Here is a 71,317-nt window from a genome sequence, read left to right as displayed (position 1 = left end):
AGCTTCACGGGTTTGTGGCTTGTGCTGTGACATGAACCCCCATGCTCAGTGGGAACTCTGACTTGATTTAATCTTCTACTGTTACTATTATGAAATTCTTCTTACCTTCTGAACAGGAGGCCCTGCACTTTCATTTTACAATGGGCCCCACGATTTGTGTAGCTGGTCTTGGTGATGTGACATTTCTTATCTCCTTGTTTTTCTTTATCTGCCCTCTCAGTCTTTGAATTTTCATAAGACGATGCCTCATCTGCAAAACCCACCAGCTTAACTGAAATGAGGAGGTTGAAACATTCTTCAGCTGATCCCTAAGGAGACTACCAGCACGGCTAAAAACTCAGCTTCCCTCATCCCAGTTTGGTACTCAGCATTTCAGTATCCCAAGTTGCCGTTCACAAGGCAAAACCTAAGCCCCCTTGCCTGGCATTCAGTATCTTTTTCAAAATTAAAAGATTTTGCCTTTTTCTCCTGTCACTCTTTCAACCTCAACTGCTATTACTCTCCAGTGGGAACCACCCACTTCAGCCAAATTTAAAATAATAATAATGATGAAAAAGATGGATTCACACATAGACAACGCAATAATGACCACAGTCTGCATTTACACATATTACGGACATTTGATTCTCACCATAAGTCTGTGAGATATAATTTGAAAATAGTTGCTCTGTACCTTTATCCTATTACAAATAGAATTTGCTAATCAGTATTGTATTTAGATGGAGAAGGAAATGGCAACCCAATCCAGTGTTCTTGCCTGGAGAATCCCAGGGACGGGGTGGGCGGAAGGGGGGGGGGACCTGTGGGCTGCCATCTGGGGTCACACAGAGTCAGACACGAATGAAGCGACTTAGCAGCAGCAGCAGCATTGTATTTAGAAGTCACAAACTTAATATGCACAGTTACTAGTCACTTTTTGGGGGGCATGTCATGGCTTGTGGAATCTTAGTTCCCCTATCAGGAATCAAACCCAGGCCCCAGCAGTGAAAACACTGAGAGTCCTAATCGTTGGACCACCAGGAAATTTTCAACTAGTCACTTCTAAAATCTTTATTTTGAAAGAACTTCAGAAATATAGAATGGCTATGTGAAAAATAAAAAGATCTCCCATGTACCTTTTATTCAGATTCTCAAAATGTTAACATTTTATCGCATTTGTTTTATTGTTCTTACACTGTCTCCCACCTCCCTCTCTCTCTATATATATGTATGTATGTATATAATATATAATTACTTCCTGAGCCCTGTGATTCTTTGATAGTAAATTGCGATATGATGCCCCTTTACCCCTAAATATCTTTTAGATAACAATAGCACAATTATAAAATCAAAAAAATGGTATTGTTACAATAATACCATCTGGAGCCTCCCTGGTGGTGCAGTGGTTAAGAATCTACCTTGCAATGCAAAGGATATGGGTTTGATCCCTGGTCGGGAAAGATCCCACATGCCGCAGAGCAACTAAGTCTATGCCTACAACTACTGAGCCTGTGCTCTAGAGCCCAGAAGCCTCAACAACAGAGTCCACAGACTGCAGCTACTAACACCATCACATTCTAGGGCCCATGCTCTGCAACAGGATAAGCCACCTCAATGAGAAACGAGCACCACAGTGAAGAGTAGCCCTCGCTTGTCGCAATGAGAGGAAGCCTATGTATAGCAACAAAGACCACCACAGCCAAAACCTAAAACTAAATATATAAATAAAGCTTTTTTAAAAAAATACCACCTAACCTACAGATTTTATTCAGGTATCATGCTGCTGCTGCTAAGTCACTTCAGTTGTGTCCGACTCTGTGCAGCCCCATAGACGGCAGCCCACCAGGCTCCCCCGTCCCTGGGATTCTCCAGGCAAGAACACTGGAGTGGGTTGCCATTTCCTTCTCCAATGCATGGAAGTGAAAAGGGAAAGTGGCATAAATTGTTTTAATAATGTCCTTTATTTTTTTCTTATATTTATTTTCATTTATGTGGCTGTACCAGGCCTTTGTTGCAGCACTGGGTTTCTGGTTCCCTGACCAGGGATCAAACCCAAGCCCCCTGCACTGGGAGCGTGGCCAGGGAAGCCCCAATAAAAACCTTTACAGCCAAGAGAAAAATAGTATTTTTCTGGTTCAGGATCCAATCCAGGATTTCAAATTGCATTTAGTTGACTTGTCTCTTTAGTTCCTTCAACCTAGATTAATTCTTCAGTCTTTCTTTGCCTTTCATTATTTTGTCACTTGAAGAATACAGACAAGATAGTTTGTATAAAGTCCTTCAAGATTTATCTGTTTTTTCCCCGTGATTAAGTTCAGGCTATGAAATTTTGGCAGAAATATCACAAAAATGATGCTGTGTTCTTCTCAGCTCACTAAATCAGGAGGCACACGATGTCTGTTTGTCCCATTACTGGTGATGTTAATTAACTTGACCCCTAAATTAAGGCGGTATCTGTCATGTTTCCCATTGTAAAATTAAACTTTGTCCATTTGTAATTAATAAGTATCATGTGGGGAGATATTTTTACACTATATCTATTCCTCTTAAAACTAGTTTTAGTATCCATTGATATTAAATGTAATTGTTCCTTCCGTTGAAAAGGCAAACATGACCCAATGGTTTAAAAAATCTAAACAACAAAGTGAATGTAGTGAATAATACTGTGAAAAGTAAGTCTTTTGATTTCAGATCCTCAGATTCCCTCCTCTTGTTACCTTTTTGAAAAAAAATTTATTTAGTTGCAGCATGTGGGATCTAGTTCCCTGACCAGGGATGGAACCCAGGCCCTCTGCATTAAGAGCAAAGAGTCTTAGCCACTGAACCACCAGGGAAATTCCCTTATCTTACCTTTTTGTGCATGTGTTCTTGTGGCAGAGACAATGTCAAAAGACACTGAAACCCATTTTATTTTCTTCTTCCTCAACTTGAACAATGACAATATTGCCTATCCTGCCTTGTTAGCGAGGCAGGGCCCATGAGACTAGTTTTGCTTCAAGGATTATGAGCAGAAGTGATATGTGTCCTCCTTAGCCAAAGTGTGTAGTGCCAGCTCTCTCCTATGCTGCAGCAACTGTGGGGCCATGCCTTTAGGTGGAGGAGCCACAAGACGTAAACACCCTAGATCCCTGAGTCACTGTATGGAGAACAGAAGAGCTACCCCAAAAGAGTTGCTTATCTCTCAATGGACATGTGTATACACCAGAAATATAAGCCTTTTCTGTGGTAAGTAATTGAGATTTCAAGTTTAATATGCTGTTACAACATAATTTAGTCTATCCCAATAAAATTATTCTGGAAAAAATAATTATTTTTATTGTTAAAAACATGTAATTACATATAATTTTATTGTATATAAATAGGTGCATTATGAAACATTCTGGATCTTCCTTTTCTTAAAAACATCTTTGAGATTTTTTCTACATCAGAATTTTTAGCTCATTTTTCTTAAGAGTTGGAAAGTGCTCTATTGCAGGAACGTATTTTACTATATATTTAGAAGGTAAATTTCTTAAATAGGTACTGCATATATATAGTTTAAAATTAAAACAGTTCAAAAGAGTATGTGTGAAAATTTCTCCCTCCCACAACTTCCCTGTGCCAACAAATTTCCCTCAAAGATAACCAATATTTTCTGTTCCATGTATATACTTCCAGAGATATATATATAGATGAAACATTTAAACGAACTCCACTTAGTCTTAGATTTGGCTGAGATCCCAAAACAGTAAGGTCATATTCAAAGTTAGATGCAAATTCACCAACACAGGATTTCCAGAAGGAGAATGTAGAAAAACCAGTTTTTTACTCTTAGTTCACCACCCACCTCCAGCTTACCAAAGCTATTGGAGAGGTAGGAAAAAAGAGAAGCAATTCAAGGGTTTTAGAGAGTTATTCTACTTTGTACTGGGTTATTGCCACCATCCCCAACCTCATCCAGAGGTGTGTGTGCCCCTTAATATAAGGAATTTGGCTGCACGATATAAGGCATATGGCTGGATTAGGGTTAGGGTTATGGTTAGGGTTAAGATCTCAGTTACATCTGGGATATGTAAAAAATAAAGATCTGGTTTAGCCGTCCTGTGGGGAAAAGACGAGGCTACAGTTTGGGATATAACAGATTTCCCAACAGTGGGTCAAATAAGCATGTTTTCCCTAGTCCAAGTGTGGTATACACAGGCAAGAACTCTGGAGAAGTACTGTCTTGGATCCTGTTCAAGAAAGCTGCCTAAAGAAGTGAGTGGACTTCAGCAGAAGGAAGGTGGAGGCGTATCACCAGATGCCAAGTCTCAAGAAAGAATTATAAACAAACAACCACAAAGGAAACATACTCATCTATGTGAAAGCAAGTGCAGAGAGGGGACCTGCATGCGGGCTCAGTGGCTAAGACTCGGCACTTCCAATGCAAGGGGCCCACGTATGATCCCTGGTCAGGGAACTAGATCCCACATACCACAACTAACATGCAGGTAAATACATACTTAAAAAAAAAAAAAAAAACAGGTGCAGAGATGAATCCTCAAAGATGGAATGATGGAGCTTTAAAGAACTCAGAAATATATATGTATACCTATGGCTGATTCAGGTTGAGTTTTGACAGAAAACAACAAAATTCTGTAAAGCAATTACATTCAATTAAAAAATAAAAAATTTTAAAAAAGAACTCATAAATACAGCCTGCAAAAAATAAATAAAGAGTAAACCTAAAACATCTGTGAGCCCTGGAGAAGGCAGATGTCACCCATGACAGCACAAGCCAAGGGCAAACATTACTGTCTCCCCAGTGACTTCCTCCATAAGTTCCAACCTTAACCAGCTTTGTGGGTGTATAAAGTCATTCACTGCAAAGGGCGCTTGGCTGTAGCTGCCAAAGGGGGCTGAAATCCAGCATGCTTTCAGTCTCCAAACCATATGCCCTGGCATGGGGCTGTGCCTACTTGGAGGAAGAGCTGCCTTTTCCTACTTCAAACAGAGGCACAGTGGTCTCACATGGGGTTGCATTCACTCAGAAGGGGGACCTTTTTCTAATCTCTACAAACACACCAGATGAATAAACAGCCACTCAGCTTGGAAGGATGAGACAGCAACAAGATGAGGAAAGTGGAAGCACTGAATGAAGAAGGAATGGAATGGATCACACAAAATTTTTTCATAGGAGGTGACCCACATCCTAGAGGCCCATGCTGGGAGAGAGGAAGGAGCCTCAATTTTAAATCACTTTTAGAGTGATTGATGACTGTTAGAGGGAGCTGGGCATTTCTGTTAATTAATTGATGTTGTTTGGGAGACTAGCATTTCAGGACTTTTAACACCTAAGAGTGATTCGAAAAGTTGATGGACTTGACCCAGGTAAAAGGGGCAAGGGAAAACCAGCCATACAGAATAAACTAAAGGGCCAGTGGAAGACGAAAATTAAGATGCTTTCTACAAAGACCTACTGTATAGCACAGGGAACTCTGCTCAATGTGGCATCCAGGATGGGAGGGCAGTTTGGGGGAGAATGGATATATGTATGGCTGAGTCCCTTCGCTGAACACCTGAAACTATCATAACATTGTTAATCAGCTATACTCCAATACAAAATAAAAAGTTTTTTAAAAAAAGATGTTTTCTGATTTATACTCTGTAGTAGAGACTTCTGACTCCCTGCTAACATATATTCTGTCCTTTGCAGTTTGAAACAACATCTAGAATACATTTTGTCCAATGAAATGTTAAGATGGGTTGGTGTATTCAAATAGGTGGGCCTTAGGAAGCATTGTTGGGAAGATCCCCTGGAGAAGGAAATGGCAACCCACTCCAGTACTCTTGCCTGGAAAATTCCATGGACTGAGGAGCCTGGTAGGCTACAGTCCATGGGGGCACAGTCAGACACAACTGAGCGACTTCACTACTACTAAGAAGCATTACTATGAACAAAGCTAGTGGAGGTGATGGAATTCCAGGTGAGCTATTTCAAATCCTAAAAGATGATGCTGTGAAAGTGCTGCCTTCAATATGCCAGCAAATTTGGAAAACTCAGCAGTGGCCACAGGACTCGAAAAGGTCAGTTTTCATTCCAATCCCAAAGAAGGGCAATGCCAAAGGATGTTCACACTACTGTACAATTACACTCATTTCACATGCTAACAAGGTTATGCTTAAAACCCTACAAGCTAGGCCTCAGCAGTATGCAAAATGAGAAATTCCATATATACAAGCTGGATTTAGAAAAGGTAGAGGAATCAGAGATCAAATTGCCAACATTTGTTGCATCCTAGAGAAAGCAAGGAAATGGCAAAAAAAAAAAAAAAAAAACAAACATCTATTTCTGCTTCATTGACTATGCAAAAGCCCTTGTGCGAATCATAGCAAACAGTGGAAAGTGCTTAAAGAGATGGGAATACCATATTACCTTACCTGTCTCCTGAGAAACCTGTATGCAGGTCAAGAGGCAACAGTTAAAACTGGACATGGAACAATTGGGAAAGTTGTATGACAAAGCTGTATATTGTCACCCTACTTATTTAACTTCCATGCAGAGTACATCATGCAAAATGCTGGGCTGGATGAATCACAGCCTGGCATCAAGACTGCCAGGAGAAATACCAACAACCTCAGATATGCAGATGAAACTACTATAATGGCAGAAAGTGAAGAGGAACTTAAAGAGCCTCTTGATGAGGGTGAAAGAGGAGACTGAAAAAGCTGACTTAAAACTCAAACTTCAAAAAACTAAGATCAAGGCATCTGGTCCCATCACTTCATGGCAACTAGAAGGGGAAAAAGTGGAAGCAGTGACAGATTTTATTTTCCTGGGCTCCAAAATCACCACAGACGGTGACTGCAGCCAAGAAATTAGATATTTCTTCCTTGGAACGAAAGCTATGCAAACCTAGCTGTGCTGTGCTCTGCTGTGCTTAGTTGCTCAGCCATGTCCAGCTCTTTGTGACCTCATGGAAATCTAGACAGCGTATTAAAAAGCAGAGACATCACTTTGCCAACAAAGGTCCATATAGTCAAAGCTATGGTTTTTCCAGTAGTCATGTACGGATGTGAGAGCATAAAGAAGGACCATAAAGAAGGCTGAGCACCAAAGAATTAATGCTTTAAAATTGTGGTGCTGGGGAAGACTCTTGAGAGTCCTTTGGACTTGCAAGGAGATCCAGCCAGTCTATCCTAAAGGAAATCAGTCCTGAATATTCATTGAAGAACTGATGCTGAAGTTCCAATACTTTGGCTATCTGATGCAAGGAGCTGACTCATTGGAAAAGACCCTGATGCTGGGAAAGATTAAAGGCAAAAGGAGGAGCAGGCGGCAGAGGGTGAGATGGTTAGACAGCATCACAGAGTCAAAGGACGTGAATCTGAGTCAGAGGAGCCTGGTGTGCTGCAGTCCCTAGAGTCACAAAGAGTCAGACACTTAGCGACTGAATAACAACAAGTGAGGTGCCACTTCCAGGACTGGTCTAGTAAATACCTCCCAGAATACCACACACAGGGGAGCTCTCTTTCCTCTTCTGACAGCTGGATGCAGCTGGATCCATGAATGACAAGGAAGATAAAAGCTGTGCCACAAAGCTGAACACCTGTTCAAAACTACTAGGTGAGCAGGAAATAAACTTCTATTTTGTTAAGTCACTATAGTTTAGATTTGCGGTATTAAAGGAATCACAATTCTTTAAAACTAGAAAGGAAAAAAAAAAAAAACCTAAGTGGAAATTATTTATTGCCAGGCAAGGGAGACTTGCAAGGAGACAGATAATGTCTGTGAACAAAGTAAAAGATGGGGTTTATATAGATTTGGGGGGGAAATGAGGGGTTTAGATTAAATATAAATGATTGGCAATGACTGGCTCAAACTGAAGTGGGGTCAGTCACTGATGAGGTGGATTTCAAGAGCAGACCTATTGTAACAAGTTTGGTGTCCATGGGTGAGTCAGCCCAAGATTGATAATGAAAAGTCTTACCTTTTCCTGTTTCAATTCCTGAGGGCATGAGTAAGTTTCTTCAGGCAAGAGTGGAATTTTTTTTTCTTTTTTAAAAACATTTTATTGGCATATGGTTGATTTATAATGTTGTGTTGGTTTCAGGTGTACAAAAGCGAATCAGTTATACATACACATATAGTCACTCTTTTTAAGAGTCTTTTCCCAAATAAGCCATTGCAGAGTACTGAGTACTGTTCCTTGTGCTCCTTAATAGCTATCTAGTTTATACATAAGAGTGTGTATATGTCAGTCCCAATCTCCCAGTTTATCCCTCCTCCCACCCTTTCCCCCTGGTAACCATAAGTTTGTTTTCTATGTCTATAACTCTATTTCTGTTTTGTAGATAAGCTCATTTGTACCCATTTTTTAGATTCCACATGTAAGTGATATCAACATATTCATCTTTCTCTGTCTGACTTACTTTACTCAGTATGATGATCTTGAGGTCCATCCATGGTGCTGCAAATTGCATTATTTCATTTTTTTATGGCTGAGTTACATTCCATTGTATATTTGTACCACACTTCTTTATCCATTCCTCTGTTGGTGGACATTTAGGTTGCTTCCATGTCCTGGCTGTTGACAATCGTGCCGCAATGAATACTGGGGTGCATGTATCTTTTTAAATTATGATTTTCTTCAGATATAGGAGTGGGATTTACTGGATCATATGGCAGCTCTGTTTTTAGTTTTTAAATAAACCCTCATACTGTTCTCCATAGTGGATGTACCAATTTACATTCCCACCAAGTGTAGGAGGATTCCCTATTCTTCACACTCTCTCCAGCATTTATTGTTTGTAGATTGATGATGGCCATTCTGATCTGTGTGAAGTGATACCTTACTGTAGTTTTGATTTGCATTTCTCTAATAATTAGTGATGTTGAGTATCTTTTCATGTGTTTTTTAGCCATGTATGTCTTCTTTGGAGAAATATCTGTTTAGATCTTGCACTCATTTTTTGATTGGGTTGTTTGGGGGTTTTGATATTGAGCTGCATGAACTGTTTGTATATTTTGAAGATTAATCCCTTGTTGGTTGCTTCATTTGCAAATATTTTTTCCAATTGTGAAGGTTGTCTTTTGTTTTATGGTTTCCTTTTCTGTGCAAAAGCTTTTAAGTTTAGTTAGTTTCCATTTATTTATTTTTCACCTGTGACCCCATTTATTTATTTTTGTTTTTATTTTCATCACGCTAGGAGGTGGGTTGAAAAAGTTCTTGGTGTGATTTATGTCATAGAGTGTTCTGCTTATGTTTCCCTCTAAGAGTTTTATAGTATCCAGCCTTATATTTAGGTCTTTAATCCATTTTGAGTTTATTTCTGTGTATGGTGTTAGAGAGTATTCTAATTTCATTCGTTTACATGTAGCTGTCCAGTTTTCCCAGTACTGCTTATTGAAGAGACTCTTTTCTCCACCGAACATTCTTACCTCCTTTGTCATAGGTTAGGTGGCCACAGGTGTGTGGGTTTATGTCTGGACTTCCTATCCTGTTTCGTTGATCTATATTTCTGTTTCTGTGCTGGTACCATACTGGTTTTGTTGTATAAAGAGTGGAATTTTCCATTCTCATCTCCCTTTTGGTAGGGAGATTTGTAGTATAAAGAGTGGAATTTTTCTGTAGCTTTGTAGTATAAAGAGTGGAATTTTCCATTCTCCTCTCCCTTTTAGTCCTCACTGACAGATCATGGAAGAGGCTACTATTGTCTAGAACAAGAATGGGCAATTTAAAATTTTAAAAAAAGATACAAACGAACTTATTTAAAAGAGACTCACATACATAGGAAAAACAAGTATAGTTACCAAAAGGGAAAGGGTGAGGGGAGGGATAAGTTGGGAGGTTGGGATTAACATATACACACCACTATGTATAAAATAGATAACTGGGACCTGCCTGATGGTCCAGTGGTTAAGAATCCATTCGCCAATGTACGGGACACGGGTTTGATCCCTGGTCTGGAAAGATCCCATGTGCCTCGGGGCAACTAAGCCTGTGTGCCGCAACTACTGAGTCTACACTGCAACTGCTGAAGCCTGTGCACCCCAGAGCCCATGCTCTACAGTGAGAGGCCACTGCAGTGAGCAGCCCACACTGCAGGTAGAGAGTAGGCCCTGATCACCACAACTAGAGAGAGCCTGTTCACAGCAACAAAGCCCCAACACAGCCAAAAATAAATAAATAAAATTTAAAATAAAATAAATAATATAAATAATATATGATAACATATAATATAAATATAAAATAAATAAAATAAAACCAACAAGGACCTACTGTATAGCACAGGGAACTTAATATTTTGAAATAATCTATAAGAGAAAAGAATCTGAAAAAGAAAAAATATATATATATATAACTGAATTGCTCTGCTGTACACCTGAAACTAACCCAACATTGTATATCAATTAGACTTCAATTTTTAAGAAAGCTATGAAAAAGAATGCTAAAAATATATACACAGATATATCAGGATGTATCTTATCAAAAATTAGAAAAAAAAAGAAAGGGTAATTTTTTATTTTCTCTCGAAGGGCCAGAAGGTAAATATTGTAGGCTTTGTGACCCATACTATCTCTGTTGCAGATACTCAGCTTTGCTGTTGTAGTACAGAAGCATCATGAATATATAAACAAGTAAGTGTTCAATAAAACTTTATTTTAAGAAATAGATGGTTGGCCATGTTTGCTCCACAGGCTACGGTTTGCTGAGCCCTGGTCTAGAATTCTAGGTCTAGTTCATCTAAATTGGATGGATTCTTAGGTTCATTCTTAGACATGGTTATGGTTTTCCCTGCCAGGTGAAATGGCGGTTGTGCTGGTCATCATGTGTTTTTGATTCAGGCTCATCTCTTGCACCAACTCATGAGGCAGCCACTACACAGTAGAGTTTAATTCCAACACCAACTAGAGAGTATACGACTGCAACATCAATAAACATACAACTAGCAGAATAAAGAGGGACTGGAAAGTTCACCAAAGTCATGATCCAGAGAAAAACCTGTCTGAGAGATCTTTGGGAATACAAGCTGCTTAGAAGCAAATAGAGCTGAAATTTCTGGGGGAACTATTTTGCCCCAAACCCCCACAAGCCTGGCCTGCATAAATGAGTAAAACCATAAAACAGCGCTTGGATCTCCAACCATCCGGAAGCAGGTTGTCAAGGCCGTACAGTCCTCAAGGAAGGCATGCTCCCAATTCACAGAGCTAGGGAGAAAAGTGGCTGAGCAAGGACTTGCCAGAGGGCAGAAGCAGGGCATACGGAGAACAACAACAAGAGCAAAACCGGCTCTAATCTGAGAACTTCCTTCGCTGCCAGGATAGAGTATCTTTTTATAACGCCCTTTAACATTGTTTTAATTGATGTATAACTGACCAACATTCTGTTATTAACAGTTTCAGGTGCACAGGATGGTGATTTGATATTTCTGTTACGAAACGATCACCACAGGGCTAGTCACCATCTGTCACCATACAAAGATACTACATAATTATTGACTATAATCCCTATATGGTTCATTTTATCCCTGTGGCTCATTTATTTTGTAACTGAAAGACTGCACCTCTTAAAAAAAACCACCTTACCTCTTAATCTTCCCATCCATTTCACTTACCCACACTCCTTCACCACCTCCCCCCACCCCCACAACCACCTGTTTGCTCTCTCTGAGCCTGTTTCTGTTTTGTTGTTTGTTCATTTGTTGTGTTTTTTAGATTCCACCTGTGACATAATAACCGTATTTATTTTTCTCTGACTTATTTCATTTAGCACTATATCCTCTAAGCCCATTTATGCTATTACAAATGGAAAGCTTTCATTGTTTTTAGGCTGATATTACATTGCATATGTCAGGATATACGTATGTGTTATATGTATGTTATATATATGTTTTATATAGAACTTCTTCATCCACTCATCTATTAATGGACACTTAGGTTGCTTTTGTAAATTGGCTATTGTAAATAAGGTTGCAAAAACATAGGAATGCATTTTTTTAAGGTTCTTAAAATAACATTTTTTAAAGTTAACATGAGCATAATAGGAAACCAAAAAACACAAGAAGCAGAAAACAAAGTCACTCATAACCACAGTTTACCATTTGATGTGTCCTTCTGGTCCACTAAAGAGTGGACCTTTTCCAACAAAACGTTTCACTTATTTATTACTGAGCCAGATGGACCACTCGGAGAAGGCGATGGCACCCCACTCCAGTACTCTTGCCTGAAAAATCCCATGGACGGAGGAGCCTGGTAAGCTGCAGACCATGGGGTCGCTAAGAGTCGGACACGACTGAGCGACTTCACTTTCACTTTTCACTTTCATGCATTGGAGAAGGAAATGGCAACCCACTCCAGTGTTCTTGCCTGGAGAATCCCAGGGACGGTGGAGCCTGGTGGGCTGCCGTCTATGGGGTCACACAGAGTTGGACACGACTGAAGCGACTTAGCAGCAGCAGATGGACCACTAGTGAGGAAACACCAAGAGTCAAATATTCCATTTCTCCCTTAAAATACTCATGAGGTGTTCAGACAGTAGGTCATTAGGAGGTGTAGAAACGACCCAGAAGGAGATAAAGATCACCTGTAATAGGACCACACAGAGATAACTATTGTTAAGACGTTGGTATATAGTCTTCCAGGTTTTTTTTAACTTTACTTATTCATTCATTTATTTATTTCTGGCTGTGCTGGGTCTTCACTGCTGTGCCCAGGCTTTCTCTTCTTTCAGTGAGAGGGGGCTGCTCTCTGGTTGTGGTGCATGGGCTTCTCATGGTGGCAGCTTCTCGTTGCAGAGCACAGGCTTTAGGGCACACTTCAGCAGTTGCAGCACCTGGGCTCAGGAGTTGCGGCTCCCAGGTTCTAGAGCACAGGCGGGCTCAGGAGTTGTGGCACAGGGACTTTGTTGCTCCACCACGTGTGATCTTCCCGGACCAGCGATCGAACCCATGTTCCCCGGGCTGGGAGGCAGATTCCTAACCACTGGACCACCAGTGATGTCCCAGTCTTCCAGTTTCGTTAATGTACATACACACATATAGGGGTGTGTGTGTGTGTATGCATATCTGTGTATACACACATATTTTTAAAGTCTTATAAAATGGATTCATAATATATATATTGTTTTATAAAAATTTTAACTTAAAATGTATCCTACATAGACTTTCAGCAGGTTAAGTAGCACTTCATATGCAAGGCTTCTTACAGACTCAGTCTGATTCTTCTCCAATGTCTTCTCTTGGAGTTGTACCAATTTTATTGCCAGTTTTCATTTGAATCCATTGGGAAATGGGACAATGCTGCTTTTGTTCCTTGGCCAGGAATCACTTGATCCTGAAAGTCTTGTGAGAAGACATTGCAAGCAGCAAATTCCTGTAATTTCTGCTCTTAAATGATGTAGGAAGTATTATTGTTGATTCCACTGCCTCAGGCTTTCAAACAGAAGAGTAAATTACAAACAGATAAAACTCAACCAAATGATGTGAAAAATAGACCCTGTACTACCTGTGAAAAGGTGCAGCAGGTACCACTCTGGAGCCATTTCTCTGGCCAGGAGACAGTCAGGATCCCTCAAGGAGTGAGCTGGGAGTTTCTTATAGTGTAGCCCAGTCTCTGGGAATGGAAGGTCACTGGGGATATCCTTTGCAGAGAGAAGAGAGTCCCTGGCAGTGCAACCCCAGACCTTATCTTTTTGAATTTTTTCTTCAGAAAAATATTCAGAAGTAGAACTGCTAGATCGTATGGTAGGTTTCTTTTTAGTTTTTTGAGGATCCTCCATACTGTTTTCCATAGTGGTTGCACCAATTTACATTCTCACCGACAGCGCAGAAGGGTTCTCTTTTCTCCACATCCTTGTTAACATTTGTTATTTGTTGTCTTTTTGATAACACCTATTCTGACAGGTATGAGGTGATACCTCATTGTGGGTTTCTTTTTTTTAACTTTTAAACTCATTGTGGTTTTGATTTGCATTTCCCTAATGATTAGCAATGTTGAGCATCTTTTCATGTGCCCTTGGCCATCTGTATGTCTCTTTCAGAAAAATGTCTATTCAGATCCTCTGCCCAAGAATATCTTCATAATGTATATGTCAGAATTCTGTGATAGCTTTGGACATGACTGCTTTGTTTCCCATTCTCCCTTTTCCAAATAGGGACTTTTTTTTTTTTTTTTTCAAAATAGGGACTTTTATTGCTGTTTTTCTGTCTTATCATTGGGTACTAGGTGGAGTAGTAATGAAGTATTGATAGCAACAACTTGACTTCTAGCTCATAGATTGCTAGACCATGAGGAAATTCATCCAAGCTAATTAGAAAAGACTGAAATCATGATTTTGATATGAAATTCAATAATTGAATGAGACTTCACCCTTGGGGAGGAGGTGACCAGAGAGGTTGACTGTGACAGAGGCCTTGTCTGTCTAGCAAAATCTATTAATCTCTGGAACTATTAGACTAGTCTCCCATATTCCCATTCAATTTGAGTATAGCCACATGACAACATTTTCTCCAGTGTGGGTGGAAGCAGTGTGTACCACTTTCTGACCCAGGTGGTGGCAAACCAGATGAACAGAGCCAAGGCCTGTGAATGACAGTAATGTAGGAGCGCTTCCTCCCTGACCTAAATATCTGTCCAGAACTATTAGGTAAGCAAGAAAAAAATTACTTTGCTGAGTTGTGTTTTGGGTCTATTTGCTGCAGTTGTTCAGCCTGCATTAACTGATATACACCCCATGAGTCATGCTTGTTCAACATAATGATTATATATGCACATCCTGTTTGAACGTGATTATTAATGGTAACATACAAACATCCTGTAAAGAGCCTTGCTTTTTTCATTTAATGTCTTGGAAAGCGATCCACATTAGTACATTACAAACTTCATTTTTATCTTCTTTCCACTTTGCTTTTTGATAGCTTAAGTACCATGTTAGTTAGCCAGTTCCCTACACATGAACCATTTAGGCTGTTTCTAACCTTTAGCTAGTATCCTATGTTGCAGTTCTTTCAGCTTGTACTCTGCAAATGTAAGGCACAGGTCAGCTTCAGGTCCACCAGTATCTGGCTTTACTCTCTGAATTAGGACTTTACTTAGCTTCTTTTAGCCAAATTACAAAGCTAATATTTGACCATATTGATTCTCTGCGGCCTACTATTGTAAAACTCAAATGGTTACAAATTCAAACATTTACATTGATGAGAGGAATATAGCACGGAGGTCAGCAGCATGAATTATAGTCAGAGACTCTGCGCTCAAAGCCCAGTTCTGCTACATGTAACGTGTATTTGACCTCCGGCAAGTTGTTTAACTCCTATATGCATTAGTTTTCTCAAACAGTAAAATGCAGGTTGGGGCCTCCCTGGTGGCTTAGAGGTAAAGAATCTGCCTGCCAATGCAGGAGACACAGGAGCCATAGGTTGGATCTCTGGGTGTGGAAGAACCCTGGAGAAGAAATTGGCAATCCACTCCAGTATTCTTGCCTGGAAAATCCCATGGACAGAGAGCCTGGGCAGTCTACAGCCTATGAAGTCGCAAAAAGTCAGACACAACTGAGTGGGCACAAAATGAAGGTTACTGTGAGGATTAAATGATAATGTAAGTAAAGTGCTTAGCACATAGTAACCATCAGTTAATAAGCAGTGTAAAGTTTTCCATAATATATAATTTTGTCTAATTACCAAAGAAAACAAAAATTAAACTTGAGTCTAAGGTTAGCACATGTATCATAACTATCTTTATTATTAAGATGGGAAATTATTTTTCAAAAGATTAAATCACTTTTTCTTTTCCAAGATGATTTTATTTTACCCACTTTCCTGTGACTTCCTACTTTCTAAATTCTACCACTGATGACTTCCTATGTCAGCAGAAATGTACTGACTTCATTCTTTTTAAAGACTACAATTTTGTGGGGTAGTGATTCAGTTTTATTGGAGAGAGCCCTCAAATCTTGTGACTATTCATTTGAATTTTGTATCAACTATTAGCGTTAGATTGTATTGGGTTCAGGCTGATCCTATGTATTTTTTGTTTGTTTGTTTGTTTTTTCAGACTGATCCTATATTATAGGTTCCGGAAATTTAGTCATTGTAGATGCCAAAATTAATGTTAAAGCAAACAACACAAAGGGTTCATCGAGTTGGGGAGTGAGAGGGAGGGAGTTGCAGAAAATGTACACAAATGTAAATGCCATTCTCCAAGTACTTGAATTCCAGAAGTGAAACTGGAGGGTTCAACTGTCCATATTAGGAAATGACTCGTTGCTTGATGACCAGTGTTAAGCCAAGTATTTTGCCCTATTTTTTTGTGAGGGTGGCGGGGAGCATGAAAGGGGATTGGTCAGGAGAACACTACTGATAAATCAGTTAGCTTTACAACCACTCTTTTCTCTTCTAACATAATCTTAGTACAGTTATAAGCATTATAAAATCAAACTTTCACTTTAATTGGAGAGACTGAAAACCAAGCTCAGTTTTTCAAGATGAAGTTTCTGAAACAGATTCCCAAATGGGGTTATCATTCCCTGAAATTGCATCCGAGCTAAGAACCTGTGTTAAGATTGGCTTGAATCCATCAAAACATTCAACACATGCTCTTGTCATAAAGTAGCAAATGAAGGCTTGGAGAACAGACAATCTTTTCAACTTCTCTAGCTCTGAATATATTCCACATTAATAAAACATCAGGAACTCCTAATGCCTATTAAACTATACTTGGTTTCCTTTAGCTCAGATTCTGGATTAACTAGCCTTAAGCTCACAACAGGAAGGAACATAGCTGTGCTGTGTGGGAACAATAAAGACATGATGAGCCCAATGCCTAAGCATTACAAAATCAAGCGCTCCCCACCCTATATTTGGGAAACTTAACTTCTTCCCCACTGTTTCTCCAAACATGAGCTCATGTTTCTAAAATCCTTGCCTGGTCTCTTCCATAACATCTCTATAGTTGTCTGGATTTTTTTTTTTTTTAAACACAGAAAGGGCAAGAGTCCTGGCCATCTTGATAATGAAAAGTGAAAGTGAAAGTTGCTCAATCATGTCCAACTCTTTGCAACCCCATGTTCTTCTATACAGTCTGTGGAATTCTCCAGGCCAGAATACTGGAGTGGGTAGCCTTTCCCTTCTCCAGGGGATCTTCCCAACCCAGGGATCAAAGCCAGGTCTCCAACATTGCAGGCAGATTCTTTACCAGTTGAGCCACAAGGGACTCTTCCTGACCCAGGAATCAAATTGGGGTCTCCTGCATCGCAGGAGATTCTTTACCAACTGAGCTATCAGGGAAGCCCAATCTTGACAACAGAAAATGTATATTACTATTTTTAAGAACTCAACATTCAATGCTGGTGCTTGGGAATAAAGATATTTGATGGGTTAAAGCCCCTGACCATATGTAGGTGTCTGTGGACACATTTATAGGAACTGGTTGGCGCCACTATTCTCCCAGTCAACCAAGCTCACTGCCAGGCTGACTTCAACTTGGGCACCCTATCCTATCAGTCTTGTCAGCACTTGATAGTATCTGGTTTATAACAGCTCTGTTGGATGGGAGGCCAGGTAGCTCCCAAAGAGCCCCGACCAAAGACACAGACCTGAGACCAGAGGTTTTGTTCTAGGACAGATAGCTTGAACTGCCTCCTATTCCCATTTGCTCTGGAAGCCTATGGGACTACTGAGTGCTGGAAATCTGGGTGGAGCTTTGCAAAAATAGCTTTCAATTCTGTGTCAAAAAGAGTGAAATGAACCAATGTTTGCAAAGATGAATCACTTGCCTTAGGGGTCTGACCTCTTCCAGGTCAGGGAAAGAACAATATAATCTAGTTCATCAAAATGCTGGAAAATCCCAGTTGAAGGATTGGAAAGGACCTCTGTGGTGACAGCAGGTTAAAAGGGAATGGGCTTCCTGCAGGAGAAGGCTGGCTGCTCACCACCGGCCGGCCTTATTATTTCGGGCCTCAATAACTAGGTGCTGGCAGTTTCCCAGGGTTGACTGGCTTGTGAAGGCTGAAAAACATAACTCAGACATCAGGCACCAAATACTATCTGATTTGAAAGATGAACAACAGGGACTTCCCTGGCAATCCAATAGTTAAAGACTCCATGCTTCCACTTGCAGGGGGCACGGCTTCAATCCCTGGTCAGGGAACTGAGACTGCACATGCTGTAAGGTCAAAAAATAAATTAAAAAAATTTTTTAAGAAAATAAACAAAAAATGAACAATAACAAAAATACAAACAGTTTTGTGAAAGAAAGGACCCAGGAGTCAGCCTGGTGGGCATATGTTTCCCTGTAGGAAAACACATTGAAGTCAAATCAGGATACAGATAACTTTACTGGTACATACACCACCACAAAAGCAAGGTCTCCTCAGGATGTGTGAACAGGATACACCTCCTTTCAGGCTTGTCACATTCTTTCTTTACACACAGTTATACACATGTGCTAATAGAGGCTCCTGAGGCTATACCTTGATCTCAGAGCAAGAAGAGCCTTAATCATCTGTCACATTTAAATTTTATATTATAGTAAAAGGACAGTCCCCTTCTGCCTTACCTGAAAAGCCTCTTGTGGGGCCAATGCAGGTGGAAAATGTAATCACGGTTAATTTCAATGAGAAAACATTTTTTATGTTCCCAAGTCCCCAGATTGACACTTATTCATGTGAAAATACCAAATCTCTTTAAGATGGACACAAATTACATCAGTAATTCACATTGGTTATTATAAACTCATAAAAGCATTTTCCCTTTTAATTGTAACTAATTACATTATTTTTCTATAATGTGGCCATTTAACATATTTCTCAGCTTGTTTCTTAGCTTTTATGCCCTGTACTATTTAAGAATAAATTAATAACAAAACATACATATGAATAGTACCTAATATTTATACAAGTCAACCTTTATTTTTTTTAAATAATAAAATCAGTGAAAACCATGCAAATAATATCACCTATATTGAACAGCTGAAATAACAGACATGATGTAAGATACATTCCTGCTGTATTTAAGCAAAATGTGATGGGAGAACTTTAATTAACATAGGCCAGCTATGTGAAGATGATATACGGAGACTTTCTTCTTCAGCTCTAAGAATTCCACCAACCAAATCTAGCCGGACAGATGCAAAGAAATGCCCTGAGTTTCAATTACTTTTACTGCAAAACAAACTGCCCCAAAACTTACTGGTTTAACTTTAAAACAATAAACCTAATTTTTCACTGGTTTATGGGTTTGTCGATGGACTTCTGGTCTTGGCTAGCATAGCTTTGCCTAGATGGTCTGCAACGGCCTGGCTCACACATCTGATGGCTGGCAGGCTAGTTTGTCTAAGGGGCCACACTCACATGTCTGGCAGTTGCTTAGACGGCAGTTGCTTAGACGTCAGTTGGGGTGACAACTACATGTCTTTCATCATTTATCAGGTTAGCTAGAGTTTTCCACAAGGTGGTGAAAGAGTTCTCAGCAGCAAGAGAGAGCAAGCCATAATTGTAAGCACCTTTTAAGATTTTTATGGACTTCCCTGGTGGTCCAGTGATTAAGAATCTACCTGCCGATGCAGGAGACATAGGTGGGTGGGTGGGGTTCGATCCCTGGCCTGGAAGGATCTCATATGCCAAGGAGTAACTAAGCCTGCGTGCCACAACTACCGAGCCCACGTTCTAGAGCCTGTGCTCCCAAACAAGGGAAGCCACCGCAATGAGAAGCCCATGTACCACGATGAAGAGTAGCCCCCACTTGCTGTGACTGGAGAAAGTCCGCACATAGCAACAAAGACCCAGTGCACCAAAAGTAAATAAAGTTTAAAAAAAAATTTTAATACTTCTAGAATCAGATTTGCTAATATCCCATGGAAACAAAGCAAATCAAATGACCAAGCTGAGATTCAGAAAATGGAGAAACAGACTCCACCTCTCAATAGGAGAAGCTGAAAAATCCTATGGTTATTCTGTTCAATCTACCACATCTTGGATGCCAAAGTAGAGAGATTAAATGATATTTCTGGTAACCAGAATGGGTGATTATCTCCAGAGTTTAAACACATGATTATGGGGGGTGAGGGGTGGGGTGTGGGGCAGAGAGTGTGTGTGTTATTTCAACTACTACTGAGTTTATCTAGGAAGGCTGCCCCCTCTTGGGTCCTCTACTCTACCTGAGGCAGAGTTAAAACCAAAGAGGTAGGCAGAGGCTAGGGTTCTGCCGGCTACATGAAGGAATTTAGGTCTCAATCCCAAGAGTAATGGGAAGCCGTAGAGCATTTTAAAGAGAGAGAGAGATAAGATCGCTTGGGCTGCAATGAGGACAGTAATTCTAGAAGCTTTGCCAGGAAGGGGAATCTTGAGATAAGGCCTTAGTCACAGAAAATAGGGTCAAGGGAAAGGGTGTTTTGTTTTTGTTTTTTTCAAAGCAAAAGATGGTTGAAACTAGAGCTTGTTTGAATGCAGATGGAAGGATCCAACATTGCAAAAGGTTAAAGGGAGAACCCTGAGAATTAGGAAGGGAAACTTGAGCTCGCAAGGTAAGTCTGGTTTAAAAACTTATCATACAATATGGGGCTTCCCAGGTGGCGCAGTGGTAAAGAATCCGCCTGCCCATGCAGGAGACACAGGAGATGCAGGTTCAATCCCTGGGTCAGGATGATCCCCTGGCATAGGAAATGGCCACCCACTCCAGTATTCTTGCCTGGAAAATTCCATGGACAGAGGAGCCTGGTGGGCCACAGGGCTGCAAAGAGTTGGACACGACTGAGCATGCACAGCACGCATATTCTGAGCACAGTAAAAAAATAAAACATGATCATACAATAAAACTGACTGTATTTTTGTTATACAGTTCTATGGATTTTAACACATGTATAGACTCGCGTAATTACCACCACAATCAGAATACAGAAGAGTTCCATCACACCCAAATCCTTCTTTTTGCCATCCCTTTATAGTCGCTCTTCCATTCCTAAATCCGGGAGCCACTGACTTATTCTCTGTCACTATATTTTTTAATATTTTCAAGATGTTCATTCTGAGACTAGCTTCTTTCACTCAGCATAATGCCTTTATTGTTATGTTGTTGTAACACCAAGATGTTGGGTATATCAATACCTAATTCCTTTTTTTAAAAAAAATTCTTCATTTCTTTTTATTGTTGAGTAGCATTCCATCGGGGTCAGCTTCGGACAAAATTTCTTGGTTAGTAATGATATCACTATTCTACCAGTTACTTGGGACAAAAACCTTGACATTATCCTTTACTCTCTTCCCTAACCTATACATAATCCATTAGTAAGTCCTGTGGCTTTATTTTCAAAATGCACCTGAAATTTGCCCCGTTCTTACCACCTCCACTGCTGCCATCATCTTCTGCCAGAACTAGCACTTCCACTCTTACTTCTCTACCCTCATTGTCTGTTCTCCACATAATAGCTAGAATGAAACTTTAAGACACTTAAATGTGATCAAACAACTCTTCAGTGGTTTTAGTGGTAACAATCCAAAGTTGTCACCATGGCCTACAAAGTCCCACATGATTGGACCCCAGGCTACCTCTCTGATCTCATCTCCTACCACTCTCCCCACACTGACTCTGTATCAGCTAGAGCAATCTCCTTGCTATTTCTATAGCATGTCAAGCACTCTCCTGCCTCAGAGCATTTAAATTTGCTTCTCCTGTCTAGAACTTGCTTTCCCTAGATATCCACATGGCACAGCCCCATCAGATCAATTCCATTTTCTGCTTAAGTGTCCCTTATCAATGAATCTTTCTCTAACATCTAAAATAGTAGCCACCTGAGACCACTGTTTAACCCTTACCTTGCTTTGTTCTTCTTAGAATATATACATACACACATATATATTTGTTTTTCTGTCTCCTCACACTAGAAACATCCTTGAAAATTTTTGTTCATTGCTCAACAAGCACTTAGATGATGTCTCATCTGGCATATAGTTGTTCAGTGAATATTTTTGATTGAGTAACTTACAGGAGGCAAGGACAGGATGGAAACACATGTAGATTTCTAGATTTGAGGGCATTCTACATTTTCTATTACTTAGTAGGATAATCAGGGAAGCAGTACAGGAAGCATAGGATTAGAGATTTGGAGACAGTGGAGAGCAAGTTAACTAGAAAAATATGATGAAATTTCCAGACACTGTTCAGAGCTCATTTAAGGTTGAAATTATTGTATTTACGGATGCCAATCTGCTCAGCAGGACAATTTACTGTGACAAGATACAGGCATACAGAAGCATGTTAACCCATCAACGGTGGAGGACTTATTTGGGGAAAAGAGGAGTGTTGGGGCAGGTTTAAGAGTAAGAAGGGGACTGTAATGGTATAACATTGAATTTAAGATGGATAAGGAGGGAACTGAAAAGTGGGAATTAAGTCGAAGCTTTCATCAGATTAGAGGTTCTGATAAAGCGAAAAAGACAGTTATGGTGACATTCTTGAGCAGTCAAGCTCAAGTTTATCAGGCTGTGGTTGGATAGAGGGATGTTCGAATTACTGATTCCTAACAGGACGGAGTTTCTCGTGACAAGATCCAGGTTTGGGGCTGGGATTGGGAGGCTGAGATAAGGGATGAAGCCTGCAAGTTAAATGAATTGTCAGTGATTCTGAATTTATCAAGATGGTAGATGGTTACAAGGTGCTGGATGCAGATATTAACAGATCGTGTTCACAGAGGTGGTTAAATGGGTGCCAAAGTCTTACGAGTAAGCGTCACAGAAGCAAGGGTTTTTACAGGAGGTGACAGTATTTGGCACATTGGCCCCACTTCTGGAACCTGGGAAGTGAGAATACTAACCCATGTTAGAGAGTTCCAGGGGATGCTGAATCCTCAGAGGACACAGAAAAGCTAATCTGGAAGCGGGAATCTCAGAGGAAAACCGGTTTGTAGGCAGGAGGCTGGGGAGAGGACCGCAGCAGCAGAAAACCCTGACACTTCTTGTCCTTTATTTACCTTCCTCTCTACCTACCGCTGGCCCGCGTTACACCAGCCCTCACAGAGAATACTCGCAGAAAAGGGAGCAAGCGGACCAGCTTTTTTCAACTCCCCGCGGAAGTACTCTTACCGGAACTCCTCCGTTTTTGCGCTTTCCCATTGGCGGAAGCTTCCGCCAGCTCCCAGTAGCTTCCGCCCACGACTAGGTTGGGCGGAGCTTTCCCTGGAAGTCACTTCCGCTAAACCCCGCCCCTCGTTCCCCTTTTGGCCACTTCCGGCATCAGGCCACGCCCACTCGTTGTGGCCCCGCCCCCTTCCCGCCCCGGGCCGGCAACTCGGCCCCGCGGCGCCGCTTCCGGTGCGGGCCCCGCCCCGGCTGTGGCCCCCGGCTGCGGAGAACTCTGAAACGCAGCTGCCGCGCCGGGGCCTGAGTGACCGCCTCCTGCGCCGCTGGCGGACCCGGAGCGCCCCGCACAGGTAAGCCGCGCGGGGTCCGTCTCTCTCAGCCTGGGCAGGAGCGGGTGCTGTGGCAGGTGGAGGGAACGGAGGAGTAGAAGGGAAGGCAGGTGTGTAGCGGCAGACGTGAAGGCGCGGGCCGGCGGAGCACTGGGGGCCGCGGAGGAAAAGTGAGAGCGCTGGGAGGAGCCCAGAAGCGCCCTCGCCCATTAGGGTGATTTGAGATAAAGGGATGGGAAGAGTGAGGGGCCCCTGGAAACGGAGAGAGCAAAGATAAGGTGGCGTTGGGACGATCTAAGAAGAGCCAGCGGATTGGCTTGGGGGTGGAGGGGGGCTTGGTAGAGGTAAAAGGGATAGAGTTGGGTTGGGGGGATGTAAAGAATGGCGGGGTGATGGATGTATGGAGTAAAAGGGGGCTGGCAGAGGGATCTGAACGAAGGTAGAAGGAATGGTGGGCGAGGCGGGCTTCAAAGCTGCAAGGAGTCCGTTGCGCCCGTCTTGCAGGTCCGGGAACTTTAGGGGAAATGGGGGAGGGGGCCGTGTGAAGGGATGGAGTGGTTTAGATTTTTGAGACCTAAGTTTTCTAAAAGTAGGCAGGTGGTATTGTCTGGATCTACTAGCTGCTTAGGGTCGGGGGGAAGATGGGCTCTTTGGGGGAGGGTGTACGCATCGAGTTGTAGAACTGAGTCATCTCAGTCTTCCTAAAGAGGCTGTGAGATACCCCCCCACCCCTCCCCGCTGGGGACAGCATACAGAGAAGATGGTGCCACAAGAGGAGAAACAGTTGTTCGATGACTGGCAGAACTTGTTTGAAAAATTATCCCGCTTGTGATCGATTGATGTTATAATGTTATAAGGAGAATGAAAATGACCACCGAATTCTTTACTTTTCCTTATTCTTTTGTTTACTTTTCTTTGATGCAGATTGTTTTTATCTTAAATGAACACTTTTGGCAACTGGATTTAACGTGGGTGTAAATCTTTTCATGCTTTGTTACGCTATAAAAAGGGCTATAGCAGAATGAAAGTATTGCTGCAGGCATAACTCACACTTTCTAAAGTGCGAAGAGAGGAAGTAGAGGCAGTAAGAGGCAAATTGGAATTTGAATTTTTCACAGAATGCAAAAGACGAACGACGTGCTTCTAAGATTAAACAGAAAATGAAAATTTAAAAAAAATTTTTTTTTTTTGCCTAGCTTTAAAAGTTGTACCTTTTCGATCTGTTAAAAAAAAATACATAAATCCAAGCAGTTGATTTTGCTAGGGGTGTGATTACTTCCCCGTGAGTTTTTGAAGATGCTAAGACATTTAGGTTTCTTTCTTTCGTTAAGTCTTTCTGCCCAATCCTTCAACGGTGGAACAGGACATTTATCAAAGGTATCAAGTCCCAACCTGTGCACCGCTGCTGCTGCTCTTATGTGCTGATAGTACTGCACGCCATGTTGCAAGTGCCGCTCACCTAAAATTTGCCCATGCATAGTAATCCATTCAGTTGCGGAGACTTGCTGAGGAAACATAACTCAAATGAGGTTTGCTGGGGGTGGTGGCCTGAAAAGGAGGAAGGGAAGAGGGGGGCTGGTTAGAGGAGGAGAGGGTGTGAAAGGGGTGTGTGTTTGGAGACTGATTGGTAAGAATGCTGATAAACCTGCCCCCAGAATACTTTTGGCCTGAAAGCCTTTCCTTTTTGTATTTGTCGTAGAATGTCATAGAAGTGAATCAGAAAGAAAGGGGATGTGAAGAGATTTACTAGACTGTTTTTAAAAAAGAAGCTTTAAAAAAAAAATTAAAAAATTTTAAAAGGAGCTTTGACTTGTTTAGATGATATTGATACCTGTTTCCAATTAATTAAAGCTTAAAAATCTCCAGAGGAATCCCCCCTCCCCCGTTTGTTTTTGAGTTGATGATTGCAATTTGAGAACTCTTGCCTCCTTTCGTGTTTCATTCTCTCATGTGGTTGAAATTGGATTCTTTTTGAGGCTATAATGTCCAGTTAGCATTGGCTCGGCCCACTCAAAAAGCAGGCTGGCCATTTATTCTGGGAAATTTTAAAAGTTTAAACCCAAGGGGAGTTTGCTAGGTTCTGCTCTTCTGTGAGAAAAATCTTTGTGTCTGCCTGGTAACTCTGTCTTGCTTTGATGGTAATATCTTTCTCTGATGGCCCTGGGAACATAAGCAATAGTCTCTTTCTTGTAGGCAGGCCTTTCTTTCCCTTTTTTATTGTGGTTTTCCTACTCACAACCTCTGTACAGTGCAAACCCAGTTGCTTTTTCAGTAATAAACAGATTAGTGTTTGATAATGTTGAGGAAGAGAGATCAGAACACAGATGTTTGCAGACTTCATGTCATCTAGGTTTACTTTGTTTTAAACCCACCAGTTGTCCAGCACTACTGAGATTCATCCCATATTTCTCCTCTTAAATCCTGTTCCTCTTCCTTACACTTTTTCTTACCCACCTACCACCCCGCCCCAAACTCCCACCACTCAGGTTTACTGGCACATGTTTAATGTTCAGAATTCATGCCCTTTACTGGAGCAAACAAGATGTCTTTTTTTCCCTAAATTATTTGTGTATGTATTTTTGGCTGTGCTGGGTCATCGCTGCTACACTTTCTCTAGTTGCGGTGTGCGGGCCTCTCTTTATGGTGGCTTCTCTTGTTGCAGAGCACTGGCTTCAGGGCACACGAGCTTCGGTAGTTGCGGCACGTGGGCTCAGTAGCTGTGGCTCCTGGGTTCTAGAGCCACAGGCTCAGTCGTTGTGGTGCACAGGCTTAGTTTCTCTGGGGCATGTGGGATCTTCCCAGACCAGGGATTGAACCCAGGTCCCCTGCCTTGGCCGGCAGATTCTTTACCACTGAGCCACCAGGGAAGCCCAGAAAACCTTTTTATACCTGTTTTACATCTTTTTTTTCCCCTTTCTTTCTCCTGTGTGGTTTCTATTAATCACATAAAGGTTTAGACCCCGTGTGCCTGTCGGGCTGTGCCCAGGTTCGGAGCCATGCCAGTTTGTGGGTGAAACTCAAGGCAGTGATGGAGCCACTGCACCCTCAGCAGAAGCAGCCGCCGCCGCCACAGCCACCCCACCTGGCTCCTCTGCAGATGGATGCCAGAGAGAAGCAGGGGCAGCAGATGAGAGAAACCCCGTTCTTGTACACCCAGAAGCTGGTCACACAGCAGACTCACCTTTCTGCCACACCTGGGAGGCCTTCTGGCAGCCCTGCCCTGGGTCCCTCAGCCAGAGTTCCACCGGCCACTGCAGGGGCCCGAGTTTTTGAACGGAGCAAGGTGAACTCAGAGCCTGAGGAAGAGGAAGGAGGTTTGGAAGGTGAGGATGGGGATGATGAAGTTGCAGAGGTGCCTGAGAAACAGACCCAGGCTGCTTCAAAATATTTTCATGTGCAGAAGGTGGCTCGCCAAGACCCCAGAGCAGCTCCCTTACCTGGTCTGCTCCCAGCACCAGGGCTCGCACCCCATGGACAGCAAGCTAAAGAAGACCATACCAAAGATGCTTCGAAAACCTCCGCTTCAGTCTCTGCGGCAGGGCAGCCGGGCTGGAACCTGGATGAGCAGCTCAAGCAGGTCAGTCTTTCCTCTTGGGGGTTTTATTTGTTCCTCTGAAAGGCTAGCCAGGGAGGGGTACTGGACTGCCAGGGTGTGTGCCAGTCTGTGTCTTCTCAGCCTCCTTCAGTGACCAGCAGCCTAGACAGGGGCAGACCTTGAGTTTTTCCCTCATAGTTGTTTTCTTGATTAGAGCAGTGAAATGTATAAGTTACTCCTAAAATAGATAGTTCCAAGTTTATTGGGAAAGATTGTCAATACAGTCTTTTGGGGGAAGGAGGGTTGAGGAAGAATGAAGTTGCAACAGTGTTATGAGGGATATCTAAAAATGAGATGTATGACTCCAATTTCAGATTTTCTAGTAGTAGTATGATAAGAGAACTGTCTTGCCTAAGATAGTGTCTTAGCCCCAGGCTAACCCAGGATCAAGCTTTTTAAGGGCAATTTTGTTGTTCTGCTGCTAAATGTGGCTGATGGGAAGCTGTTGTATATTTCCAGCAGAGAGCCTTATAGACATGATTTCATCTCACCCTTCTTAAACCTTCTCTGAAACATGGAAGGGTAGACCTCACAATTTTCTTTTTATTTTGCTGTGCTGCTCGGCTTGCAGGATCTTAGTTCCCCAACCAGGGATTGAACTCAGACCAGGCACTGAAAGCACTGAGTCCTAAGCACTGGACCACCAGGGAGGCTCTCACAATTCTCTTTTAGCCAAGGCAAGCTTCAGTGATTCCTACACAAGGCAGAGCTTGAGAGTCATCTAGGGAGAGCTCCAGAATAGTTTTAAAAAATACAGACTCCAGGGTCCTAATGAATTAATTCAGGAGGTGGAGCCTAAGGACTCTGTGCTTTCTTCACCTTCTGCTGCTGCTTGTCTTTCTGACTTGCCATGCTCCTTTTCTTCACCCAAAGAATGGGAGTGATGATCAGGTCTTCCAGGCCAAGTGACTTGGTGTGAAGGCAGGGAGTTCATAATAAAGCTGATAATATTTGGGTACTCCCTGTAAGCACATATACTTCTTTTTTTTCCCTGAAAAATACTTACTTACTTATTAATTTGGCTTTGCGGCTCTTAGTTGAGGCATGTGGGGTCTTTAGTTGTAGCATGTGAACTCTTAGTTGCCGTATGCAGGATCTAATTCCCTGACGAGGGATGGAACCTGGGCCCTCTGCGTTGGGAGCTCAGAGTCTTGGCCCCTGAACCGCCAGGGAAATGCGCAGCATATATACTTCTTGTGGTCCAATGATGCTGTTTAGAAATCAGTTGTGAAGAGCTATGGATTTACATAGAGCACCAAGAAGCCATATGAGAACGGTCCTTTGTAGGCTGAAAAATCAGCGTCTTTGTATCCAGGAGTCCTACCTATGCAGTTGATCTGAGCTTTACAGTAGCAGTGTTTGCAGTAGATTCCAGAGCCAGCAAAGTGGGTTCAAATACCCTCTCTTCCATCTGTTACCCTTGTGATCTTTCAGTAGGGCTCTTAATTCCTTTGAGCCCTCTGTGAAATAGAAATACCGAAGCGTACCTCCAAGGATGTTGTGAAGATTAACAGAACTAGCTCACGGTGGTAGCAGTGCCCCAGGTGCTTTTTCATTCACACAGTGCCATCCTCCGCTGCAGCTCCACAGACATGCTCGGAAGCAGGGGAGACACCGAGAGGCGCAGAGGTTTCCCCTCTGATCACCAGGAAGGTGGTGGCAGAGCTCGGACTAGGACCAGAGAGTCCTAGCTTCCCCGACAGCAGCAGCCTGGCTGCCAGCCCAGACCCGCCTCCCGGCTGATTGCTTTGGTTTAGCAAAACATCTGTGACTTGCCGGCAGCCCCCGAACTGCTGTGTGGTTGGCAGAGTTCCACGCCGGCCGCTGAGTCAGCTCCTAGCAGGAGCCCGCCCTGACAGCACTGGGAAAGTTCAGGCCCGAGGCGGCTGGGCTGCCCCTGCCTTGGCAGCTGGCCAGCCTCTGCGTGTGTGCGGTCGTTCCTAGAAAGTGCAGCCTCGTGCGAGGAACAAGTGGAGCTCCAGTGCCTGTCTGTCTTCAGGAAGTGCAGCAGGTGTTGAGGTCAAGCCATGAGAGCGTTGAAGAAAGAAACTCTGCAGAAGTGGCCTGTGGGTGCACACGTGTGTGCCGTGGCCGGCACCCAGCGCCGGCTCTCAACAGCATCAGCCCCGGGCCTGTGCGGCTCAGGGCTCAGGAGGCTGGCTCTTGGCTTCTGAAGCCTGAGTTCATTTTAAATTTCCGAGGCATGCTCACTAATTATAGACTGCCTGACAGAGCACTTGGCAGAATGTGTTTAAATGCCAGTGTGTGTGTGCTTAGTTGCTCAGTTGTGTCTGACTCTTTGTGACCCCATGGACTGTAGCCCACCAGGCTCCTCTGTCCATGGGATACTCCAGGCAAGAATGCTGGAGTGGGTTGCCATGCCCTCCTGTAGGGGATCTTCCCAACCCAGGGGTCGAACCCAGGTCTCCCGCATTGCGGGCAGATTCTTTACCATCAGAGCCATGTAGCTGAGGCCTAATCTTTCACCCTAAATTTACCCTTCCCCTGAATTTGGAGATCAAGAGCTGGGTTAGGGGGTCACAGGGTAAGAATGACTTTACACTTCAGACGTGCACGTTCCTTTCTCCTTTTGAATTTAAGTTTTCAACACCGATTTGGTCTATGCCCTCCCTTTGTCTAATCCTGCTTCTGAAAGTGGTAGTTAATGTGCTTGGGGATTTTAAAAGCTTTTTAGTTGTGCTTTGGAAAGGGGACTAAAAAGATGATATTCCTAGGGAGAACCTGTAAAAACTATTACAAACTAAGACTAGCTTTTTAAAAACGTATTATTATTCCAAGTCTTGTTTCTTACACATTTAACTTCTAGAGAGCAGAAAAAGATCTTATTAATGTGTGATGGTGTCCATTCTGTTCTCTCACACAACAGACTTTTACAGAAGCTTCTTGGGTCAGGCCTGTACTCCGGGGGCTAAGGCCTCTGCTTCTCCCTTGAAGAGCCCTCCAGCTAGGTTTAGCAGAGGCAGTGTGGAAACCTCAAGGGGAATTGAGTCTTGGGTTGTAACAATTTTACTCTGTCCTGAGTCAGTTAAAGCCCAACTGCCCAATCTGAGCTCTGCTGCAGATATTTTAAAACAGTTTTGTTTCAGCTATTCATACACCAAGATAAAGTTGATTTTGTCTGCAGCATAGCTAACATAGCTTGGTAAATCAACAGAACACTCAGAAGTATTTTAGAAGATTTAAGGGTGCTGTGGGGGACTACAGCAGGCATCTGCCAACTATAAAGCAAAATTTGAAAAGTTTAAGGGCTCCACAGCTCATCTTTTGTTTCTGAAATCATTTTATAGCCTGTAAAGCCAAAATTATTTGATGTTTTCTCCTTGAAGAAACTCTTAGAAAATAATTCATTCTGTATTCATGGTGGAATCCATTTAGATCAGTGTTACTCAAATGGAGACTATCTCCTCATCCCTTCCTGCTCCCAGGGGATGCTCCCAGGCAATGCTGGGAGATCTGTTTAGTTGTCATGACCGGGGCAGGTGGAGTTGTACTGCTGGGACAGAGTGTGTAGCGGCCAGGGATACTGCCACACATCCTGCAATGCCTAGGATAATTCCCCACAGCAAAGAATTACCTGGCCCCAAATGTCAGTAGTGCCAAGGTTGAGAAACCCTGCTCTAGATTGTGTAATTAGAAAGCGAACAGAGACGCTCTGCTTTCATCAGACACTGCCCTAGATGCTTCCTTTGTGTCTTGATCTTGGTAACTGAAGTGTTTGGCAACCTGGAGTTTTCTTCACTTCTGATTTCAATATCCGTGTTGAGTTTGTGTCTTCTCCCATCAGCATGTGGGTGAACACTGTCCATTACTTGGAAAAGGATTGGGGCCTACAGATTGATGCTCTGTCAGTGCGTTCTTCCAGCCCAATGTTTCCTGGCATCTAAGATGTCAGTGTCGACTTGTGAGAGAACTTGGTTGCCCTGCTAGATGTGAACCCCAAAAGGTCAAGGCATAAATACTCAGCAACCTTGTTATGTATTAAGAGATGTGATTATTAAATCGGCATTAGTTTTGGAACCTAAAGATGTGGGTGTAGATCCTGTCTCCACTGTTTGCTATAGCGCTTGAGATGGATGTCCTCTCCTCCCATTCTGAACCCATGCTTCCATCTTTCCCAGAGGATGATAATCCTCTCTTGCTATCCTCGGGGAACAATTTTAAAGATATTACAAAGGTGGAAGAAGAGAATATGAGTGTGAAAAATCTTCCTAAAATGTATGCCATGATGCAAAGTTTAGGTTGAATTGTCACTAGCGCCTAAATGCTTTTTGAAGCTGTAACTTTTCAGTTTTTACTACCTTTAGGAGTACGATGTTGCATAAACCTTAGTGCTCTAAAACTGTGACCAAACTCTAGTATTCTGGGGTTCTCTGAAGCATTGCAGGATTATGTGAGCTAAAGCCATTGCATTTTTGAAGCTGCTTCTTTCCATGTTAGAATAGGGATATTTCTCCTTTAGGTAGAAGTAAGCTTTATGTTGAATTCTTATAAATACTTGGTTAGGGACTTAATGACTCATCCCTTCATGTCTCTCAACTCCCATCCCTTCCTAATTTTCAGGACTTGTTCCATCAGTGAGCCCATTTCCCTGACTCTTTAAGTCTCCTTTAATCAGTAAATCTGCCCAATTCAGTTGCTACCAGGGAACGAGAAGTCACTGTTTATTTTTTTAATTTTTGTTTACTTATCTTCTGGCTGCACGGGGTGGCTTGTAGAATCTTAGTTCCCCAACCGGGGATCACACACAGGCCTCAGGAGCAAAAGCACAGAATCCTGACCACCGGCCTGCCAGGGAATTCCAGAGAAGTCACTTTTTAAAAGCTTTCTCTTGATTGCACATCTCCTTCCAGCGCGTTGTGTAGTCCAGACTGTCCTCCCACTTGCCATAACGAAGCTTCCAGAGGAATGGCTTGCACACTTCACCTTGTTTGTCACCTTCTGCTCACTCCTCAACACACTTCGGTCTGGACTGTGTCTCTTGTGTATATATCCCTGAAGCTCCTCTGGGTAAGGCCTCCCAGGGATTACCATGTTACTAAGCCCTGCCTGCCGTCACCTCCTGTGATTTCTCTGCAGTATTCAGGAGAATTCAGTGGGCTCCTCTCCTTGAAACATTTTCTTTTTTGCTTTCTGTAGCCCCATCCGTTGGTTTATTTCCTGTGATCTCTTTCTCTTCTGTCTAAACCTCTAGAACTCCAAGTTCCTCAGGGCTTAGTTTTAAACCCTCCTCTCTTTATGCTTCCCCTGGGCAATTTCTTTCACTTTCATGACTTTAAATACTACCTGCAAGCCATTGATTCCAATGTATATTGTTTGAGCCCATGTTTCCATTCTGAGTTCAGTGGGTGTTTTATTAGATGTTTTCCTGGCACCTCAAGTTTAATGTATATAACTCTTACTTTCTAACCTACTCCCCCACGATTATTTCCTCCTTTATTTTGCTTCACGGTAAAGGGCATTTCTACCCACTTGGTCATTCAGAAACTTAGCGCTGACTGTCTTTATATACCTCCTACTCTGTCACTCCATCTGGTGATGTCCATCACCAGGTTTTGTGAATTCTCTCATCTAAATATCTAGAATCCTGCCACTTCTTTCCTCCACCATCACCTGCTTAATCCCAGCGATTTACTGCTGTAGCTATCAACAAGTTTCTGTGTCTTCCTCCCCCAGTCTAATTCTCCACACAGCAGCTAGAGTGATCTTCTAAAAACCAAATCAGATTATGTCACTCCTTTAATGCCCTTCAAGTTTTTTGGCAGTTGCTGTAATTGTAAAAGCTAGAACCTGCATAATCTGACCCTACCTGCCTCTCCAGCCTTATTTTCGCCGATATCCTGACCTATCACTGTACTCCAGCCACCCTGGCCTTTGCATATGCTGGTTTTTCTGCCTAAAATACTCCTCCCCAGCCTTCTGTTTTCACCTTAAACATCACTTTCTCGGAGGCACTATTAGTGTGGGTCATGTTCTGCCTTGGAGATATGGCAGATTTGGTTGTGAATATCACTATGCAATAAAGTCACATGAATGTTTTGGTTTCCCGGTGCTTGTAAAAGTTGTGTTTACATTTTACTGTAGTCTGCTAAGTGTGCGGTAGCATTATGTCTAGAAGAAACAGTGTACATACCTTGATTTTAAAATGCTTTATTAAAAAAATGCCATAATCTGAGCCTTCAGCAAACTGTAACCTTTTTGCAATAGTAATATCAAAGATCACTGATCATAGATCACCATAACAAATATAACAGTGATGAAAAAATTTTTAATATTTTGAGAACTACCAAAATGTGACCCAGAAGACATGAAGTGAGCAAAGGCTGTTGGGAAATGGCACCGATAGATGTGTTCAATGCGGGGTTGTCACAGACCTTCAATTTGTTAAAAAAAAAAAAAATGCAGTATCAGCAAAGCACAGTAAAGCAGAGCACAATAAAATGAGGTTTGCCTGTATTGGCGGTAATTGAACATTGTGCTTTTATATTTGTGTGGTTTATTTGTTTGATAGCTGATTCCTGTACTCAGTGGTGAGCGCCAAGAGGATGGGGATGTGTTCTGCTTATGTCTTGTGTCCCAGCACCAGCAGAATAATAGGAGATATTATTATGCCCTGCATAAATATTTGTTTCTTCTACTTTCTTTTAATTTGCTCTGTTTTATTTTTTTATGTGAATAGTACCATTTCATTTCTTTAAAAAAAAATACTGTTTTTTAGAGCAGTTTTAGGCTCACAGCAAAATCGAGCAGAAAGTACAGTGATTTTTTTCATACGCTCCCTGCCCCACACATGCCTGCATGCACCAGAGTGCTGCATTTGTTACAGTTGATGAACCAACAGTGACACATCATTATCACCCAGAGTCCATCGTTTTACACTAGGGTTCACTCTTGTTACACGTTCTGTGGGTTTTGACAAACACGTGACATGAACCCACCATTATAGCAACATAGACTAGTTTTGCTGCCCCCCAAATCCTCTGCTCCACCCATTCATACCAGCCTTTTCAGATTGACTTCTTTCACTTAGTATTAATAGTATGCATTTAAGTTTCCTCCATGCCTTTTCATGGCTTGATAGCTCCTTTCTTTTTAGCACAAATAATATTCCATTTTCTGAATGGCTGCAGTTGATGCATTCATCTACTGAAGGACATCTTGGTTGCTTCTAAGTTTTGTCATGTATGAATAAATCTACCATAAACATCTGTGTATAGGTTTTTGTTGATAGAAGTTTTGAACAACAAGGAGCACGGTTGTTGGATTGTGTTAAAAGAACGTGTTTAATTTTGTAAGAAACTGCCAAACTGTCTTCCAAGAGTGGCTGTACCCTTTTGCATTCCTACCAGTAGTGAATGAATTCCTGTTGCTTCACATCCTCATCAGCATGTGTTAGTATCAGTGTTGGGGGTTTTTTTTAATTGACGTTTTCATTGAGATGATTGTATATTCACATGCAGTTCTAAGAAATAATTTAGAGAGATCCTATACACTTTGTCCAGTTTCCCCAATGGTAACATTTCATAAAACTGTAATATATGATGACAACCTGAATCTTGACATTGATGGGATCCACTGATCTTATTTGGATTTCCTAAATTTTACTTGTATCCTGTGTGCCTGTCCTGCTTTTCAACCCTATTTCATTATGTGTTTAACAAATCTTCTGAAATTCTTGTTACTTAAAAAAAATGCCTTTGAAGCTGCTGCTTTCTCTCAAGGTTGCGCTTTTGCTGTATCCCGCCAGTTTGGATGTGCTTCCATTGGTTAGTACAAAATCTTGGTTGTGATTGCTTCTTTAACCTGTGGGTTTTTCAAAAGTATTTTTTAGTTTATGAATATGTGAGTTTTATCTTTTCAAAAATATAATTTTATAGCTTATAATTAAGCTCTATCCATTGGTGTTAGAGAACTGGTGTAGTGTCAATTTTCTGGAATTCATTATGATGTCCTTTGTGTTGACCTTATATATGATCAGTTTTTATAAATTATTCATGTGTGCTTGGAAAGAATGTATACTGTCTATTTGATAGACATGGGGTTGTATATCTGTCTGTTGGGTCAAGCTTTTTAATTGTTATTCATGTCTTTCTTATCTTTACTAAGTTGTGTTTGTGTGATCACTTTCAGAAAGAGGTGAATTAAAATAATCCAGTATGAGACTGGCTTTCTTTTGGTTAGTATCTTGAGACCATATGTAAAAAATTTAAAAATCTCTGTCTTTTTTATTAGGTTAATTTAATCCATGTAGTTAGTGAAAGTGAAAGTTGCTTATGTCCCACGTTTTGCGACCCAGGCCAGAATCCTGGTGTGGGTAGCCTTTCCCTTCTCTAGGGGATCTTCCCAAGCCAGGGATCAAACCCAGTCATCCTGCATTGCGGGCGGATTCTTTACCACCTGAGCTCTCAGGGAAGCCATGTAGTTAGGTATTAGGACTGGTGATGCCTATTCACCGATTTCTGCCTTCTAACTTTGAATTTCCAGTTTAACTACGCTTTTACTTTGCTTCTGATTTTTTCCTCTTCTGTCTTTTGTTCATTTGATTGATTGAATTTTCTTTAATCAACTCTCTTACTGGCTTAGAAATGACGCATTTTTTCTCTTAACCTCACCATTACTTCTTGCATGGCATTCTTCCCCTTTGGCTGTCTTCTTCCCTTATGGCTTAGCTGGTAAGGAATCCGCCTGCAATGCAGGAGACATGGGTTCGATCGCCTGGATTGAGAAGATCCCCTGGAGAGGGGAAAGGCTGCCCACTCCAGTGTTCCGTCCTGGAGAATTCCATGGGCTGTATAGTCCATGGGGTGGCAAAGAGTCGGAAACCACTGAGCGGCTTTCACGTTCGTCCTTTCCTTGTTTAGTAACTATATACAGTAAACTCAGTCTTGGTACTGAAAAAATTTCTTTTAGATATATATCTTCCTTTATCTTGCCTCTATTCTTGTACCATTGTTCATAGCTTTAGATTCTAGAGTGACCGTTATTTGCCTTAACACTTTGAGGATATGGTCCCATTTATCTCCTAATAACTATTTTTGCTATTGAGAAGTCTATTGTCAGTTTGTCACCTTTGTGAATCTTTTTTCCCTCTTTTTTAGCTTTAACTTTTTTTCTGACTCTGCTGTTGCCCTTGTATTATACTGGTGTTCTGGGTTTGAACATATTTTTATTTACCCCACCTGGGCCTTAATCTGCTCCTTCAACTTGATGTTTCCTTCCCACCTTGGCTCCTATTTTTCCTTGACCACTATTCTATGAGAAGTATTTGAACCTTCTCTTTAGCCTTCCTAGTAGCTTTTCTTGTATAACCTAATCTCTTTATGTCTTCAGCCTGCATTCTGGAATATTTTCACATTCTGTTTTCCAGTGTCTGATTCTCTCTTCAGCTCTGTCTATACTGCTTAACCAAAAAAGCAGTTATCTTAATATTGCGTTTTAATTTCTATTCTCTTTTTTGGTTTAAAAAACCTGCCTCTTATTACCATATGGTTTCAATTTCTTCCTTTAGCTCTTTGAACTTCTTTAACTTTTAAAAAACTTTTTATTATGGGCTTGTTAAAAACTTTTTATTATGAGAATTTCGTATATACAAAAGAAGGAAATGGTAATGAACCGCCTGTGTCCTTTGCCCAGCTTTCAGCAGTTAGCAGCATTCTGTCACTCTTTCAGCATGCTTGTTTTAAAGAGGCTTTTAGATTATTATTATCTCTAATTTTCGGAGTGCAAGTTCTCCTTATGTCATGTCACTCTCCCCTCTGATGGTTTATTTCCTCTTGCAGCGGTTTGTTTTTGTTTTTCAACGTAAGCCTGTTTTGAGTTGGGATTCGTTTCCGTGGGATTCCCATATGTTTTGGATTATGGAAGCATTCTGAAGGGGAGTTTTGTTTTCTCCTCTGCTGGGGCCCTACAAATTTAGCTGGTTGCCATTGGTTTGAGGTGTGCGTATTTGGAATCTACATCTGTACCTCCACATCTGTATAGTCTGTGGGGTCACAAAGAGTCAGACACGACTGAGCGACTTACACTCCCTCTGTACCTGGCGACAGCCCGAATTCCATTTTCTTATGAACCCTCTTTTTCCATGAGGCCCCTCGCAGATGGCAAGGTTCCTTGCTGCTTCTCCAGGTTGGTGAGCAGTTTTTTAGGCTCCAGTTCATGACGTGGGTGGGGCAGTGGTGTGGAAATATAGTCCTTCCTGGCCTCTAGCTTTAGGAATTTATCTCAGCTCTGGTTTTTGGCATGCAGGGGGCCTGTAGCCTGGACTCTTCTTCCTTAGGGGTGATTAAATCCCCAGTCCTCAGCGCTCTGCTTTTAAGAACTGTATCTGGGTGCTTTCTCCCTTGAGTCCTTCAGCTTTGGCGCCTGCTCACTAGTTTCTCTGATTCCTCCCTTTTTGTTTATGACACAGTAGACTCCGCTTTCCTTCTTGGTTTCAAGCTTAGCTGTATGTGTAAGGGGTGTGGAGTGTTGAATTTTATCAAACATTTCTAGTGGGGTTTTCTTTGGAGACAAGAAGGAGGTAGAGTTGCTCTACATCAGATTATCCTCGCTCAAGATCTTGCTTGCTACTTTGGTTTTTCATTGGTTTTTAATCGCTTCAGCATTTTAACCTCTCCTGTGCTGGGTGTTTGCCTTATTGCAGTGAGTTGTGTGAAGTAGGCCCTGATAGTCGCCCCCCCTTTACATGTTTGTTTTATTTTACAGGTGAGGAAAGAAGGGTGAAATGGGCTACTTGTGGTCTCAGAGTTGGGAGGCTGGGCTGTGAGCACAGGTGGTCCAACTTCTGCCTCCATACCTCTTCTCTTAATATTCCAGAGAGAGCAGGGCAAACATAATCTTTTCTCAGTTGTTTCATTAGCTAAAAGTAACATTTTTTCTGATTTTCCAAGTAATTCAGACACATTTTAGAAAATATGGAAATTTGTGAGGAAGGGACTTCCCCTGGTAGTCCAGTGGCTAAGACTCCACACTCCCAATGCAGGGAGTTCTGGTTCAATCCCAGATTGGGAAACTAGATCCCACATGCCGCAGCTAAGACCCAGCACAGCCGAATAAATAAATATTTTTTAAAAAATTTGTATGGCAGAGGCCATCACAATATTGTAGAGTAATTAACCCTCCAATGAAATAAGTAAATTTTTAAAAATTTGTAAAGAAGAAAATATAGTCAACCACATAACTTCAGTATAAATGTTAACTTTTTTTGTATTGGGTGCTTTTTAAAAAATGCCTATTATACGCACTTTGTTGTTGTTGTTTTATTTTTGTGTTCAGCTTTTATTACCTGATAGCCCATGAGCAATTTTTATAATTAAAATTTATTTTGAAGGGTTGTTTTAAAATAGTTTTATTTTTATAAAAGATATCACAAGTTATATTGACTCAATTTTTAAGATACAGAAACACATAAAGCAAAAGTCAGCCTAACCTTCCACAGGTCATTGTTTGGTCTATACCTTTGCAGAGTATTTTCTCTTCACAAATAACCTTTACTTGTTTTTAATAGATACAGAAGTTTTACAACTTAGTTTTTTACTCGGTATTATGACTATCTTTTCACACATGTTTATGAAGATCTATTTATTAGTGTTTTTATAATCATATCAGAATTATTGAAGTAATGTTGAATAGATGCTCATGAAAAATTGAAACAATATAGAAAAATACAGTAAAAATGCGGAGTAAAAATGTATAGTTTTTAAAAATATAGTGTCTGGTTGCCTCCTTTGCTCTCTCCCAGCCGATCCTCCCATCCCAAAGGAGGCCGCAGTTAGGAATGAATCAGCCTCTGTGACTGTTCCTGTGTATTTACCTATTTAGTGTGTGACCACAGAATGTGTGAGTATATGTGTTAGGTATAAATGCAGACTGTGTTTGTAGATGCTGTTTGACCCTTTGCCCTTCTGTCTATATTGCTGTGGTAGGCTAGATTTAAATATTCTAGAAGTTAGAATCTGCTCACTCTGCAGGTATATGTATATGACTGTCTTTTCATATGTTTATTTGCCTTTTGTTTTTGTCCTGTGACTTACCCTTCCTTTGCTCATTTTTCTTTTTTTTTTTAAATTGAAAAACACAGGATTTACTCTAACACATTTTTAAGTATATAGTTCTTATTATTGGCTCTAAGCACAGTGTTGTACAGCAGATCTTTAGAACTTTTCTATTTTGCTTGACAAAGTTATACCCATTAAGCTTCCCATTTCTTAACCTCCCACCCCCGCCCCAGGCCCTGGTAACCACCATTCTACTTTTTCCTTTCTTTTCTTGAAATTTACTCATTTACTTGGCTGCGCCATGTCATAGTTGCAGCCTGAGGGATCTTTAGTTGCGGCCTGTGAACTTTTAGTTGTGGTATGTAGTTTCCTGACCCGGAATCAAAGCTGGGCTCCCTGCATTGGGAGCCCAGAGTCTTAACCGGTGGACCACCAAGGAAGTCCCCACCATTCTACTTTCTTCTTCACTGAGTTTACTTTAGATACTTCATAAAATGGAATCACACAGTATTTGTCCTTCTCAGAGTGGTTTATTTCACTTTATGCTTATTTACATTTTGGTTGAAATGATTTTTTTGTGCATGATGTAAAATAAGAATCCATTTCTTGAATGTGGATATCCAGTTTTCCCAACACCATTTGTTGAAGGGACTGTCCTTTCTCCATTGTGTATTCTTGGCATCCTGTCAAAAATCAGTTGATCGTTGTGCATGGGTTTATTTCTGGGCTCTATATTCTGTTCTCTTGGTCTGTACGTCTGTCTTTATGCTAGTACCGTACTATCTTATTATTGTAGCTTTGTAATATGTTGTGTAATCAGGATGTCTGAGGCCTCAGCTTTGTTCATCTTTCTCAGGATTGTTTTAGCTATTGGGGTCCTTTGTGGTCCCAAAGAATTTTAGGATTGTTTTTTCTTTTTCTGTTAATATATGCCCTTGGGATTTTGGTCAGGGTTGTATTAAATCTGTAGATCACTTTTGGGTAGCATGGACATTCTACAATATTGAGTTCTTCCAATTCATGAACACAGGATGTATTTCCATTTATCTGTATCTCCTTTGTTTTCATTCAGTAATGTTTTGTAGTTTTCAGTGTACAAATCTTTAATCTCTTTAGTAAGATTCATTTTAGGTATTTTGTTCTGTTTGATCATTTGCAAAGTAAATGAGATTGCTTTTCTTAATTTCTTTTTCAGGTTGTTTGGTGTTAATTTACAGAAACAAAACTGATTTTTGTATGTTGATTGGGTATCCTATAGAATTCATTTATTAGACCTAACAGTTTGTGAGTGTGTTGTATGTGTGGAATCTTTAAGGTTTCTATTGATTCATGTAAGTGGGTGTCATCGGCCAGCAGAGGAAATGTTACTTTTTTCCTTTCCAGTTTGGATGCCTGTTCACTTCTTTCCCTTGCCTAGTTGTTCTAGTTCGGGCTTCCAGTACTATGTTGGATAGAAGTGGTAAGAGTATGCATCATTGCCTTGGTCCCGGTCTTAGAGGAAGAGCTTTTAGTTTTTCATCATTGAGTAGGATGTTAGCTAGAGACTCTTCATATATGGCCTTTAAAATGTTGAAACCATTCATTCTTTTCCTAGTTTGTTGAGTATTTTTATCATGGAATGGTGTTAAGTTTTGTCAGTTTCTTTTTCTGCATCTCTTGAGATAATCTTGCGATTTTTATCCTTTGTTCAGTTAATGTGGTGTGGCACATTAATTGATTTTTGAATGTTGAATCATCCTTGCATTCCAGGGATCAATCCTACTTGGTCATGCTGTATGATCCTTTTAATGTGCTCTCAAATGTGGTTTGCTAGTAGTTTATTAAGGATTTTACATCCATATTCGTCAGATAGTTTTCTTGTAGTGGCTTTTTCTGGCTTTGGTATCAGGGTAGTACTGGCCTCATAAAATGAGTTTAGAAGTATTCCCTCCTCTTCAATTTTTGGGAAGAGTTTGGGAAGGATTGATGTTTTAATTCTCTAAATGTTTGGTAGAATTTACTTATGAGGCTGTCCCTTCCAGGGCTTTTCTTTGTTGTGAGTTTTTGATTACGATGCAGTCTCCTTACTAATTGTAGGTCTTTTCAGGTTTTCTGTTTCTTCATGATTCAGTCTTGGTAGGTTGTAAGTTTCTGGGAAGGTATCCCTTTCTTCTAGGTTATCCAGCTTGCTTGCATATAATCATTCATGACAGGCTCTTACAACCCTTTATTTCTGTGGCATTGTCGTGATGTCTGCTGTTTCATTTCTGAATGTCTTCTCTTTTTTTCTTAATTTAACTGAAAAGCTTTGTCAATTTTGTTTATCTTAAAAAAAACCTGTTAGTTTCATTGATGTTTTTCTGTTCTCTGTTTTGTTTATTTCTGCCCTAATCTTTATTATTTCCTTCCTTCTGCTAACTTTGGGCTTAGTCTGTTCTTCCTTTTCTGGCTCCTTGAAGTATAGTTAGGTTGTTTATTTGACATCTTTCTTACTTTTTAATGTAGATGTTTGTTACAACTATAAACTTCTGAGTACTGCTTTTGCTGCATTCCATGAGTTGTGGTATGTTGTATTCTGTGGCCTTTACTAGTTTTTTTCTATTCTGTTATCTTTTCTTACTGATCTGTAGTAGCTCTTTTGCATATAGATACTTGTCTTTGTGTTTCAAGTGTTTTTCTCAGTTGTTGCCTATTCAGCTTAATTATAGTTCTTTCGCCTAGTAGTTTAAATTTTTGATGTTGCTAAACCTAGTTGACTTTTCCCTTTATGATTTCTGTTATTCTTAAAAAGGCCCTCCCATCTCCCAAGATTATAAAATATATATATATATGTTGTTATTTCATGGTTGTATTTTTATATGTGTATCTTAACTCCATCTAGAATTAGTGGGAAGGATGTGAAGTAGGGATTGAACTCTTTTAAGAAGCTGTGTTAAATGGCTACACAATGTTCTGTCACATGGAGAGCATTTTCGCAGGTTCCCTGTTCCCTAACTGTCGCACTGTTAGGCTTCTGTGATTTTTTCTTATTATAAATAAGGATGTACTGTGTTTCTAGTTGCTGCTTTCAGGTGGATTCGTAGAACTGCACAGTCAGGAGACTAAGAAGGCAAGGCAGTCTCCAGGCGCTTGCAGGTGCATGGCCTACATTAGCTTCTCGACCCCACACTCTTGGATCACTTGGCAGCCTTCTTCAAGTCATTTCCTCGGGTCTTCCTTGTGCCTTGGTTTTCTCATGTGAAAAATAAGGGTAGTAATACTACCTACCTCAGAGCATTGTGCTGAGGTTTAAATGTTTAATGCACATAAAATACTGGAATAGGGCCTGGGTTAGCAGTTATTATTAGTTATTGCTGCTGTTGTTTTTACTGACATAGGCATTTTAAGGCAAGTGACTTTGAGAAAAGGTGCTGGTGTTTTAATATTTTCCTATGGGAATCTAGGAGATCCCATTGCCCCAGTCCCTTCTTATCACTGAATGTTATCATTGTTTAAAGCTTTTCTAATTGAATGTGTGAACAAACTTCTTTTTTGCTGGCCCGGGATGGGGGGCGAACTACAGCCTCTTCTGTTATCTTCCTGAACTTTAAATTGTTTTCTCTCAGAAATGGCTTATATTGCCTTTTAGTTCCCTTTTATGGAGTCGTCCTTTAAAATTGGGAGTTCACCTGCTTCTCAGCATGATTCCCCCAGTCCACCCCCCGCCAAATCCCTCGCTTGGCCCGAAGCGACTCTCCGAACGACGGTCCCTTGGCTTCTTTTTCAGGTACTGGCGTCCATTTGAGCCCCTTCTGTCTGCCAGGCCCTGTGCCAGGGGCGCAGGCGCCTCAGAGGAGTAAGTTACCATCTCCGTATGAGAGAGACTCAGCCTGGGAGAGGTGGCAGGCAGCGCAGGGGCAGCTGGCATCAGAGTGGCAGTGTGTGTACCTCAGTGCCATCCGCCTGTGGAGCGGGGGTGGGAGTGGGGTGGGCAGAGCCCTAGGAGAAGCTCTCAGGTTGTCAATGGGGTTGATTTGTAAACGTAACGCAACTATTCTGCCTGAGGAAACTTGCTCTGTAGAAATCCCAAACTTGAAGGGAAGGTTTTTGTTTTTATTTTTTACCTTATGAAGTAATTCATCATAGCATTTTTTTTAAAAATTGTTCTTTCTATACATTTAAAATATGTAGTTTGAAAAAAAAAATTTCTGAAGCACTGACTTCAGGCAGGTTTCTTGATCTCTTCAGGTCTCAGGGGAGGTGTTCTCCCACTCGGCTCTCCCGCTCTGTCTTCCTGAGCTCTGCTGTGTGAAGGAATGTCAGCAACCATTATGGACGGTCAGGTGGTTGGTAGCTAACAGGTTGAATAAGCTGTGCTGCCGACTCAAATACTGCAGAGAAAAGGAGCTGGAACTTTCCTGTGGGGTGCTCAGACTTAGCCTTGTCTGGGCCACTTCACTCTTCAGCATAGAGGTGTCCTCATCCCCAACAGTGCATTGGAGTTTTTCTTCCTCCTTTTCGTAGGAACACTCCATTTCTGGGCAGTCGTCTTGATTATGGCATGAAAGTGTGATTATATGCCTAGATGGAAAGGCAGGACTGCCACCCTCTCTCCCTTGCTCCACCCTTCCCCCTTTCTGCTGCTTAATCAGAAAAGGGTCCCTTGGCTCTTTTTCCAAGCCACCGGGTTTGAATTGACTTTGTTGCCAGTAAGAACGTGGGGAAGCACTTTCTGGTTCCTGCTAAAGTTACCTGACAGCGGAAGGTGTGCATCTGATAATTATAACTCTAGTGCTTCCAAGGCCTGAGCCATTGAGCTAAGAGCAGTAATCCTGATCTTATCAGTAGGGTTTTGTAGTCCAACAGTGTTGCTTCTAACAGTATCTGTTTTACTTCCTGGGGCTCCCCTCTCCTTTCAGGATTCTCCTATAATCCTGCCCATTACCCCTTTGTGCCTGTCTCATTACCTCTTGGGATCAGTTAAAACTGGTGGGAGAGCAGAGGTGTTTTTTCTTTTCTTCTTGAGATCTGGGAATTGGACATTTAACATCACAACATTATCCACTTGTCCAGTAGCAGATAGTCACAAGTGTTAGGGGCAATACCTACAGAGACACAGGCAGAGCAAAGAAAAGGTAGTTCATGTGTTGCTTATTTTTAAAAAAGAACAGTACTAACAACAGCAGTATTCAGCTGGAATACTTTTGTTACACTTTATATTTCAAAGTTACTAACTGATATCTTTGAGCTTGGGATCAGCCCTTTGAAGTCTACCCATGGAGCTGACTATGAGGTTCAGGTCCCAGGAATTTGCCCAGATCTGAACGGTGGGTGTGATTCAGAATCTATTAGATTATAGAGTAGACAGAAAGGAAACACGTTACTGTTGTGTTGCTTTCAGAGAACACCCAAGAATCTCTGTAAAGCTGTAGTGTGTGTGATGGTGTTCTAAGGACCGGACAGCTTCTTAGAGGTTTCAGAATATGGGGAACTCAAGTGAAGAGCTAGTAACTTAGCCTCTGTGTTTTAAACCTGAAGGAAAGGGTTAACTCTTGCCTTGGGGAAGAGTGAGGAATGGGGACTAAAATTGCTTTGGACATCTGAGCTGTGCTTTAATAAGATATTCCAGGTGGTCAAGGAGTAATCCTAAAATAGCCTAGATACTTAATTGCTTTTAAAGTCAGGCGCTCCTGTCTCTGGGGAGGCACAGCTCTAAGGAATGCAGTGCTGGCTCCTAAGGTCTTAGAGGCGTGGTCTGGTTGGGCTTTTTTTTTTTTTTCTTCTTCTTCTTCTTCCAAATCCCCAGTGAAAAAGCCCAAGGTATCTTTCTTGGGTCAGGAGACACTGGTTAAATGTCTCTTCTCACTGGAAGTTTGGCAATAAGCCTTTGGCTCCTGCTGCTGCCAAGTACTATAGCCTGGCTTCCTCCAGGGCTGTTGGATTGTTCTTGTCACCTGTAGCACACCCCCAGAGACGGTGCACTGCTTTCATTAGTGCTCCAAGGCGTCCTGCTCGGTCCCCTGCCCAGCGTCTCTCCATTTTCATTGGAACTGACTTTTCTCACGTTAAGATTCAGATTCATCCTTCTTGTCCTGCTCCATCCCCTCCGTCCAGATCTAGCTGATTCTCTGACTTGGCTGGTCTAGGACAGCCGTTTCTCCCGGTTCTACTGCTCTCTCCACCCCCAACCCAGACTCTCAGTGTTGCCAGCCCCAGTGCTGGCTTTTCCTCTCAAATCTTCACTGCTGTTTACAAAAGTGATGTATTGACCTTGTGAATCATTACCGAGAAACAGTAAAAACACATTTTATTAAGTGAAGAGCCATATTGCTGTCTTACCTGAAACACTAAATATTGTGATTGTATTAGTTCATTATTCTATAATTTTAATGCAGTCTGAATTTTCTTTGTTGTGGGGATGGGTGGGGAGGAGAAGAGTGTTGGGTCATGACAGATTCAGATGTTAATCTAGAGGAAATAAACAGTTTTTAAAATCATCTCTCTCTCTCTCTCCATTAGATTCTAACATCCAAGAAGTCAGAGGTTCTTATCTGTTCTCTTCCCCTTAGAACCTTTCACAGTATCTCGTATATCCTGGTGATCCAGTGTTTGTATGTGAATGAATATAATGCAAAAATTGGAAAAAAGTTAAAATCTCCCATAATTCCAGTCAGGTGGCTACAGACATTTGTATGTGTATATCATGCATTTTCCAACAAAAATGAGTGATTAAAATCAGCTGAAGCACTGATTTAATCATCTGTTTTCTGTTCAGAAAACATCCACAGCCTCCCCGCTCTTCACATTTCAGAGCTTAAATTTCCTCCTGGTATTCAAGGCATCTCACAGCCTCTTTCCACCTTAACTATTCAGACTTGCATCCTCTCTGCCAAAACATGCCTGTTTATCCCCCACTCCATGCTCATCGAGACTGTTGACCTCTCAGCCCTTTCTTCCAGGCCAGCTTCGTCTCCACCTCCGAGCCACCTCCTTTCTTCCAGCTCCCTGGCACTTCATGTTTTGGTACTTTGGCTTGCTCTGTCTATTAAATGCTGTGTGTGTTCAGCCTGTGTTTCCAGCTTTGTGGTAGAACTCCGGTGTGGGAACCACTTCGGGGGGAGTGGTGATTCTCCTCAGCAGCCTGCACAGCTCTCTTAAGTGGGGCAGGTGCTCAGGAAAGCAGCGCTGAGTGAATGTCATAGGCTGTTTGCTTCTCCTAGGGGCCCCGTCTCACGTTGGATTCCACACCATGGCATAACCAGACAGGCAGTCCTCCGGGGACAGGAAGCAGCCCACCTCCTGAGAAGGCCCACTCCATTTCTGGGCTGTTCTGACTGTTGGAAAAGTCTTTCTTGTAATCAACCTGAAATCTTCTCTCGGTTAACTTCTGCTTAGAGACTCTCATTCTGCCCTCTGGGGCTTTAGAGGGAAAAGGGAAAAAAAAAGACAAGCCCTCTTCTTCTTCCACAAGGCAGCCTTTTCGATTTTCAAGGATGATGAATACATTTCCCCTTCCAGGGCTGAGGTGTTGAGGAGGCAGTATTTAAGTTTTGAGTGGCAGTTAGATCAGACTCTGATTGGTCATTCTTTTCAAGGCCTTTTATGAGCAGGCTGGGAGTGCTAGATGCCACATTCTTTCAGTCCCCTCAGAGCAATCAGAAAGAAAGGAGAGTCTCCCCTTCTCGCTCTCCTGCGAGGAAGGTGGGCAGCTCTTCTTAGCCAGGAGGTTCTGTTTGGAAGGTAGTGGTAAAAGGTGAGCTGTTCTTATTCTGGTACCTTCAGTAGTCCCAGGTAAGTCCCTTGGGCAAGTGCTGTGTGAGGGCTGGGTTTCTGTTTGGCTGCACCTGCCAGATGAAACCAATGAGAAGAATCAAGGAGTAAAAGAATCTCCCAGTGATAGAGCCGCCCAAGGCCAAGCAAGACCTGGCATTTGTAGGCATTCTGCATATAGAGAACATTGTTCTTCATTTCCTCCCTCCATCCCTCCCTGAGGTCCCACCCAGAACACTTTCGACTGTTCTTTGCACCCACGAGGCAGTGTGGTGGTGTACCACAGAGACAGGCAGACCTGGGCTTCAATGCTGATGCTACCACTGAGAAGCTCTGAGAATGCGGGCAAGGTGACTAACTTGCTCTGCGAGCCATTGTTTTCCCATTTCCAAATAACACCCTCTCCATTGTGGAATTAAGGGAGAAATTGCTTGGCTAGCTCCGGGTCCGGCCCTGGTTACACAGAAGATGTGTGGACGCTAGCTTCCTGCTCTGCTTTCTTCTTTCTCCAGCTTTCTTTCACAACCAATTTTGAGAGATTTATAGGCAAAACACTCTGTGGCCTCCCTGGGGGAAATGAGCTGAATGTGGGTATGGTAGGGAAAGCTAGCCTTAGGTGGGTATTTGGGAACAAACTGTCAGTTTCCTGTGAGCTCCTGGTGAGATCAAAGCTGGTAAAGTGAGCCCTCAAGTAAGGGAGGCTGAGAAGGTCGTAAATGGCAGCAAGCGGCCACTCTGGCTACTGTTGCTTCCGCACGTCTCTGGGCTGTTGAATCCTGGCTGCCTGCTGCCCACAGGGAACAAAGCCTCTTCCCCGGCTGCTCGACTGCGTGTGGCGACCTTCAGCTGAAATGGTTTATGTGGGGGCCTCTCTTGATCTTTATTGAGCTGACTCTTCGGGGGTATATTTTCTCCACATTCGCTTCTACCATTCCCTGTGTTCCTCCTCCACCAGCTGCTGTCAGCCACATTCTACATTCGAGAATTCAGTCATTTCCGAGCTGAAAACTTCCCAGCAGCCACACCCACACCCTGTTGATAGGTAGAAACCTCCTGTACATAAACTTGAAGTGCACAAGCAAGCTGTGTTTTGCAGCCATTGAGCAGAGTTAAGAACCAAGAAAATAACTTCTGAAGCCTGTAATCCTGCTAATGAAAGGAGGAGGGGAAGACAGGAGCTGTGGGGTTGGAAGTTCCATGGAGGAGCCCCTCCCCGTCTCTCAGCAGATGAGTCGGGGCTTTTCACGTGCTGGGGGCCAGGGATACCCTGACAGGATGCTTACAAACTGGGCACAGGCAGGGGCACAATAGAACACGAGGCCACACCGCCCAGAGGAGAACGCCACTGTGGGCAGAGGCTTCCCAGAGGAAACAGCCCGACCGTGAAGGGCAGGCAGGGTTTAGGAAGTACCCTCACCTCAGCCAGAAAATCCTGTGAATCAAGGTGGAACTTTAACTGTCTCAAGACAGAGCAATGCAGAGAGAGTGGACATGTCCCCGTCAGCCCCAACTGAATATTTTCAATTATATAATGGTCCAGTTTTGCCTGGACAAAAGAAAACGCCTCCAGTCCCAGGCAGCTCTTTCCCTGTGTTTCCTTTAAACACTAAATGGACATTCCTATCTGAGGAATGGGTCAAACAGGGGGATTGCTCATAGGAATGTAGTATCCTGTTTCCGTCCGGTTCTGACAAGCATCCTTGTCTTCCCTGGTCACCATCCTAGTGCATTTCAGGGTAAAATCACAGCTCAAGGCAGATTTTGAACCTGAGTGGTTCTTGGTGGGCCACGACTAGTCCACAGTCTGACCGTCCCAGTGCTTGGACTGTCCTGTGACTCAGGCAGAGCTGGTGAAAACCAGTCACGACGTCTCCATCCTCAAGGCCTTCTCCTCTGTTCCCAGAGCCGAACCCTCGCACTCGGGTGCTTATTTTCACACGTAGTCACACCGCTGGTGGCACTGGGGCTGGCATGCTTGTTTGTACACTCCCTTCCTGCTGCGGAAAGCGCTGTCTGAGATTCTAGGCTGTGGATTCCTTCCTCCCTACCCAGCTGAGCGTTAAATAGCTTCTGAGTGAGCTTTCAGAGTGCCTTGAGGTTACTGTGATTAGCAAAAAAAGAAACTGTTTTTCCCTCTCTCTTGGTGACTGATAGAGAAAGAATCCTCCTGTGAACAGAATCAGCTTCAGATCTCTAGCTAGAGAGTTGGGAATTGAGCTGCCACGGTAAACAGCTGACATAACAGAAGCAGCAATGATCCCCCATTAAATGTCTTTCAGCTGATAGGGGCTCCCGGGATAATTGACTTTCCAGCAGGAATTACTGGCTCAAACGAAATCACTAGGCATTAGGACGACCTGCTGCAGCCTTTGAAAGGAGACCGTAACTCTGTCTGGTTTTGCTGACCTGACAGGCATAATTCATCTTGATTATTCATTGTGCTAGTTGCCACCAGATGACACCAGGTTTCTGTTGACTGTAATTACAGCGTGGGTTTTAGCTTTTTTTTTGAAACAGTGTTCCACTTGGTTGTTGGCCTCCCTGAGCTGAAGGTGCTGTAGGAACGTTTCTACAGCCTCTGCCTGGGGAGATGATGTGAGCACAGCCAGATAGCATTTCCTGAGCACTTCCTTACACAAGTCTTTCAGTAGATAAGCAGGGAAACAATTTGATGGAGCCTGTTTCATGTCAACTGACAGGGTGTCACTTCTTCTTGGTTATCCTTAACCTGGTGTATGGTGAATTGCTGCTCTCACAAAGCTCAGCCCACTCCCCAGCCCGAGACGTCCTTCCCCAGCCACTTACACACCCCAGCCAGCTGGCTGGCACACGTGTGCTTGTGCATGTGGGCACTTTTGGCCCTGAGGGAGAGAAGAGACTAAGTTAATGCCTTTTAACAATGATTATAGTCGATCAGATATTCACTGGAGCCTTAAAATTGTCAGGCAGTGTGTTGTGTGCTACAGGTACAAAGATGAAGACACTTTGCTTTCAAGGAGCTTACAGTATGTGGGGATGACAAATAATTCCAAAATAATATGTCATATTCTAAGCTCAAGATGAACAGAGAGTGCTTCCAGAGAACTTGTGCATCTACGTGTGAAGGGAAGGCTCTAGGTAGGAGATGATGCCTGATTTGAGAAAGAGTTACTCAACTGAATAAAAGCAGGAAGCAGATTTTAAGAACATAAACAAAAGCATATTTGCCATTTCCTCCCAATCAGTTGAATGGTGTTGGTTTGACCTAATCAATTAAATTAGGATTAGGTTTTCATTACTTCTCTAATGAAAATGAACTTCACCCTAATGGAACAGTCTCTTCTATATCTTGGGAGTAATCTCAGGCCCCGGGGGCCCTCATATCACTAGGCAGTTCTAATCACTAGAGTTAGGGCTTCTGGTGGAGAGGCTTGGCTGAGAGACCACAAGATCTTTGAGATCTTCATCTTGCTCCCTTTGACCCTTTATCTTCCACTGAAGTGTTGTGCACGAGGCCAGCTAGGTATCTTCACAACATACCGTATAATTTGCAGGCACACCATGAAACATACAAACGTATGCCACACTGGACCTGCAGAAAAATGGTTCACCTCAGAACGATGGCTTCCGGAACATCAACTAGGGATGAGCCAGTTCTCAAAGCTAGGCCTTTGTGTCCCATCTTCCAGGGTTATCAAGTATAAGTGACACCTACTGCCCTCCAGCAAATGAAGACGATTCTTCTACCTGACTCCCTCTGGTGTTGGAACCATAATTGAAAGCACAAAACCAAGATGTCCCTTTTAGGGGGGCAGAGGCAGTTACTCAAGCGGTCGCTCTTTCAGTGTGAGCCAGGAGAGCACAGTTGCTCAGGGTCCCCCTCTGTGCCCTAAAAGACTGCCTTGCCCCCTCACTCCCTGCCTACTGACCCTGCCTTCTGACCTCTTGCTTCGTTCCCCTTTAGAATGGTGGTTTGGCCTGGAGTGACGATGCAGATGGAGGCCGGGGAAGAGAGATCTCTCGTGATTTTGCCAAGGTCTGTGATGTTTCCTTCACGATAACAGAAGGGGCCGTTCTGCAGTGGGTTATTGTATCTGCTCCCCAAGGAATGAGGATAGAAGTGGCCTGTGAGTCACATCTGTAGTCATTCAGATGGTTGTGTATCACTGTTGTAAGACTTCCTACATAAGATGGAATTTATTTTCACTGTGGTGTGTGTTTTTCTTTTCTCTGGTGGGTTCGGGATCGCAGCTGTATGAACTGGACAGTGACCCGGAGAGGAAAGAGTTCCTGGATGACCTCTTCGTCTTTATGCAGAAGAGGGGTGAGTGTGCACCCTACTCATCATTTCAGTTCATTGAACATTTATTGAGTGCCCACTGTGTGCAGGTCACTCAGCCATCCTCCCTGTGGAGTGCCAGCATCTTAGCCCAGGAGGACAAGAGCCATTTATTGCCAGTGGGTCCCATACTTAGCTGAATAATTGACAGTCAGGTTGAAGAGGGCAGAGAGGGCCTGGGTAGAAAATGAATGGAATGATCATCCAGATTTGGTCCTGCTTTATTCTTGTCACTGTTCTGATTAACTGGTCTCTGGAGTCATTTCAAATTCAAATACACTTTTTTTCTTAGCCTTATAGTAAGTAGTCCTGGATATCACTTAAAACTCGTATATGGGGCTTCCTGCTGGTGCATCTGGCTTAATACAGACTTAGAATGGCCAATGAAAAAATGGAGGCCCTCCAGGTTGTGTTGGGAGGATTCTGAAATGATCCACAGGAAGGAAAAGCTAACTTTTTTTCCCCGTATCCATTGGCTGTTTGACTTTTGCATCCACTGGCTTGGTTGGGGTGCTCCTGCAGTTTAAGTGTAGGGCACGTAGACATCGCGCCTTCCTGCTTCTGGTCTTTGTCTCCTTCTCATTCTCCTGCACCCACCCACCCCCAGCCATCTCCACTTGGGACCATGGCATGTCTCAGTCTTAAGCCCACAGTGACTCAACTTCCTGGCTTTGTATTCTGTCACAGCAACGGGTTCACCAGCTGGCAGCCCTCAGGAAGCATGGTCAGAACCCCAGCCTCTCTAGGAGATAGTTCTCGGCAACCTGGGTGGCGACATCTTCTTCATCCTCAGGACAAAGCCTTAGGGGAGCTGCTCCTGCCCGCATGTTCCCGGGGACCCTGCCTGATCGTGTAGCCCTTGGTTTCTGTGTCAGCTCCTTTACTGAGACCTGGGAATGAAGTCCTCCTCTTTATTGTAGGTGGGGCTGTAATGACGGCCTCCAGCAATGAAAGATCCTGAGTTAACTCCTCTTCTTCCCTCTCTCCCTCTCCCCACCAGCCTCATCCCTCTTTCTGTCCCCCTCCTTCCAAAGCTTCATTGCCTTCTTAGTAGTGTGCCTATTACCACTGGTTTGCTTGCAAAGGCAATCGAAAGTTTTGAGTCTCGGTTTCCCCTCATCTCCAAGCCTATCAAAGCAGTCTAAGCAGCTCTAATTAGTTTACTCCTCCAACTGTTATCTGGAGCTGCATGTGTCAGTAAAAAACAAGAATATAATCCCGAAAGATAATGTGACTGGCAGCAATGAAACTCCCTGGTTGCCCTGAGAGAGAGAAATCCACTTAATACTTTGGTCTCCCCTTCCAATTACCTTTTAATTATTTACAAGCTCCACAAGCCCAGCTGGTGCAAACCCAGGAGCCGATCTCGTCTCAGAAGGGCTGCTATAGCAATATAGATTTTAATCAGCAGTGTGGCTCCACTGCTTTAGATTCTGCTTTATTGTTTTTCTCCCTTCCCAGAAGGATTTTTAAAGGAAAATGGAAGTTATAGCAGCCTAGCCAAGAGTGAAGATCCATAATTGTGTGTTTACTGCTCTGGGTCCCCACTAGGCGAGGCTCTCCTTGAGGGCGGCCGCTTTGTCATTTCTCCGTGTCCACAGTGCCAGCACAGGGCCAGACCTGGGGGCAGCGACTGGGAGGAGCCCTGCTCAGGACACATTTCCTGTCAGAACAGTCCTGTTGGTTTTCCTAACTCAGCTGCCCCAGTGGTGGTGGGGAGCCTCCCCTCCCCCACCCCACCCCCAATTAGCTGCCTGTGATTGGAGGTCAGCAGTACGGAGGGATGTATGCTGAGTGTCCTGCTATTGCACAGCACTGGGGCTGCCAGACTGCGTCTAGTCTATTCCAGAGTGAACCCAAAGCAGAAGTGACTCTCTTTGATCCTGTCTATGTACGGTTATTCAGGCCCTGAGTAAATCTTTTTTCTTTCTTCAGCACTTACGTTCGGTATTTCACTATTTGCTAGTGTCAACAATAGAAGGGAAACAGTCGAGTCAGTTTTGGTACTTGTTAATTACTCTAGTATAAGGTTTCTCAGCCTCAGCATATTGATTTTGGGGACTGGATAGTCCTTTGTGGTGGGGCTCCTCCCCAGTCTTGATAACCAAAAATGTCTGCAGATATTATAAATGTCCCTGGAGGGACAAAAGTGTCCCCCTGTTTAGAACCACTGCCGTAGAAGGGTAGGAAAGAAGTTGAAGTTCAGAAATTTCCTCTGCAGAGAAACTCTTCAGGGAAATCATCCTAGCTCCACTCAGAGAGCAATACCTGAGGGTGGCAGGGCCTGTGTCTGGCGATGGGAGGAACTTCCCGCCTGTAGCTGAGGGCCAGCGGAGTGGGTGCCGGTCCCCATCCAAGGCTGCAGTGCAAGGACCCGAGAGTTGCTGTAGCTCCAGCATGGCAAGAGTAGAGGCAGAAGTGCCATGGTGTGTATGTGGTCCAGACAGGGCTGGAAGAACCCTTGTCTGGCCTAGATGAATCAGGTGGCATCAGATTGTGAAGAGCTGTGTTTGGCCAAGAAGGTAGCACTCCCAGTCTGTGACATAGCAGAGTTATTGAAGGGAACACCCGGGGAGTGTCGCCAGAGCTGTGCTTTCAGGAAGCTCGCTGTGGCAAGCAGTGTGTAGTTGGGCTGAAGAGGGAAGACTGAGGCAAGGAGACTGTGGAGGTTAGGTTGTTCTCTTTAAAATCACAGTGATCTCCTCCCTGGAAGACTCATGTCTGATGGCCTAAATTTAGAATGAGTGGTTCAAGGGGACTGGGAGCAGTTTGTGCTTCTAACCATATGAAGCTTGCTGTCTTTTCTCTTTGCAGAATGGTGAGACCAAGGGCCCCTAGGCATTTGTGATTTATTTGTCATTCCTACATTGGAATCTGGGGCACTCAGGAGCCCACTTGTGTTAGCTGGCTGGGTGCAAGGAAGAGCCTCATAGACCTTGGCAGTGGGTCAGCAGCTCATCCTCCAGAGCTAAGGTGAAAGATAAGCAGTTGATTTCAGAGGAGCCCCGGAAAGCAGCCATAATCTGAAAGGCCCAGTGATGCCCACCTGGGCCGTGAGTGGGCTGGGCAGCTTTGACACAGAAGTTATACCACAGAGGAAGTGCACCGGGCTCCAGGGGAGGTGGCAACCAGCCCGAAGCCCCGAATGACTGCAGCTGCAGGTGATAAAATGGCTGTGCGGTGGGAGAGGGGCCTGGCCATAACTGCTGCTTTGTGCTGGGTCTCTCCGGCTTGTTAACATGTTTGGGTGAATTGACTGCAGCAGATGGGCCTTTCAGCTCAAGGTACCTTGGTTTCTAGCCCAGACTGGGTGACCTGTACCCTCGTGACCCCTTCCCCCACCCCCAGCAGAGAAACCTGCCCCAAAAGGCACTTGAGAAGAGGCCAAGGCAGTGCCCAGTCAGGCGCCTGTCCTGCCTGCCTCAGAACGGCTGCTGCAACCTGTGGAAGGCCTGTGGACTGAGGCAGGTGAAGCTGGGGCCAGCATCCATCCTGAGCAAACCCTTCGTCTTCCAGCGGCCACAGTTTCCTTATCTCTAAAAAGAGAAGGCTTCGGTTGGAGTCAATCTGGAAGTTTCTTCCAAGTTCTCTGTTCTGTATTATGTGTCCGTGGTTGTGTCTGTTGAGCTGTGAGCAAACAATGAGCCACCCTTCATAACCAAAATAGAAGAAAAGCCCCTTGAGCAGTTTTCTATTAAAATAGTTGTGTAAAAACTACACCAGGGAATCCCACCCCGCCATCAAACCAAATGCTTCAGTCCTTTCCTTGCAGAATCATGTGTTTATTCTTTAGCTGAGTGAAGCCAGACTGAACTAAACAAGTTTCTTTTGCTTGTGCTTCCCACACAGACGTTTCTGTAGAAAGATGGGTTAGGTTTCAGAACTCTGATGCCCCCTTTTCCTCACCTTTTGCCATGTGTACATGCTGGGTGTGTGTGTGTGTGTGTGTGTGTGTGTGTATGTAATTTAACTCACTGTGGGTGATTTCTGAGGTGTTATTTATTCCCTGGTAGATTTTCCAGGGGGTACTATGGGCAAGGGGGGCAGGTGTTGATTTGAAAGTCTCATAAGCAAAGGCTTATGAACATTCTTCCCTCGTCACTGAGGAAGAAGAGCTTGTTCTCTTGTTCCCCAGGCAGTGAAGCACAAGTATGATTTCATCAAAGAGGAGGAAAATGATTTTGCTGTTAATTTTATTATTGTTACCCTATGTACTTTACAGAACCCTTTCAACCCATTATCTGATATTCTGTTCCCCATAGCTCCACCTCTGTGGGATAGAGAGAGCAAAGGTTATCACAGTAGCCATGAAGAACCAGCCCCCAGGTTAAATGACTCCCCTGAGGCCACAAAGCCGCTTTAGCACGTGTTTCCTCATCCCCAGGCCAGGATTCTTTGTCTCACCCGCACTGCCCCCTAGCACCAGCAGCTCCATCACTTCCCATTGGGGCAGTGGACAAGCCTCCGCTCTCCTTCAGCCTTCTAAGCCCCACAGGGACTGTGGCCCACCTCCACAGCTCAGGGCCCGGGAGGGTCTGACAGCATCCAGCTGATAAACATGGGGCACAGGTCTTCATGCAAGAAGAGTGTTCATCTCAGGGTGAGACAGCCTGTCTCTCAGGGAAGGGCAGATGTGACGGGTCACGGTGGCACAGAGGCTGCCGTCTGTCAAGGCAGGATTAGGGGGGCACGGGAAAAGCCCTAACAGCACCAAGGGCCCCCTAACCAAGTGCCCGCAAGCGAGGATCTCTCCTCCAGCACCTGTGCCAGCTTGGCGCACCCGACGGAGGGCCTGCTTGGTCGCATGGAAGACAAGTTGTGTTAGGACTGCACTGGAGAACGGCCCTCCCTCCCCCACCAGTTCTGTTCAAGGCTGCACCCTGACCTTGGTTTTCCCAAATGGACTGTTGGATCTGTTTTTGATGTGTATATACAAAGAATTTACTGTGGGAAAGGGGCTTGGTCTGCCTCAAAGTGCAATTTGAGTGTTTTTCCTTCTGTTGTGTGCTTATCTATCCATCTCAGGCAAGGAAATGTTCGTGACATATATTGCTTTGCCTCTTGGTGGAGGGAGTTCCTCATATATTCTTTGTACCTTGCATTAAATGGTCTGTGCCGTGGACACTCTTCCTGATAGACTAAAATGTGTTTGTCTTTGTCAGATAAAATATGCTCTGGGGCTTCGTTTTCCAACTTTATCCCCAAATGAAAGTCCAAAATACAAATCTTCGTCTCAGGATCAGTCCTTTGTTTTAGGCCAGATCTTTTTCTCTCCCCAGGTGGTGGCTGATGTTCTAGTGCTAGGGTTCCTCTCCCACTTTTTTTTTTTTTTTTGGCTCTACCAGAGATTCATTGCTGCATGTGGGCTTTCTCTAGTTGTGGCAAGCAGGGGCTGCTCTGTAATTGCAGTGCGCTGGCTGCTTATTAGGATGGCTTCTCTTGTTGCGGAGCACATGCTTTAGGGCATACAGGCTTCAGTAGTTCAGGCTCTCAGGTTCTAGAGCAGCAGCATTAGTCGTGGCACACGGCGTAGCTGCCCCAAGGCATGTGGAATCTTCCTGGACCAGGGATTGAACCTGTGTCCCCTGCGTTGCAAAGTGGATTCTTAACCACTGGACCACCAGGGAAGCCCCGTGTCCCCACTTTTAAATACCTTATTACTAACCAGTTATCCATGATAATAGGAAGAGATCCCTGGTTTTTGAAAGGCATGGTTAATTTGAATAACTCATTATTATCTTTAAATTCAGCCTCTTCCCCTTCAAAATCATCGATTGGTACTTTTAGCACTTGGTAAAATTGGGTTGAGGGCTTCCCTGATAACTCAGTTGGTAAAGAATCTGCCTGCAATGCAGGAGACTGCGGTTCAATTCCTGGGTCAGGAAGATCCACTGGAGAAGGGATAGGCTACCCACTTCCGTATTCTTGGGCTTCCCTTGTGGCTCAGCTGGTAAAGAATCTGCCTGCAAGTGGGAAACCTGGGTTCAATCCCTGGGTTAGGAAGATCCCCTGGAGAAGGGAAAGGCTACCCACTAGCCTGGAGAATTCCATGGACTGATACTTTGGCCTCCTTTGTTCCAAAATGAGCCAGTATTCAGTAGACCATCCAAGGACTGGTGTAGGAAAAGTCTGAAGCGAGAGTTTGACCCGCTTACACTGTGGGAACATCTGCTAGGTCTTGAGAGGCTAGAGGTACAGAGGGCAATGGAAGCTCAGACAGCCATGCACTGCTCAGGGAGAATGGCCTTGAGTTGTTGGGCCTCTCCCCAGTCACCCCTCCACCCTTCTCCTGGACAGCTCAGGCCGGTCTGTTGATCAGCAGCAGGTGAAGCAGAGACCCGACAGTCCACCTCCTTCTAACTCCTTAGTTTTCTTCTCTGAGCATAGTTTCTATGGGAGGAAACAGCACCACCATAGCCCTAGTTTTATCATCGGCCGTAGCAGAGTACAAGACTGCATGTGCTATTAAACTTCACCTAAAGCAGTTGGTCTGAGCTAGAGTATCAAGAAGGGTAGTGGGTCTGAAGTTAGCCTCTCAGATTGTGGTGCCTCCAGAACTCCACTCATTGCTGGTGGGACTATAAATGGGCGTCACTACTGGAAATCTGTTCAGTGGTGTTTACTAAAGCTAAATGAATGCCAACCCTATTACCCAGCAGTTAAACCTCCAGGTGTATCCCCAATGGAAATGAAAGCTCTGGTTCACTAAAAGACACACGCAAGAGTATGCATAGCAACACCATTCATTATAGGCAAAAACGGGAAAGAACTGAAACGTCCATCAATAGTAGAATGGGCAACTAAACGGTTGCATAGTCCTCTGGTGCAGTAAATACCACACAGCAATAACAAAGAATGGATTACCGTTGTACCCAGCTGGGATGGCTCTCACAGGCCTAATGTGTAACACAAGAAGCCATTCACAGAAAACTATATATACTGCATTCCTCGGTTTGTGTAAAGTTCAAGAAAATCACCTATAGTGATACAGGATAATGGTTACCTCTGAGTTGGGTGGTGAGTGGCTATTGATCGGGAAGGATAATGGAAGAGTTTTCTGGAGTGCTGGAGATGTTCTGTATTTTGCTGTGAGCAATGGATAGTGGGGTGTACACAGCAGAAAAGATCTGGTGGGCTGTATCCTTAAGACACTCATCTAGGCTCTAGGCACTAAGCCCTGTGTCAGTCAGGCCTCCTCAGTGAGAGCTCGTGGTAGAGCGCTGAAGGGTGCGTGTAGGCCCAGTCCAGTATCGGGATATCTGCGCATCCTCGCTCCACCCTGACTTGTAGGCCAGTCAGCTCCACACACATGGCACGCCACCACTCCCTGCTGCCTAGTGTCCCAGTGGGAAATATTTTCTACATGAGCGAGTCACAGGCAAAATACCACCAGTCATTCCCCTACTTGTTCCTGGGGAGCAAGACTAGAGCTGGGCAGGAATTAATATGCAGAGGAGTAAGCAGGAGGCTTGCTTGCCTCTCTGCGTTCCCGCTTAAATGGGGGCTTAACTCTTCTAGGCTCCCAGCTCTCTTGACATGCTGTGGAAATGATTAATGATCTTGTTCAAAGTCAGGAAAAGCAGCGAGGGTCTTGGGCAGGGCCACGCCCTGGGTCCTGGGCTCTCACCCCTTCCTGTAGGCAGGAAGGCAGCCGTGTGCCTTCTGTCCTGGGTCCCTGCCCCCAATTGCTTCTGGTCATCCTTGGAACGTGCCCACTCTCTGTGGTGGGGAGGAAGCGGCCCTCCCCTAACATGCCCACCATGCTCGAGGAGACCATCTCCCCGCTCCGCCCTCGTCCCTGCTCTGCTGCGTTTCCAGTCCCGGTGCCAGGGAGGAGGCCGAGGACCAGGAGCAGGCTTTGCTTGGCTCCATCTGCACTGAGGGCTCCGGACAGCAGCACGAGGGCCAGCGCCCAGCGGCATGCCCACCTCCCAGGGTTAAAGCCCCCGGAGCTCCCAGCGGCTTCCCTGGGTCCCAGCCTCATAAAAGCCTTTTCCGCATCTCCCTCGGGCTGCTTCAGGCTCCTTGGCTGAAATCTGATAAGGGGCCTCTTTGTTGGAACTGTCAGTCTCCTTTATTGAGGAGGGAACTGGAGACCAGCGGCATTTCTTGGGGTACAGATAAGGCCCTGGATTGCTGTCAGAGGGACCATGATTAATTACCCTCAATCCAAGCGCCTGCTTTGATAGCAGTGACTGACAGCCCACAGGGTTTCCCGCAATGTGCTCCTGCCCACTCTGGGAGGCATAACGGGGGGGCGGGGGGGGGCGGGGATTCGGCCCCCTGCAGGGCCAATGCTGGTGACCCACGGAGAGTGCTCTGCAGTGGCTGCTGGCCTCCTTCCTGGCTCTCTGCAGGTTGCTTTAGCTTTTATTGTGGACTGAGGCCTGCTGTCTCTCCGGTGAAGAGGCTCTGTAGAGTAAGATGTAATCCAGCCCATAGGGTGGGCCAGAAGCTCCCCTACTTCCCCCCAAGGCTACGGGAAGAGGCATTGCTTATGGACTTGAACTTTGAATTTTTATTCCTAGACTCATAGGACTTTAGAGCTGGAGTCATCTAGTCCAAATTCCCTGCTTCAGCCAGACAGGGAAACTGAGGCCTGAATATGTCAATCTCCCATCCCCTCCCCCCAGTATGATGTTTTTGGGTTTTTTTTTCCTTGTTCAGGGAGGGAAACTCAGCTAAAAGTTCTTCTCCCCCTCTTTTCGTAGTTGAGTCTCTTTGAGACACAGGAGATGGCTGCTAGGTCCACTAAGCAAAGGGCAGACCACAGAGCCAGACTAGCCTGAGGACCCTGCTTCTCTCTTAGTTGTCGAAGGAATCAAAACCAGGGCAGGTTTCATGTCTGGATTGGCTGCTTAATGTGAGAAAGCCATGATGTCATCTAAAGTTGGCTTGCAGGGTATGGTCAGCTTTGTTTCTGGTGGGACTGAGGGGCCCACCTGCCCTGGACACTCCTTTTAGGGGTTTTGTGGAGGGCCATCCGTGGGAGGAAAACACCTGTTCCTCTTACCTGCCGATTCCTGGAACTGGGGTGCCTGACCAGGCAGTAGGGCCCCCGCTGAGAGAAATCACGACCCCCGCATGCCCAGAGTGGGGCTGGGTGGCAGAGCAGCCCTGGTGTAGGGGAGAGGTCACCCTGGGGACTCAGAATGCCACTTTGCTCCTAGCTCATGCGCTCCTAGCTCATGCCCGTTTCCCATGCCCCTAGGCAACTCCCAGCCTAACGCAGTCACTTGCTGTGTGACTATAAAGAGGGGAATATTTAATGACATTTCTACATCTATGATGTTGTTCTCTTTGAAAGAAGTCATCTCAAATGACTAGACATTTAGTCCAGTGACTGCTCTGAGGGAATCTATAATTCCTCCCTGGGGAGTTGCCTTCAGAGGCAGTTTGAGCCCCACGAGGAAGTCTGTCATGCTTGATGGCCACACCTCATCTTCACACAAAATCAGTATAAACCGCCTGCTCACTTCGTCCTGTTTTCCTGGCTTGTTTCCTTGAATGACTGTTTTTTAAAAGTAAAACACACCCTTATATTTGAAGATCTACCACCTTGGAGAGAATCAAATGAAAATAGTATAAACTCTGAAAGCTATTCGCAAGTGGAGTTCCAAAGCCATGTGTTAGCTGGCTCTCCAAGGAGACATTTCTGAAGGACAGCACACCCTCATCTGGGCAAGCCCAGCTTGGTGGTCACTGACTCAGCCATGCCTGTTCTGTGTATATCTCAAACCCAGCCACCTTCCCCTCTTTAACACTTGTCTCCCCTTCTCTGTGGCCCCACTGAATGACTTCATGGTTTCTTTACCGTCTCAAAATCCCCAGCTCTCCATCCATTCCTGTGCTGCTGGTCCTCTTATTGTAAGACTCAGATGCCAAGGGCTAGAGTCCTCACTTCCCTAGTCTGTTTAACAAAGGTCGTGACACTCATGAACCTGCCAGTTTCCGAGAAGAGAGGGTGACTTCTGTTCAGGGCTGTCAGCATTAGCCACTTAGAGCTAGTGACAGACCCAGGCGGCCACACCACCGACAGGAGGAAAATGCATTTAATATTCCCCGTTGGGTTAGCACAGAGCTGGTTGCTTTGACTCTGAGAAGCACATTGTTCAATCTGCATGGTAGTTTCGCTTATTAAACTTTATAATATTCAAGACATGATGAAGGGAAAAACAGTCCCTGCTTTCATGGAGCTTACAATCCTCCTGGGATACCAGACAAGCATAAGTGAAATATGTGTAATTGTTTGTGGAACTTGTAGTGGTTATAATAGATATTCGGAGAGGAAAGAAATATATTCAAACCAAGGTAGTTAGAAAATTATTCCTGGAGAGAGTGAGCATTGAAGGCCCATATAAGGAGGATTTGAGCACATCATTTTAGAGTTGATAAAGAGGAAGAATAAAACCCAAAAAATAGAGGAGAAAGAATTTGGGTTGTGGGGTGAGAGTGAGAAGACCCAGCTGATTGAGTGAGAGTAAGTTATTGGAATGTTCTTGAGACACATCATACATAATCTTCTAAGTGGGGGCTTCCCTGGTGGCTTAGATGGTAAAGAAGCTGCCTGAAATGCAGGAGACCAGGGTTCAGTCCCTGGGTTGGGAAGATCCCCTGGGTGGGAATGCAACCCACTGTAGTATTTTTGCTTGGAGAATTCCATGGACCCAGGAGCCTGTTCAGCTATAGTCAGTGGGGTCGCAAAGAGTCTAAACTAGGAAGTGAGTAATGGGGTGAAAGTGGTGTTTTCATCAGATTGTCTGGCAGGAGCATGCAGGTTGAGCGCGTGGATTCAAGGCTGCTGGGGCCTCTAATGGGAAGCCAGTGAAGGCCTGGCCCAGGGTGATGGCTGTAGAGAGCAAGCGAGCTTTGAAAGGTGCCTCAGAGGAGGAATCGGTGAGCCTCCAGACAACCTAAAGGTGAGGGAGAGAGAAGAGGAGCAGTCTCCCTCTTAGGTTGCTGCCCAGGACCTCTCAGAGCGATGGTGTTGCTGAATGAAGAGGCAAGGATGGGAAACGGGAGCTCGCCTAGGGGATAAAGGGGAGCTGAGTGTGAACATCAGACCTGGAAGTGAATGGGTCACATGTAAAGATGTTCTGGAAGCTTCTGGAATTGAGAGCTTCTGGGTCCTATGGGAGGGAACCTTGGAAGTGGTCCTCCCAGACTCTCAAGGCAAGGCCGTGAAGGCTCGGGCAGACCAGCCGCAGAGAAGGGAGACCTTAGCCCTGTTCTGCTGGGGGACCGATTTTGTTGCGTGAGACCTCTGTGCTTAGGACAGGGATGAAGTCTGATGTGCAGAACAGTACAGGGAGGAGTTAACCAGCGTGCGCGCTGTTGTGTCTTAGGAGCATGCCGGCAGTCCTCTGGCATCTAACCAGTGATCCTTTGGATTCAACTCCATGGCCTTTGTCAGGACACAGGTCTTCGAGACCTCTGGCTCCCTCCTACACTGAGGAAAGCGGCCTGGGACCACCGCAGCAGTGCCATGTGTTTGCGCTCACACTGCTGCTTCCTCATAATCGTGGGACCCTTCACTCTACTCTGGCTTGAATTATCCTATAAAAAGAGCGAGGGCAGCGTGCGAGGACTGAGATGAAAATGCCATTCCTTGAGGGGAAAGAAGCAGGAGCTGAAACAAACAGCCCTTCTCTAATCAAGCTGGCCTGACGTCCACCAGGCAGTCAGTGAGACCGAAGCAAGCCAGAGTGGGGGTGGGAGGGGGTCTGGCGGGGGGGTGGGGGTGGGCAAGGCAGAGGAGGAGCAGCCGGTGTACAGTAAAAGGACTTGCCATCAAAAGGCAACAAGTCTCATACTGTGCCCCGGACGGTGACCCTTCCCGCTGGAATTCTCCCCTCTGACCTCCAGATCATTAATCCCGGGGCTGCCAAATGACAGTCATCCATCACGCCTCCTGACGAGCATCCCGGCTGCCCAAGAAAGGAGCCTGGCCGCGCCCTCCCTGCCGTCCCTGGGTGCTCATTAGTGGGCCTTCCTGCTCCGGGCCAGGTTTCCTAATCAAGTCCCTGACTCCTGTCACTTCCCTTCGGGGCCAGGGGGCGGAAGCAGCTCTGACCCTCCCTCTTTCAGAGGCCAGGGAGGGAGTGGAGTGATTAGTGGGAAGAGAATTGTTGAGTGGCTTTTCATCCCCTTGGAGACCTGTGTGCCCAGCAGCTCCTTTGACATGTTGGAGACACAGGAGAGGGAAAAAACCCATTTCTCTATCCTGCAGCAGGAGAAGAGATGAGGAGAAAACAAGGCAGGATGCAAATAAATTAAAGCACGGCTATAAACGGCGCTGAGAGCTGCAGAAGAGAAGCCCAGGGGCTGTCCAGGTGGACAGTGGGACCGGCCCTCCCCTGTGCAGAGGTCAGGAAAGAGTTCGTTCACTGGGGAGGCAGCCGAATGACTTCTGAAAGCTCTAGAGGACTGAGTTGCCAGATCATTCAGTTCAGTTCAGTCGCTCAGTCGTGTCTGACTCTTTGCGACCCCATGAACCGCAGCACGCCAGGCCTCCCTGTCCATCACCAACTCCCGGAGTCCACCCAAACCCATGTCGATCGAGTCGGTGATGCCATCCAACCATCTCATCCTCTGTTGTCCCCTTCTCCTCTTGCCCTCAATCTTTCCCAACATCTGGGTCTTTTCAAATGAGTCAGCTCTTCGCATCAGGTGGCCAAAGTATTGGAGTTTCAGCTTCAATATCAGTCCTTCCAATGAACACCCAGGACTGATCTCCAAATCATTAGGAGTCATATTGCTAGCAAAAAATAAATCTTTGAAGTCATGTAGTCTGGCTCTCTTATTTACAGCAGGGAACAGACCCAGAGAGGCCATGTGTTTTACCCAAGGCTACGCAGCCCGTGAGTTGGACCTGTCTTTCTGTTCTTCCGAGGAGACCTGGCAGCTAGTCTGATAGCTTCCGGGCTTTAGGAGTTTGACTCAAATTACACTTCTGAGCATATTTGTGAACATATTTCCAACTCAGCAAAAGGTGGGCATGCACAGATGTCTTCTTTCTCTGCCTGAAAATGACCTATCCTTGTGTTTCTCTCCTCGCACCATTGCAGGGACCCCTATCAACCGAATCCCCATCATGGCCAAGCAGATCCTGGACCTGTACATGCTGTATAAGCTGGTGACGGAGAAGGGGGGCCTGGTGGAGATCATCAACAAGAAGATCTGGAGAGAGATCACCAAAGGCTTGAACCTGCCCACGTCCATCACCAGTGCGGCCTTCACCCTGAGGACCCAGTGAGTGGCCCGCGGAAAGGCGGCTGAGGCTTGCAAGAGGGAATTAGCCTTGAGGCAAGGAAGGAAGGAAATTCCACCGTGTGGTGAGCAAGACGGGCGGAATGCCTGAAAGAGCCAGGAGCTTTCTGAGCTGAATCCCTCGGTCACCTAAGTAAACCTGAGAGTGCCTTTTCTCAGGCGTGTCCTGTGTGCTGTTGCTTCACCTTTCCGTGTTGTTTCATTTCATTCATTCCGCTTCACCGGCAAGCCCACCAAGTAGGTTTTGTCCCTGTTTTCCAGTTGACATGAACTAAGCCTCAGAGCCTAGATCGTTCGGTCAGGGCCGTATCAGCTAGTAAGCAGGCTGGGGTTCATACCTGGACTTCTGTCTCTGAAGTCCACAATCTTTCCAAGACATCTTCTCCTACACAGTACCCCCACTCTAAGCCTGGCCCTTTTTCTTGACATTCAGCTTATCCAGAGGAAAGCAGGCAGGCCTCCACTGGGATTAGTGACCTGTTTTTGTACCCATTTGAGTTAATTATAAGGGTGGCAGGAGCAGGGGGAGCATTGAAGAAGGGGGCCCAGAGGGCAGTCTGTTCTTTGGGAGCTCGGGATGTTGCTCTGTGAAGAAGACAGAAGGATCAGCTGTGTGTGGCTTGGGTGGGCATGTTAAGGCCTTGCTGAAAAGTAGAAGGGTCTTATCTAATGAAATGGTTCCTGCAGAAGTTGGGAACAGAGCAACAGCCAGCAGAGCCGTCTTTCTCCCAAGGTTCTTAGGTAGAGAACTGCTTTCTTGGCGCATCTCACACGAAGCGGGACGGCACTGCTAGGCCTACACACAACAGGAAGAGTTGCGCCTGTCTGAACAGCTGACTCAGAACGGCTAGGAGATCGAGGAGCCAGAAAGACATTGCAAAACATGGCATTTCCCCTTTCTCCCAGGGCACTGGAAAGGCACCACACAAACACAGAACATTAGTGATGTTAGCTGTTTCCCTGATGAGCCATGACTCCAGTTCCAGCCGCACTTAGCCCTGGGTGCAGTTAGGGAGCCTGGGCTGGGGCGTCCCGCTATCCTAAGGGTTCCTCTTTCACCAAGTTCTCCAGGTTGTGCTCCTTCGTCCTGGAGGACAGAGCCTGCCCCACGGAGGCCCCTTGCAGAGGATCATCAGCTTATACTGGGCGGTCCTGGCACTGCATTTTGGGTGATCCTTCCTTCCTTCCTTCCTTCCTTCCCTCCATCCAGGTATATGAAATATCTCTATGCCTACGAGTGCGAGAAGAAAGCCTTGAGCTCCCCTGCTGAACTGCAGGCGGCCATTGACGGCAACAGGAGGGAGGGTCGGCGGCCCAGCTACAGTTCCTCCCTCTTTGGCTACTCACCCACCACCGCCGCTGGGGCCCCTGCCCTCCTCTCCCCACCCAAGATCCGCTTCCCTATCCTTGGGCTGGGCTCCAGTGGTGGCACCAGTGCCAGCGGCTCTCGAATGTCCCCGGCAGCTCCTCTCAGGAAAGGTCTGCAGGGCTCTTGGGGGAGAAGGGGCACCAGGCTCCCCGGGTCCAGGGCGCAGGCAGGAGGGTGGGTTGTGGGCTGCGTCCAGCTCTGGTGCCTTTGTCAGGTGATGGAGTCCCAGTGACCACCGTGCCTGTGCCAAATCGCCTGGCTGTGCCTGTGACTTTGGCTGGCCAACAGGCCAGTACCCGGACGGCCACGCTGGAGCAGCTGCGGGAGCGGCTGGAGTCAGGGGAGCCTCCAGAGAAGAAGGTGTCCAGGCTGTCAGAAGAGGAGCAGCGCCTGGTGCAACAGGCTTTCCAGCGCAACTTGTTCAACATGGCGCGGCAGCTGCCCATGAAGATCAGGATCAACGGCAGGGGTGAGCAGCAGCCTGTGCACCAGGCCCCGGCTCCACTCAGGGTGGGTTCACGTCCGGGGACTGGGGTGGGGGCCCTCCAGGTTCTGCCCCCAGCCCTCTCACCCGATCTGCAGAAGGATCTAGAGACCAGGGAGTCACCTGGGGGTTCATTGGCCGCGGAGACCTCAATTCACCAAGCTCAGGTAATTTTCCAGGGTGCCTGAGTTCCTCGGGCATGCCCTGTTCTGTAGCAAAAAGGAAAAGCAGTTGTTCAAGGAGAAGGAGCTGGAGACCTTCAGGGCCAGTTGCGGGGTCTTCCCTGTCCACCCCTGCCTTTTGATCTGTCTCAGTTAAAGGGCTCGCCCTTTCCCCCACTGCCCCACCACCTGGAAGAAAGACTGCGCCCCACTCCCGAGGCCCAGCAAGGGGCCAGAGCTGCCTCAGGCCGGCAGCCAGTGGCCCTCAGGAGGGAAGGGAGGAGGAAATACAAGTTTGGCAGCATAATTGACATCTGTCCCTTGCCCTCCACATTTTTCAGATGCCCCACCTCATCCCTACAGCCACATAGCCCACACCCCTCATTCCTGTTTCTCCCCTTTCCCCCTCACACATTTCTTTGCCATTCTTGACTCTCTCAGGACAAACATGAGCAGGCTTGTGTTGGGGGAAAATCAGGTGTGAGGGAGTTGTGCACATTCCCAGGCAGCCCCTTCCTGTCCCACTCTCCCCTGGCGAGGAGCCCAAGGAAACTGGAGATGGTGGCCCAGAGCAGGGCTCTGCCCTATCCCCCTCTCAGGCCAGCTGCCCCTGGTCGTGCACAAGCCAGAGGCTGATAGATGAAGCAGCTCATCTGGAAGAATTCTTGGCTCTCGACATCAGGAACGGACAGAGTCGCAGGTGGGAGGGGCAGAGGCCTCGTGTGCCAGTGCCTGCCGCCTTCCATAGACCGTGGATGGCTCAGATGGAGAGCGAGTGACAGGGACTGGATAGGCAGACCCCGTCCTTGAGGACCTCCCAGTCTAATTAAGGGGAGGAGGGAGCCAGGCGAGTTCTCAGTGGATGGGGCTGGTCTTAGTGATCTCCCGACGCCGACCCCTCCCCCCATCCTGGCCCCCCATCTGGTGGATAATGGGTGCTCAGGGTTTGTTGAATCGCACTAAACGCATCAGTGCACAGCTGTGAGCCGAGGTCAGCCTCCTTCCCAATGTGACCCCTCTCTCAGAGCAGAGCGAGCTGGGGAAGTGAAGTGGGTCAGTGGAGAAAGCAAGCGATAGGATACTGACCAGCCTGGGTCTCCTGCCAGACCTTACACTGGGAGAAGGTTACACGGGTGCTTTCTAACTCTGGGAGGCCTCAGCCTGCTGTGGCCGGGCCGGGAGGGTGGCCAAGCCTCGGAGGGGACGACAAAACTGCCCAAGGGCTTGACCGGGCCTGCCGTCTCCCTTGTCCCCAGCAGAGGACAGAGCAGAGGCCTCGGCGGCAGCACTGAACCTAACCACAAGCAGCGTTGGGAGCATCAGCATGTCTGTGGACATCGATGGGACCACTTACGCAGGTGAGGGAGGTGCAGGCTGGCAGCCAGTCTCGGTGCGGCTCCCTGCAAGGCCCCCTCGCCCCCTCCTGTCTGAACACCTTCCCAGGGGGCTTCCTTTCATGCTGTCTCAAAGTTCCAAAGGTCAAGTAGTTCTGGATGAGGAGGACTGAGGACTGCTAACAGGACTGCTAACTCCACCTGTGACGGAGTCATAGAGACCCCTTGTCTAACCCTTTTATGACCAGTGGTTGGCTCGTTAATTAAAAGAAAGTCATTGCATGTAAGGAATCATAATCAACTCCATCCATGCCTTTAACATTGTATTGTAAACTAAATTGGGGCTTCCCAGTGGCACTAGTGGTAAAGAACCCACCTGCCAATGCAGGAGACATAAGAAACATAGGTTCAATCCCTGGGTTGGGAAGATCCCCTGGAGGAGGGCATGGCTACCCACTCCAGTAAACTTGCCTGGATAATGCCATGGACAGAGGAGCCTGGTGGGCTACACAGGCCATAGGGTCACCAAGAGTCGGACACCACTGAAGCGACTTAGCACGCATGCATGCGTAAGTTAAATGTGGCCGTCGTTACAGTCTTCCGAAGCACAAGTCTCCTTTCTCTGATGGGTTCATCTCTAATCTTCTTAAACATGGTCTGGGAGCACTTCCCTTAGAGCCTTTGGGGCCTTTCAGCAAATTGACTGCCCGCCTTAGCAGCGTAGACGCACCTGCTGGCAGGGCAGTGTTGGCAGCAAGCGCACCTCCCCGCCTGGAGCCTCACCCAGAGTCAGGCAGCATGAGATGGTGAGGGACTGAACCCCTGCACCCATCTCTGCTCTCCCCATCTGCTCACACTGCCTTCTCCCCTCCCCGCTCGCTCAGGTGTGCTGTTTGCCCAGAAACCTGCAGTCCACCTCATCACAGGATCCGCCCCCCAGAGCCTCGGCAGCAGCTCAAGCAGCAGCAGCAGTTCTCACTGCTCGCCAAGTCCTACCTCATCCCGGGGCACCCCCAGTGCAGAGCCCTCCACCAGCTGGTCCCTCTGAGGGGCAGGACCCAGCTCTGCACTCCCCACTCTTCCTTCAAGAGCGGCGGAAGTTGATGCACAGAATTTACCTCATCTCACGGAGCCCACATCAGACACCATTTGGCCGGATGTTGAGAGTTTGGACATGTCCGTCTGCCCAGGCTCCATCAGGTCCTGCTGTACTCTAGAGGCAGGGAGAGGTGGAGGGGCCTGACAGGGCAGCGTTGTCCAATCAGGGATTGTTCTGGAGAACTGGGCAGGGTCTGTGGACGTCCAGCTTCCCCCAGGGCTCCCAGGCCCCCTCCCATCCCGGGCACAGTGTATCGACAATCTGTAAGCTGACACAGGGCTGGAGACTCTCCACACCCTTTCCCCTTTAATTTATTTCTCTCTCCCTGCCTTCTGCTGTGACTCCAGGGTCGCTGGTCTCTTTCCCTGCTCAGCTCCCCCATCTTTAACTCCCATGTGGGGCTGCTTGGAGCCGAGAGCACACCTCTGTGGCCCTTCTCTGCTGAGCATGGGATGGGGTCCTCCCAGTCCACCTTGCTTACCATGTTTGGCTCCTGGAGTGTGGGCCCCTCAAATTCATGAAGCAGTCCTCAGGGCCCCATACCCCTTTTTAATGGTTCCGAGCAAGGGCTGATAAGGGCAGTCCTCAGGACCCAGGGCCTGCTGGGGATCTGCCAAGGGAGAGGCAGGGCCCCGGGGGCGGCCCAGACAGGCCCTGGCACCCACCCCACTGGCCCTTTCCTGACCCACCCAGACCTCATGCCCGCCCCCCCACCCCCTCCATGGGTCCCTGCTGGCCAGCTCTCCCAGGAAACAGCCCACTTGTCCCTCAGGCCCCTCCTTTCCTCGGCGAGGGGCCACCTCAGCCCCTACATCCCCAAACCTGCCAGTGTCAGGCTCGTTGAAATACCTCAGATTTGTAATTGTTGATGTTTGATTCTTCAGGAAGTATTTGCATCTCTGAAATCTTTTTTATATGTGTTTGCTGACTTTTGTGGGTTTTTTTACTTTAAAATTTTTATTGTTGTTACTGTAGCACCAAAGAAACGAAAGCAGATGTCCCCCAAAGCCGAGCAAATGGTTTGGTACCCCAGCCCCTCTGGCCCTTCCCTAAGATCCCCCAGTGAAGAGGAGGGGGAGGTGGCAGGAGAGATGACTCAGGGATCACAGTGGCGGGAGGAGGTGGAATGGAGGGACCCCTCTCACGCAGGTTGGGTCCTGAAACCACACTGGTTGTCAGGATGGCCCTTGACCCATTTCCCACCAGAGCGGGGCAGCCCCTCACCGGGCTAGGGGCAGGGCATCTCCCCTTGACTCAGCATTCCCACCCCAGGGCCGGTGCAGGCCATGGAGGCCACGAACCCTGCAGGGGTCGAGCTGCCCCAGAGGGTGAGGCGATGCTGAGAGAGCTCTGTCTCTCCTCTTGCACGCTGGGGTGAAACAGGCTGCTCCTGTGTCATGAAGAAGAGGTGATTTTCACACACGGCTCTGCAGTGTTCACTGAAACCCCGCCCACTGTGACATTATCCGGCGGTAGCGGTGGGAGGCTGAGGTGGACCCAAGCCCACACATGCCCCACGCTCAGTCTGGCTAGGAAAGGAAAGGGAAATCAGACACTTGAGCCCAGATCACATACCTCAGCCCGGTGAGCTGCAGCGTCACCAGCTGCATCTCCTCTCTCTCCCCTAGCCCCCAGCACCGTCTCACACTCACACACACACAGCCCCATCCGCTGGGGGCTGACCCTCTCCTGGCCTCACCAGGCCGGCACAGGGCTGAGCAGAGAGGGGCATCTGGTGTCTGTGTCAGGGAGGAGCCTGGTTGGCTGGCGCTGGGCCCGCTTGAAGGCATCACAGACGTTTGGCCAGTGTGTCTTTCTCAGGACTTTGGTCACGAAGGATGGACCCTTGCCACCTGGAGGACACAGGGACCATGTGCTGAGTCTTCCTGGTTGTTGGATCCTCTCCCTTTCCCCGGGCAGCTTGCCCAGCCTCACCCTCTCACCAAGGCCTCACTGCCCTGAGGGGCAATAGTAGGGTCTCAACCTGAAAGCCAGAGGGTAGGCGTGCCGGCCAGTGCCCCCAGAATGGGGCCCTGGGCCAAGAAGAGCTCTCCGGACGGTGCAGCCCTGAGGTCACATGGCAGCCATTGACCGGGGCCACTTGGTCCCCTCCCCTTCCCCGTCTTGTATTTAACCAGGAAAAAAATGTGATAGCACATGGGTAGCCTAGGCAGTGGATGAATACCTCAGAAGTCCTCTTGCAGCAAGTGTCTGTATATGTTGTGGTTATTTTCTATCTACATGTTCTCGAATGTTTATATTTCAATAAACCTCTACCTCTTCACTCAAGCAGGACACAGGTGCTTTGGCTCTTTCATTTGACAGTAACAGGAAGAGGGCAGGGGACTTCGGAATAAAAGGGGCTAAATAAACCATTCCTCTGATCCCTTGATTTTTCCTGAACTTTCTCTTCACTGCTCACTCACTGTTTCGGCAAAGCGCTTACTCTCAGCCTGTCTTCTATATTAGCTGGGTGCCTCTGATATGTGTGACCACCTGCACTGACCCCTGGCATCACATCAGGGTCCCAGCAGGCACAGGGCCATGAGCAAGCCCTCTTTCAACTCCTGCTGAGTAAGTACAGTCCCCACACTTGCAGAACTCACAC

At 45.4% G+C, this 71,317-nt stretch overlaps 1 protein-coding gene and 1 pseudogene across 2 annotated transcripts; one reads left to right on the top strand and one right to left on the bottom strand.

The window, feature by feature from the left end:
- LOC102169630 lies at positions 13,142 to 13,296 on the bottom strand (annotated as a pseudogene).
- Positions 23,251 to 71,004, top strand: ARID3B (AT-rich interaction domain 3B). 2 transcript variants are annotated; one of them, XM_018066519.1, is made up of 9 exons: positions 23,251 to 23,359; positions 26,290 to 26,915; positions 50,619 to 50,690; positions 50,906 to 50,978; positions 64,061 to 64,244; positions 65,473 to 65,741; positions 65,846 to 66,100; positions 67,536 to 67,634; positions 68,495 to 71,004. In XM_018066519.1, exons 2-9 carry the CDS (start codon positions 26,367 to 26,369, stop codon positions 68,656 to 68,658), a joined length of 1,665 nt encoding a protein of 554 aa, XP_017922008.1. In that variant the 5' UTR covers positions 23,251 to 23,359; positions 26,290 to 26,366; the 3' UTR covers positions 68,659 to 71,004. The 2 variants fall into 2 exon arrangements, with proteins under 2 accessions (XP_017922008.1, XP_017922007.1); XM_018066518.1 differs by having other exon boundaries at positions 67,533 to 67,634.

Source organism: Capra hircus, chromosome 21, assembly GCF_001704415.2.
Source record: "Capra hircus breed San Clemente chromosome 21, ASM170441v1, whole genome shotgun sequence".
In the NCBI taxonomy this organism is placed as follows: Eukaryota; Metazoa; Chordata; class Mammalia; order Artiodactyla; family Bovidae; genus Capra; species Capra hircus.
The sequence above is the reverse complement of the archived record's forward strand: the minus strand, read 5'-3'. Positions and strand labels throughout refer to the sequence as shown.

Coding starts and splice junctions, on each gene's coding strand:
- ARID3B (XM_018066518.1), top strand. CDS start 26,367: ATGGAGCCACTGCACCCTCAGCAGAAGCAGCCGCCGCCGCCACAGCCA. Junction 26,916..50,618: donor TGGATGAGCAGCTCAAGCAG/GTCAGTCTTTCC, acceptor GTTCCCCTTTAG/AATGGTGGTTTGGCCTGGAG. Junction 64,245..65,472: donor GCCTTCACCCTGAGGACCCA/GTGAGTGGCCCG, acceptor CCCTCCATCCAG/GTATATGAAATATCTCTATG.